The following is a 72,089-nucleotide window of genomic DNA, read 5'->3' on the forward strand; positions in this document are numbered from 1 at the left end:
GCTTGCAATTGTAGACTCTCATGGTTCCTTGGTGTGGTGGTTGGCCATCCTCACCTCCTTGTTAGCTGACCTTGGTTAAGTCCAATGAACTGGAGGGTAGGTGCTGCAACTCTGCTGAGGCTCAGGGCCCAGCTGGCACATGGACAGTCCAAAGAGTCTTGTCTCCTAGGCATACATGTATTTTATTTCTAATATTTAAACCTATCATTACTATTTTATTTTCCTAACTGAATTTGGCAATATATTAGGCTTCATTTTTTAAGAAGTTTTGGATCACAGAGGGGTTCAACTATGGCAAGGGAGGAGCACTGGTGTGGGGTATCATTGATGGGGGATACATGGGAGGGAGTTTGCCTGGGCATGCATATAGGGTATATAGATATGTTTGGATGTTCGCTGGGTATTGACACAGTGGGTAGAGATTCACACAACTAAGGGAGTACTGGGTTCCCATCCTGGGGAGTTCTGTCACATTCCCCAATGGAACAGCAACAATCCCCCAAATGCAAGGGCAATGACGGGTGAAGAAGGATGGTCCAATGATGGGCCCTTGATACTGATGACTATGCTTATGAGCCTGTGTGTTTGAAATTACAACTTGGCATAGTGTTGCAGGGTGCCTAAGAGTTACCTCCTGAGAGCCTCCATGTTGCTCAAATGTGGCCACTGTCTAAGCCAAATTCAGCATATAAATGCATTCCCTACCCCCAGTGCAGGACATGACTCTTGGGGATGAGCCTCCCTGGTGCCAAGGGATTACTACCAAGCACTGGCTGGTGGTGCAACTAGAAAAAGATCTTGAATAAAAGGGGGAAATGGTAAAGACAAATGAGTTTATATGGCTAAGAGACTTCAAAATGAGTCAGAAGGTCATCAGAGGGGTCACACTTAACACATGTCTCAGCAGGATCTCAGAGACAGCCAAAGTAGATACAACTCCAGGTAGCAGTGCTCCTGAGGGCTACAGAGACACTCAAGTCCTATGGTCATGGCAGATGGCTCTGGAGTTTGGTGCCATGCCAGTGGGCCCTACTTTGGAATTTGTGCTCCTGAGTGTTATGGATTGGACTCAGATGTGACTTCTCTACACATGCCTCTTCTGTCCTCTTATTGAAACTGGGGTTAGTGTATGCCTAGGAGACTCAAATCTCTGGGATGTCCATGTGCCAGCTAGGCCCTGAGCCTCAGCGGTATTACATCACCTACTCTCCAGTTCGTTGGACTTGAGGTGAGTATGGTCAACCACCATACTCAGGAACAGAGAGAGTCTACAGCTGAGGGCATTGGAGACCTATCCACCAGCCTTGTAGGATCAAATCTCCCTCTCACTTGAGAGGTGGAGTGGGCATCGCCATCCCAGGATCCTTAGGATGGAGGAATTAAATATGGATTAGAGTGGACTAGGGAGGCGGATTTGGCCCAGCGGTTAGGGCATCCGTCTACCACATGGGAGGTCCACGGTTCAAACTCTGGACCTCCCTGACCCATGTGGAGCCGGCCCATGTGCAGTTCTGATGCTAGCAAGGAGTGCCGTGCCACGCAGGGGTATCCCCCGCACAGGGGAGCCCCACGCACAAGGAGTGCGTCCTGTAAGGAGAGCCGCCCAGCGTGAAAGAAAGTGCAGCCTGCCTAAGAATGGCACCACACACACAGAGAGCTGACACAACAAGATGATGCAACAAAAAGAAACACAGATTCCCATACTGCTGACAACAATAGAAGCGGACAAAGAAGACACAGCAAATAGACACAGAGAACAGACAACCGGGGTGGGTGGAACAGACAACCAGGGTGGGTGGGTGGGGGGAAGTGTAGAGAAATAAATAAATAAATAAATCTTTTAAAAAAAAGAGTGGACTTACTGGTATTCTACTATAGAATTATTGTGACTCTAGCAATGGGAGATATTATATCCTTGATGTGGAGACAGTGGCCATGGGAGCTGCTGAAGGCAGGGAGAGGCAGAAAAAGGTATGACACAGGGGCATTTTGAGATTTGGAGTTGTCCTGAATGATATTGCAGGGACAGATATAAGATATTATATATCCTACCATTACCCACTGAATCAACTGGTAGAGTGTGTAAACTACAATGTAAACTACAATCCATGCCGGGTAGTAGTGCTCCAAAATGTATTCCTCAAATGCAAAAATGTACCACACTAATGCAAGAAGTTGTTGATGTGAGAAAAGTGGGGGTTGTGGGGAGTGGGGCATATGGGAACCTCCTATATTTTTTTATTGTACATTTTGTGTATCTATGTATCTTTTAAAAATGAATAAAAATATATTTTTAAAAAGTACATGAAAAGATGCTGAACATTACTCGCTGTAGGGAAATACAAACCAAAACTATAGAGATATCATTTCACATCCATAAAAATGGCTAAGATTACAAAAACAAAAACAAAAGCACAAAACTACAAGGGTTGGAGAGGATGTGGAGAAATAGGAACTCTCATTCATTGCTGGTGTGAATGTAAAATGGTGCAGCTGCTGTGGAAGACAGTTTGGCAGTTTCTCAGGAAGCTTAGTATAGAATTGCCAAATGACCCAGCAATCCCTTCTACTAGATATATACCCAAAAAAATTGAAAGCAGGGACTCGAACAGATATTTGCACACTGATATTCATAGCAGCATTATTCACAATTACCAAAATATGGAATCAGCTCAAGTGTCCATCTACACCGATCCATGTGATAACATGGATGAACCCTGAGGTCATTGTGCTGAGTGAAATGAACCAGACACAGAATGCCAAAGTGTATGATCTCACTGACATGAAAGTGAGACCATGTCACTAGGCTGGATTAGGGAGTTGATGCTTAATTTGTACACCATTTTTATTTAGGTTGATTGTAACAGTTTTGAAAATGGATAGTGGTGACGGTAGCACAACATCATGAACGTAATTAAAAGCACTGACTTATATAGTGAATGTAGTTAAAAGGGAAATTTTATGTTGTATACGTGTTACTAGAATAAAAATTAACAGATAAAACATAGGAATGTATAACATAGTGGTCCCTCTTGTAAACAATGGACTGTGGTTAATGGTACAAGTATAAACATGTTCTTTCATAATTTATATTAAATGTACCACATTAATGCATGGTGTTAATAATATGGAGGTATATGGGGAAAATATATCTAATGTCAACTATAGACTATAATAGCACAATTTTAATATTCTTTCGTTAATTGTAACAAAGGTACTACATTAATGCAAAGTGTCAACAATAAGGAGGTATGTAGCAGTTTGATATGGTTATGGAAATAGATACTGGATTATGTTTGTAATCTGGTCTGTACCTGGGTGTGATTGAGTTCTGATTAGGGCTTTGATTGGGCCACATAATTAGGGTGTTGAGTCCCACCCACCAAGGGGTGGGGACTCACAGATAAAAGGTGTGGCAAAGGACAGAGTTGGGGGTTCTTAATGTTGGAGTTTTGATGTTGGAGCTTGATGCTGAAATCTTAAGCTGGAGCCCCAGGGAAAGAGACAGAACCATTCTGAGAGTCTACAGCTGACCTTGTGGAGAAAACAAAGGAGCCAAACCCAGAGGAACCCAGGAAGCCTGAACCCTGGCAGACGTCGGCCGCCATCTTGTTCCAACACACGAAAACAGACTTTGGTGAGGGAAGTAACTTATGTTTTATGGCCTGGTATCTGTAAGCTCCTACCCCAAGTAAATACCCTTTATGAAAACCAACCAATATCTGGTATTTTGCATCAGCACCCCTTTGGCTAACTAATACAAGGTATATGGGAACACTGTGTTTTTTACATGATTTTTCTATAAATCTACGATTTCTCTAATTAAAAAAAATTTTTTTTTAAACTAAGAAGTTAATCACAATGTGTGTCTGGCTTTATTGCTGAAATAAGGACTGCATTTGAGTAAAACAATCTTTTGACTAGCTGGAGCCCTAAATATCACCAACTTTAAAAGTGTTTTCTTCCTGTACGGTCAATCCCAGGCCCTCTGCATCAGTACTGAAACTGGCGACAAGATCTCAGAGACATAAAGGGGTTTATCACAAATTTCTCAACCAGCTTTGACATGGAAAGTCCCGTGGATGCAACATCCTGACACACCAGTTTGCCTTGACATTATTTCTTCCAGCAATCCAGCTTCACAGCCTTTAATAGTGTACTTCAGACACCCTTACTAATCTTGCTGAAAATAAAGAGTACATTTTTGAAAAAATAAATAGGCCTTGATTTATAAGGTAGTGCTTTCACTTCCTCCCTACTGTTTTGATTATCACATGAAAGATTTATCTTTACAAAAAAAAAAAAAAGAAAGATTTATCTTATTCTCCTTTTGTTTAAATTTGGAAACTGGAATTTTAAAGAGCAACTGATAAGCTACACATTCCAGATTGTAACGTCTTAGCCTAGTATTAACTCATCAGAAAAAAAAATAGCAGATTTCTATTTTTCATGAAAATATAGCAATAAAAATGCATTTGCAGTTACAAAATAGGTAAAGGTCATTTGTGGAGCTCATTAATCCTGCCACTCCTGTGAAAAAAGCTAAAAGCATTGCCTATATTTTACAACGGAAAAAAATTAATAGGTTCCATCTTGCTCTGGGTATAATAGCAAAGCCTCTGGTAGAGCCAGAAATAGAATCTCAAGGGATTTGTTTTCCTTGTTTGATATAGAACAGGACAATACTCAAGCAGTCTCATTAAAATTATGCTACAGAAGAAGCACATCTACCTCTTCACTCAATGTTCTTTAATAGAATTAAACAGTTTATTTGAGATGTACTGACCAAGTATAATTCTAATAGAATACATTGGATGCTAAGAATAACAGATAACATATAATCATTTTTGTTTTAAAGAAAAAGGACTATTTAAAATCCAATATAATCAAATGCTATAAGGCAGGAAGCATTATTCTTTAGGCTCCAGAAGTCAACATGTAACTTCTAATATAGCTGCTTTAATATAAATCTTTAAAACATTCTCATTAAATCCGACAATCATTATAAGGAAAAGCACCTTCAAAATTACAGAAATTGGGGATTCCATGCTGCCATCTTGTGTCCACCATCTTGCCATTTCAACTATAATTTCAGTTTCCTTGAGAGTCCCCTAAGTTTGTGTGTTTGTGTACATGAGTGCACAAATGTTGAGTTACAACTTGAGCCACTGGCTGCTATACTGTTTGCATGTGCATAGAATTCACCAGCTTTCAGTCATCTATACTATTAGACTGGGAATATAATAGCCCTTGCAAGGTTTTAGCTGTATGTGAGTCCTCAGGTGCCCAAAGAGGAATTTGGTAATGACTACTGGGTAGAATAGTTGCCAAGATTAAAAAGAGGTGATGTATGTAAAGCATTTAAAGGAGAGTAGAGCTTGTAGTAAGTACTCAATAAAGTTTATCTATTATTATCTGGACACATGCTGGCCTGAACACATGATGGTCTTGTAAATAGCAATGATTTTTCAGTTGTTTTTATTGTGGTATACATATATATAAAACATAAAATTTGCCATGTTAACTATTTTAAGTAAACAATTCGATGGCAATAATTATGTTTACAATGTTGTGCTCATCACCACCATCCATTACCAAAACTTTTTCATCACCCCAAAAAGAAATTCTTTACCCATTGTTTTAGTTTGCTAAAGGCTACTAATGCAATATACCAGAAATAGGTTGGCTTTTACAATGGGAATTTATTAGGTTAAAAGCTTACAGTTCTACATTTCTAGGATGATGGCAGACTAGAAAGACACAGGATTCTCTTCTCTCCCAGAAAAATAGCTAGGGGACAAGCAGAAATGACCCACAAAAAAAATCTTCTAGGGTTTAGGACACCAGTGGAAGGCTAGACACCACCCAGAAGAGAGAGGGGCAAAGAAAAAGATTGTGACAGCAAAACTGTGATTTAAAAGCTACAGCTGGGAAGCAGATGTAGCACAACTGGTTGAGTGCCTGCGTCCTATGTATGAGGTCCTGGAATCGAAGTACCTCCTAAAAACAAAACAAACAGATGAGAAGACTAACTCTCACTGCGGAGGAGATGTAGCTCAGTGGTTGAGACCTGCTTCCCATATATGATGTCCTGGGTTCAAACTCTGGTTCCTCCTTTAAAAAAAGAAAAGAAAAGAAAGTTGTAGCTGCAACTGCTGACATCCTAACCCCACCCTATAGGCACTTTTGAATCCTCAGGCCTTGGGGGCAGTAGTTAGAGACAAACAGGGTCCAAGGGATCCACCTCCCCAAGAAAGGGGAGACAGAGAGGGACATAGTCTGATGCTGTGTCATACTTTGGCCCACAAATTTGGTCTGCTGTGTCCAACAACAGGCTCCATTTTTTGTCTTGGAAGCCAGCAAGGGACTAAAGAGATCTGATCCTCTCAGTCTCCCTCTCTCCTGACCAGGAGTGGATATTGAAGATGCAGAGGGGAGTGGAATTATTTCCTACCTGGGAAAAGGGAGGGGCTGCCAGCAAAGGTTGGAGAACTGCCTCTGAGAAAGTCTGAGTTATGAGGCTCTTAACCTCCTGGCAGAATCTTCTATCACTTTGATCCAGTTAGTGTTGCAGCGAACACACTTGGAGCAGGTTTTAAACTGAGAGGGCTTCCAAAGATCACCATCTGCTGGTGGACTAAGGAAGTGCACATGAGGAAATTAAAAGTAAATAAGAGAGGCTTTCCCGTACCTTTATAGCCTCCCTCCCCAAGACCCTTGAAAGCAAATCTGCATCCCATTACTGGGTCCATTGCCTATTTGAGTAACTAACAGGGACAATCATCAAGACCCAGAACAGGTTGAACCAAGAATCCAAGAACAGCAGTAACTTACAGCCTCCCAACACTAAATCCCTATGAAAAAGAAAAATTGAGCATCAGAGTAAACTCAACATCCTAATCAGATGCTAGACATAAAAAAAAAAAAAATTACAAGGAAGCAGATGTGGTTCAAGCAATTGAGCTCCCACCTACCACATGGGAGGTTCCAAGTTCGGTTCCCAATGCTCCCTAAAGAAGACAAGCAAGACAGCAAACTGATGTGATAGGCAGGCGCAGTGAGCTGATGCAACAAGATGATGCAACAAGAGACATAAGGAGGAAAACATAATGAAAGACACAACAAAGCAGGGAGCAGGATGGCTCAAGCTATTGGGTGCCTCCCTTCCACATGGGAAGTCCTGGGTTCAGTTCCCAGTGCCTCCTAAAAAGATTAGCTCACAAAAAAACAGACATGGCAAATGTAAACAATGAGGGGCTGGGGAAAAATAAATTAAATAAATCTTAAAAAGAAAAAAAATTTCAAGCCATACTAAGAAAATGAAAGCAATGGCCCAAGAAAAGGAAGATATCAAAGCCCCAGAAGAGGCACAGGATTTGACACAGCTAATCAACAAGGTGCACTCAAATTTCCAAAATCAAATCAATGAGTTGAAAGACAGTACGACTGAAGAGAGAAAGGATATCAAGAAGACATTGAGCGAGCACAAAGAATTTGAAATACAGCTCATGGGAAGGAAAGACATGATACTTGAGAGCAAACACACATTAAAGGGAGTGGATGTGGCTCAAGCTGTTGAGCACCTGCTTCCCACATGGGAGGTCCCAGGTTTGGTTCCTGGTGCCTCCTAAAGACAAAAAAACAACAAGCAAACAAACAAAAAAATCATCTTAGGGTTGCTGATGTGGTTCAGTGGTTGAGTGCCAGCTTCCCACATATGAAGTGTTAGGTTCAATCCCCGGCCCTGGTACTTCCAAAAACAAAGAAACAAACAAAAACAAAAACAAAAAAGCACATTAGAGGCATGCAACAGCAAACTCAAAATGATAAAAGAAATAATAAATGGCACAGAAGACAGAACAGCTGAAATTGAAGAGAGAAAAGAACAGAGAGAGAAAGGAATGGAAAATAATTAAGCAGGGTTGAAAGGGGAGCAGATGTAGCTCAATGGTTTAGTACTGGCTACTCACAGATGAGGTCCTGGGTCCAATCCCTGGTACCTCCTTGAAAAAAATATTGAGCAGAGGCACGGGGAGTTAAATGATAACACAAGACACAACAACATATGTGTCATGGGAGTCCCAGAAGGAGAAGAGAAGAGAAAAGGGGCAAAAAGAGTATTTAAGGAAATAATAGCTGAAAATCTCTCAACTCTCATGAAAGAAATGAACTTACAAGTTCAAGAAGCACATATACCCCAATCAGAATAAATTGGAATAGACCTACTCCAAGACAAATACTACTCAGAATGTCAAAAGTCAAAGATAAAGAGAAACGTCTGAGAGCAGCAAAGGAGAAGCAAACCATCACATACAAGGGATTCCCAGTAAGACTTAATACAGATTTCTCATCAGAAACCATGGAGGCAAGAGTACAATTAGGATACTGAAAGAGAAAAGCTGCCAGCAAAGAGTTCTTTATCCAGAAAAATTGTCCTTCAAATATGAGTTTAAAATATTCACAAAGAGAAACTAAGAGAATCCACTTGGAGGAGACTATAGAAGAGAAGAAAAGAAAAAAGGATAACCAAAAGAGTAAAAATACAAGCAGAAATATGATACAACATAAGAATATCAAAAAATAAAATGGTAGAAGTAAATAATGTATTCACAGGAGTATCATTGAATGTGAATGGATTAAAGTTACCAATCAAAAGATATAGGCTGACAGAATAGATAAAAAGAAATATGAGGGAAGCATATGTGGCTCAACAGATAAGAGCATTTGCCAACCATATAAGAGGTCCAAGGGTTCGATACCCAGGGCCTCCTGGCTTGTTGTGGTGAGCTGACTCATGTGCAGCACTGCTGTGCACAAGGACTGCTGGCCCACGCAGGGATGCCCCCCACATAAGGGTGTCCCTATGCAAGGAGTGGCCCCTGAACAAAGGAGAGCTGCCCAGTGCAAAACTGCAGCCCACCCAGGAGTGGTGCCACACATATGGAGAGCTGACACAGCAAGATGATGCAACAAAAAGAGACACAGATCCCCAGTGCCCCCTGATGAGAATACAAGCAGGCACAGAAAACACACAGTGCATGGACACAGAGAGCAGACAATGGAGGGCGAGGGAGAGAGAAAGAAATAAATAACTCTTTAAAAAAAGAGAGAGAGAAACATGAGCCATTCATATGCTGCTTACAAGAGACACACACACCTTAGACCCAAGGATACAAATAGCCTGAAAGTGAAACATTGGAAAAAGATACTCCACACAAACAGTAACCAAAAAAAGAGCAGGGATAGCTATGCAAAATATTAGACAAAACAGACTTTAAATGCAAAACAAGTTGTAAAAGATATAAAAGACCATTATATATTAATAAAGGAGACACTCTACCAGGAAGAAATACCAGTCGTAATATCTATGCTCCTAACCAGGGTGCCCCAAAATACATAAGGCAAACTCTGGCAAAACCGAAGGGAAAAATAGACATGTCTAAAATAATCACTGAAGACTATAACACACAACTCACATCATTAGATAGAACAACTAGATAGAGGATCAACAAGGGAAGAGAGAACTTGAACAATATGATCATCGATATAGACCTAACAGATATACACAGAATGTTGCATCCAAACTCACTGAGTTATACATTCTTCTCAAGTGCCCATGGGTCTTTCTCCAGGATAGACTACATGTTAGGCTGCGAAGCAACTCTCAATAAATATAAAAAGATTGAAATTATACAAAGCACCTTCTCAGATCATAATGGAATGAAACTGGAAATCAATAATAGATAGGAAAGAGGTAAATCTGCAAATGTGTGGACGCTAAACAACACACTCCTAAATTATCAGTGGGTCAAAAAAGAAATTTCAAGTGAAATCAGTCAATAGACTGAGACAAATGGAAACAAGAACACAATTTATCAAAAGCTATGAGATACAGCAAAGGCAGTCTTGAGAGGGAAATTTATACCCCTAAATGCCTATATTGAAAAAGAAGAAAGAGTTAAAATCAAAGATCTAACTGAAAAAACTGGAGAAACTAGAAAAAGAATAGCAACCCATCCCAAAGCAAGCAAGAGGAAAGAAATAATAAAGATTAGAACAGAAATAAATGAAATTGAGAAAAAAAAAAAAGATAAAATCAACAAAACCAAAAGCTGGTTCTTTGAGAAGATCAATAAAACTGACAAAAACCTAGCTAAACTAACAAAGAAAAAAAGAGAGAAGATGAAAATAAATACAATCAGAAATGAAAGGGTGGAAATTATGACTGACCCCAAGAAATAAAAAGGATCATAAGAAGATATTATGAGAAACTGTATGCCAACAAACTAGACAACCTAGATGAAATGGAAAAATTCCTAGAAATGTACAAATAACCCACACTGATGATACAGGAAATGCAAGAATTTAACAAACAAATCACATTTAAAGAGATTGAATCTGTCATAAAAAAATCTCCCAACAAAGTAAAGTTCAGGACCAGATGGCTTCATAGGTGAATTCTACCAAGCATTTCAAGAATTAACATCAATCCTGTTTACACTCTTCCAAAAAATTGAAGAGGAGGGAAAATTACCCAATACATTTTATGAAGCCAACATCACCCTAATACCAAAGCCAGACAGATATTACAAGACAAGAAAATTACAAACCAATCTCTCTAATGAACATAGATGCAAAAATCCTCAACAAAATACTTGCAAACAGAATCCAACAGCACATCAAGACTTATACACCACGACCAGTGGGATTTATTTCTTTCATGCAAGGGTGGTTCAACATAGGAAAATCAGTCAATGTAATACACCACATTAACAAATTGAAGAAAAAAAACAACAACACATGATCATCTTGATTGATGCAGAAAAGGTATTCAACAAAATCTAGCATCCTTTCTTGATTAAAAACAGATAGGAATAGAAGGAAAATCCCTCTGTATGATAAAGGGCATATATGAAAAACCCACAGCCAACATTGTACTCAATGCGGAAGGGTTGAAAGCTTTCCCTCTAAGATCTGGAACGGACAAGAGTGCCCACTGTTGTAGGGAGCCTAGGCTGTGGTGTGGGCCTGGGTGCCATCACAGTGCTGAGTCATAGGTGATGAGTCATGATGAGTCATAGGTGCTGAGTCATGATGAGTCAGGAGTGCTGAGTCATGATGAGTCAGGAGTGCTGAGTCATGGGGCAAGGCCAAGGCACATGCGCCTCCCCTAAATTACCATATCCCTATATATTTTCCCTTCCCTTCCTCTTCCCTGAACTCGTCTGCAGATTGTGCATGAGCCCACGGGCTCTGGCTCTCCCAATAAAGTCTCCTGTTTCTTCTGGTCGGTGTTCGTGTGAGTTCGTAGCGCGGTCCTCTTCACTGCAGCTGGTTTGCGGCCCCAGCGGTGGTTCCCGAAGCGAGGCAAGAGAAGTCGCCCCGACAACCTGTATCTCACGCCGGCAGCATGAGGAAGGCCCTCTCCCCTGGCGGAACCGGTCCATGAGCTGCAACCAACCCAACACCTTCACACTGTCACCACTGTTATTCAACACTGTGCTAAAAGTTCTAGCTAGAGCAATTAAACAAGAAAAAAAATTATAGCATCTGTACTAGCCAAAGGGGTGCTGATGCAATACCAGAAATTGGTTGGTTTTTATAAAGGGTATTTATTTGGGGTAGAAGCTTACAGTTACCAGGCCATAAAGTATAAATTACTTCCCTCACCAAAATCTATTTTCACATGTTGGAGTGAGATAGCTGCCAATGCCTGCTAGAGTTCAAGCTTCCTGGACTCCTCTCTTCCAAAGACTCACTCCTCTCTGAGCTCAGGGTTTCTCTCTTCCCAAAGCTTGCTTCTCTTTTCTCACAACCAAGCTGCTCTGGTGCTTACTTCCCAAGTCTCCAGTTCAAGACTCCACCATCAAAATTCCAACATCAATACTTCAACTCTACCCTTTGCCATGTTTTTTATCTGTGAGTCCTCACCCACCAAGGGGCAGGGACTCAATACCTTACTGATGTGGCCTAATCAAAATCCTAATGATAATTTAGTGATGCCCCAGGTACAGGCCAGTTTACAAACATAATCCAATATCTATTTTGGAATTCATGAACCATATCAAACTGCCACAGCATCCAAATAGGAAAAGAGGAAGTAAGGCCCTCACTATTTGTGGATGACATGGTCCTATATTTAGAAAATTCTGAAATGTCTACAATAAAGCTACTTGAGCTAATAAATGAATTCAGCAATATGGCAGGATACAAGATCAACATGCAAAAATCAGTAATGTTTTGTACACTAGTATTGAGCAATCTGAGGAGAAAATCAGGGGAAAAAATTCCATTTACGATAGCAACAAAAAGACTCAAATAGCTAGGAATCAATTTGATCAAAGAGGTACAGGACCTATATGCAGGATAATACAAAATAATGCTAAAAGAAATCAATGACAACCAAAACAAATGGAAAGATATTCCATGTTCATGGATTGGAAGACTAAATATCATGAAGATACCAATCCTACAAACCGATTAAAGATTCAATGCAATACCAGTCAAAATTCAAACAGCCTACTTTACAAAAATAGAAAAGACAATTCCCAAATTCATTTGGAAAGGAAAGTGCACCCAAAGAGCCAAAAGCATTCTAAAAATGTAGAGTGATGTGGGAGGAATTTCACTGCCTGAACTTGAAACATATTACAAAGCTACAGTGGTCAAAACAGCATGGTATTGGCATACAGACAGATGTATCCATCAGTGGAATAGAATTGAGAGTCCAAAAATAAAATCTCACCTCTATGGACAACTGTTTCTAGACAAACCTACCAAAGCCATGTTAATGGGACAAAACATTCTCTTCAAAAAATGGGGCTGGGAGAACTTTATATCTAAAACTAAAAGAATGAAAGATGGTCCCTGTCTCACTCCCTATACAAGAATCAACTGAAAATAGATCAAAGACCTAAGTATAAAAGCCAGGGCCACAAAACTATTAATACTAGAAGAAAACATAGGCAAACATCTTAAAGACCTTGTGGTAGATGGTGATTTTTTGGACCTTACACTCAAAGCACGTGCAACAAAAGAAAAAAATAGATAAATGGGACCTCCTCAAAATTAAAAATATTTTTGTACCTCAAAGGACTTTGTCAAAAGGGTGAAAAGGTAGCTGACTCAATGGGAGAAAATATTTGGAAATTGCATATCTGATAAGGGTTCAATTTGAATTATATATCAAGAGATGCTACAAATCAACAATAAAAAGACAATTGAGGGGAGTTGATGTAGCTCAGTAGTTGAGTTCTGGCTTCACACATACAAGGTCCTGGGTTCAATTCCCAGCCCCAGTACTTCAAAATGAATGAATGAATGAATGAGCAAAGACAAATGACCCAATTTTTTAAAAAGTGGGCAAAAAACATGAATAGACATTCGCCCAGAGAAGAAATACAAATAACCCCCCAAAAAAAACCACACATGAAAAAATGTTCAACATCATTAATGATTAGGGAAATGCAAATCAAAACTACAATGAGATATCCTCTCACACCTATCAGAATGACCACTACTAAAAAGACAGAGAACTACAAGTGTTGGAGAAGATGTGGAGAGAGAGGGACACTCATTCACCATTGATGGGCCTCTCTGCTCTCCTCTGGGCCCATTGCTTCAGCTCCTTCCTTTCCGTGGATCTTCTGTCTCAGCCTTGCAGGGACCTTGTTCCATCCTCCACACTTACTGATTCCAGATGCCAGAACCTCTCTCTCTGTCTCTGCAGTTTTTCCCCGTGTCTGCGGCTTTTTACTCCTATATTTACAAAGGACTCCAGTAAGGGAATTAAGACCAACCCTGGATTCTTCAATCTAATCAAAGCCCTTAACTTGAAGCAATCTAATAAAGGTGACATAATCAAAGGGTCCCTTAACAGAATCTAACCAAAATGTCCCATCTAAAATTGGTTTACCAGCACAGGAATGGGTTTGCTTAAAGCACAGGATTTTCTGGGGTCCACAAATGACTCAGACCAGCACACCCATTAAACAATAATTCCCCATTCTTCCTTCCCCCTGGCATCTGGTAACCTATAGTCTGTCTGCCTCTGTGAATTTGCTTGTTCTAAATTTTTTATATAAGTGGAATCACTCAAAATTTGTCCTTTTGCACCTGGCTTATTTCACTTAACATGCTTTCAAGGTTCATCCATATTGTCGCACATATCAGAATTTCATTCGTTCTTAAGGCTGAATAAAATCCCTTGTCCATATATACCACATTCTGTTTATCCTTTCATCTGTCAATAAACACTTGAATTTTCCCACCTTTTGGCTATTGCGAATAATGCTGTATAAACATTGGTATTTAGGCATCTGTTTGAGTCCCTGCTTTCTACATACCTAGGAGTGAAATTGTCAGGGCATATGGTAATTCCATGTTTAACTTTTTGAAAACATCAACTGTTTCGTTGACATGTATTTGTACAGCATATTTTTAATGGACATCATCTATGGTGTTTTTTACCTGGCCTATAAGGTTTAGCATGGTCTGGCTGCAACTAGCATGTCCAGCCACATCTCCCTGCATTGCAGGTCACGTATTGCCTCATCCTGCACACGCACACATGTGCACACACACGAACACCTGCCCCTTGACAATGCTGACGTAACAGTGGCCTCCCTACGTACTGTGCTCTTTCCTACCACACACACTCTCACTCACGTACACGCTTCTAACTGGACCTGCGCTTCATGCTCCTCTCCTTTGCATCATAAATTCACCTTCGATTTTCTGCTTACTTATCCCTCCCCGACCTCACAGCTGGGTCCCTGAACTCCGTGTCAGCTCCCTTTAAGTGATAATTTTAGATTCTTAAATGTAATTTTGTGTTCATGTCTTTCTCACCCACTAAGCTAAAAGTTACACAACAGCAAAGTCCTTATTTTGTTTTGGTTTTTCTCCCCCTTACTATCCACTTACCTGGAACCCCAGCACAATATGTGACATATAAGAGGGTCTCAATAAATATTTGTTGTTGGTGTCCCTATGCTAGGCTGCTGCTTACAAAGGTTAAACATCTCTCTCTTCCATTTTACCTCACAATCACTACTCCTCTCACCCCCATCCTTACTCAACCATACTGTGAAAAACAAAAATATTTTATTAAGAAAAATAGTTCGGGGGGAAACAAAATGTGAACTGAAGTGCTAGGGAAAGGGAGAGGACAGAAAAGAGAAATCAGTAACACGCACATGGTTAGAGATGGGCTGGTGAGCCACCCCTAGCAGGAACGAGCTGCGTAGTGGTTAAACCCGTAACTCTTGAGCCAGTTGGACACCTGAACTGAAATCCTGCCACTTACCAACTCTGTCACCTTGAAATCAACCCATTATTCAGTTCTCACAGGACGACTGTCTCCTCCATTCTCACCTGCAACTCTTCCTCTTCAAAGACCTTACCCAATTCCTGAGGCCAATTGACCACCTAGATAAACGAAGAAAGCACAACATGCAGCTCAGCAAACCAGAGTATGCCATGAGTTTTAAATGACATTTTTAGAGTAGGTAATTGTCACATTTTGTCACTAGAAATAAAGTTAAAGCTAACAAAGAAGCTCGATAACCAATTTACAGGAGTATTGGCTCATAATACAGCATTTGATGAAGCAGGCCCTGGTGCTCAGGGGGTTAAGTCTTAGGCCACACAAATCCCAGTCCTCTGTTGCTGTCCCTAATCCACTCTAGGTTCCCCTCATAGCTCCCAAGAGCCACTCATCCCTTCACTCTCCAAATCCAAACCATAGATACCCAGGCAGGAGATGGAGAGGTTGTTATCATTGGGGTAGGATCATGGCAGTTGGAAGTGAGAGGATTAACACAGGAGAGGACAGAGAAAGCTTCACAAGGGAGATCATTCCGTTTTCTAGTTTCCGGTCAGTGGTGCCCAGTACTGGTCAGTCACCAGTACTGGCCTTTGAGGAGAGGGGTGAATTGAGCACCACGCAGGACCTCTACCTGGGCAGCTACTGGTAGTGTGTTCTTGCAAAGGACAATGCACCAGAAACCAAATCCAGGGCCTCCCATGTAGGAGGCGGGTGTCCAGTCGCTTGAGCCACATCTGCCCTCTGCTCATTGTGTCACCTCATTGTGTCTCCTGGTTGCAGCAGCTCATCGCGGCAGCTCATTGTCTGCTCATCTTCTTTAGGAGGCACTGGGAGCCAAACCCAGGATCTCCCATGTGGGTGGCAGGTGCCCAACTGCTTGAGCCACATCTGTTCCCCAGAGTATTTTTAATGCTGTTTATTTTCAATTCCTCTCGTCTCCCCTCCTTAATCTTTTGTTCTTCAGAAAACCATGTTAACAGCCTAGTGGAGATCCTAGAAAATAAATCTTGAACAATGTATTTTAAAAAGGGTAGGAGTTAACCCATGCAGTGAATGGGGTACAGACAGTCCAGGTAGAGAGTATATGAAGGGTACAGACAGGGAAGCGTGAGACAGTGCTACACATACTGGGAAATGCCAGTGCTCAGGATGGTGGATCATAAGGGCTGAGGGGATGTGGAAACTGAGGCAGGGGAAGGCTCATGACACTGAGTGCCATGCCAAAGAGCTTGGACTGGATCCTGAGGAAGAGACACCATCTTAGGATGCTAGGACAGGCAAGGTCCAGGCAGGAGATTATGGGCATCGGAACTAAAGTCCAGGCAAAGGGGGAGAAGAAGAGAGATTCATGAGATGATACAAAGAGGGAAAAAAAATCAACTGAATGGGTAGGGGCAGGGGAGGAGGGGGCTGGGAGGTAGATGCTGAGTCCTGGGCAGCTGGACGACAGCATCAGAGGGAAGAGTGGAGTTGGGGAAAGAAAATGTACTCTGGGATGAGATGATTTGGCAGCATCTTTGGGACATCCAAATATGAATGTGTGGGGCCTGTTCTGGTTTGCTAGGTGGCAGAAATGCAGATATTGGGAAAGGGGTTGGTTTTTAACAATGGGGATTTAATAACTTACAAGCTTACAGCTTGAGGCTAAGAAAAAGTGTCCAAGTCAAGGAATCATCAGAAGTCACTTTCTTCCTGAAGACTGGCTGCTGGTGATCCTGGACTCCTCCGTCACGTGGCAAGGCACATGGAAAGTCTAGCTGGTCTCTCCCTTCTCTTCTGGGTTTCATTGCTTTCAGCTTCCTGTTTCCAGGGCTTTCTCTCTCTGTGTCTGAATTTCATTCTCTTATAAAGGACTCCAGTAAGAGGCTTAAGATCCACCCTTAAGTAGGTGGGGCGCATCTTACACTAAGATCCTACTCACCAAAAGATCCTCCTTACAATGGATCCACACCCACAGGAATGGATTAACTTTAAAAAGAACATACTTTTCTGGGGTCCATACAGCTTTGAACCATCCCAGAACCTGAAGTTCAAGATAGCAGTCTTGGCCAGAGGGTCACCTCCACGTGGGCAGGTGGTATGAGGAGGTGGAAAACAGGCAGGCCTGTCCAGGATTGGAACATTGTTTCTGCCATTAGTTGTGCAGTCTGGGCAAATCACTCAGAATTTCTTAGCCTTGGTTTCATAATCTCTAAAATGGTGGCAATAAGCATATTTGTGTAATGCACTCAGCAGTCTACCTGGCTCATATGTAAAATAAAATGCTAGTTATATTCTTATTACCTATCTGGCCAAGTTGCTTTAAGAATTAGAAATGTGTGTAAAGTATTTGGCCCTCAATAAATGACATTTATTGGGATATTTATTGGGTATTTGTTCAAAGAAAAGATTATATTTTTTCAGGTTGTAATAAATGTTTACATTCTTTCTTCTTAGCTCTTATCATTAAAATGGAAAATTAACCAGCAAGAGAGAGAGAGGATATAGGGAAGAAAGTTAAGGAGGAAAGTAGAGAAAAACAACATTCTAAGAATAGAAAGAAGAGAAGCCCTAAGAGACTACAAAGGAAGGGTGAAAAGAGTGGGAGGAAAACTAGGAAAGTGTAAGGACCTAGAAACCCAGGGAAGAGGACATTCAAGAAGGGGGCCACTTTTTCCACTAGTAGTCACATTATATATCCTGCCATAACCCACTGGGTGGACTGGGGGAGAGTGTCAACTACAATGCAAACTATTATCCATGGGTGCAGCAGTGCTTCAAAATGCATTCACCAAATGCAATGAATGTGCCACAATCATGAAAGAGGTTGTTGATGTGGGGAGTGGGGTGAGGGGGATGGGAGTATATGTGAACCGCTTATATTTTTTGAATGTAACATTTAAAAAAAAAATAGAGATTGTAGAACCAAAAAAAAAAAAAAAGAAGAAGAAGAAGGAGGGATTGGTCAGTGCTAGAAAACATGAAGCAGGTAAGAAAAGGCCTAGTGAATTTGACATCACTATTGACCTCGGGGAGAGCAGCTGCAGTGAAATGGGGAGGAGGGAGGATGGCTGTGGACTGGGCTGAGTAATAAATGGAGCTAAGGCTTGGAGACAAGTGTAGATATAGCTGGGTCTGAAAGGTGGTTAGCAGGGTTGAGAGGAAGAGAGTGCTAAATATGATTTTTTTTTCAAGGTGAGAGGAATGTATTTTATGTGCAGAAGAACAAAAGCCAGAGAGACGAAGTCAGCAAAAAAGGCAGGAGACAAAAAATAAAGAATGTGCCGGTGTGCTGAGGCCAACGGGGATGAATCTCAGGCCAGGCTGCTGAGAGTGGTGTAGGTCCAGGGAAGGCTCCTGGGGAGGATAAAGCAAGCTGCAGGTCTGCTCCCTGGCTGGAGAGGAAGGACCAGGAAGCTAAGGGTTTGAAGGCTGCTATCCAGTATCCAAGGAAAGTTAATCTTCTCCATGGATGTCCGCTCACTAGTGACTCCCACTCGGACTGTGGTCCCTGTGTTCTGCATCTGGGACATGGCCCATATCTATCTAGGTCTCCTTCTCTGCAGCATCAAACATGGACCAAAATAGGCGCTTACTCAGGCGTGCAGGGCTCCAACCAGCCGTCACTCCTGGTAAAGGGCCTTTCATGGTAGTCGTTTCTGCAGTGAAATTTGTTTTCCAAAGCAACACAGTAACACAAATCATGAAGTTTGTTTCCTTGTTCCTTAGTGCCAGAGACTGGGTCATTAGTTCACAGGGAAGACTATTTGCTATTTTTAGTTTTCAGGCTGTAATAAAGGTTTTTTTTTTTTCTCCTTAGCACTTATGTACACAAGCACATTATACCTTTGTTTTTCTGATCTCCACTAGAATGTCGGTGTAAAAATTCTGTTCAGCCCATTTAAGGATTAGAAGAGTCCATGGCGTATGGTAAGCACACACGTCTGTGTTGAATACGTTAAGTGAATTAAAATGCAGTGTAGGAAAGAAGAGCTCAGGATTCTAGGAGGACTTGCGACCCAGGGTTGTGACTCAGGCGCTGCTGGAGTGGTAGCGGGTAATTGCAAAGACAAGCCCAAGACAGCCCCCAAGGCAGGCAGGCTGGCCTGGGAGAACCCCATGCTGAGAGCCAAGACCTGGCTAGGTGCCTGAGCAAGGACAAGGGTGCTCCCAGACTGGAGCACCCTGAGGGTAGGACAAAGGCATTCCCCTCAAGGTCAGCTTGCCCCCCATTCACAGAGGAGCCAGTAGGAACCCAGCAGGAAAGCACAACAGGCAGCTTAGGCCCTGGCTCGTCCATCCTCCATCCTAAGACTTCCCCCTGAATTGGCTGATCCCCCTTCCTGTGCCCTCCTCTCTGGCTCCACCCCCACCCCAGTCCTCCTGAAGCAGGCTAGTAAGATAGGGAATCACTAGATGGACCTGGAAAGGGGCAAGAGTCCACGTGGACACCAAAAAACCCCAAGATGGCTGCTGGAAGACCCTACCACCCTCCCCCAAGAGCCTGCCATTTTGAACGAGATTTCCTCTGGAAGCCAGGAGAAGCCCCAGATATTCCTCAAGGACTCTATCATTGGGCCCTCCTGGGGGATTGATGGTGAGTAATCAACCAAAACAGCAAACAGCTGGAACTCCTCCCCTGCCATTCGCAAAGGGGTGGAATAAATAATGGTTCAAAAAGCAGGTGCGAGGCCCAAACTCGCTCACCCCTTTGGACCCCAAGTCTGGTCGCCTTTCCCCCCCACATGGATCAAAATGCAAGTAGAACCTGGGCATTTATAATCTATAATGGGAAACAGTAGTCTGTAAATCAGCCAGCTTTATCACTGTTGGGCCCCTTCCTCTTCACCTGGGACCCATGGTCTGTTATTGTCTCCCATTTCTCTTCCCTCCCTACCGTAATAAATCACTGGCCTAACTCAGCCAACATGCTCTTAAAATTCATTTCTGCAGGGGCGATAGCGCCCACGACCCCCTCCCGCCCGCACTACCCCGGCCCGCGCCGCCCTCCCGGCCCTTCTGTCGCGCACCCGCCGGCCTGCCGGGTCCCTGGAGCCGCGGTGAGTGCGCTCGGCCTCGGCCCGCGCGCGGGGAGGGCGCCCGGCGCCGTGCGGGCCCGGGTGGGGCTGGGCCCCGCGTCCCCTCCAGCTTTGCCCGCCCCGAGCTCCGCTGCTCCCGGCGGCCAGAACGGAGGGGTAGAGCAGCCCTCGGCGGCCCGGGGGGCGGGCGGCCGTGTCCGTCCCGGGGCCGCGGAGGCACAGGCGCCGCGAAGCCGCCCCGAGGGTTTCCCGCGGGCAGGGCCCGGCCCGGTAACAAGTTTGCGCTTTTGCTTCTCCAGGGCCGACCCGAGGCTACCTTGTGGCAGGTTCGGGGCCGGGCCCTGCCCGGGGGGCGAGAGCCGGTCGGGGGCCGACCTCGGGCCCCGGAGTTCGTTCAGACGTCCGCGGGGGTGCAGCGGCCTCAGCTCTGCGCGCAGGTGAGTCCCGGGCCCTGCGCCCCGGGAAGTGGCCCAAACCCCGAGCACGTGGCCGGCGGCGGCGGGAGGGCCCCAGGCGCGGCTGTGCACGGGCCCGAATCCCGCTCTTCTTAGCGAAAAGGAAGTTCTAAATAAAACACGACCCAGCCAACGAAAAGGCGGTTTCTGATGCGTTTTCTCAATTGTTAAACGAACTGCAGAGATCCACGGAGCAGCGTAGGAAATAGTGCAACTAGAAAACTCCACAGACATCTCAAACTGCCCTTTCCTGTGCCCTTTTAAGGTTGACTCAGTGCTTTAAGAGGCTAACACAGAAGGGAAAAGTCTCCATAAAATGCAGAGAGGAGATTGTAAAACTCCCCTTTGGATCCTGTCTGGAATCATAGCTGAACCAGAACACATTTTGTTACAGTTTAAGCATTTACCTTGTGACTTTTTTTCTTAAAAAAAAAGAAAGGGGGGGGGTCACTTCATACCCCCTCCCTACTCCTCCACCATTGAACTATATCTGTTCTGTGCCTTGTGATATTTTTATACAGCAGGCAGCATAAATGAATTCAAAATTAACCTCGGCTTTTGATGCAACCCAAGGGACAGTGAGCAGTCTTGACTGGGTCAGATCTAGGACTGGGGCACTGCTAAGACTGATGAATGTGTTCTCATCCTCCCCTAGGATAACGAGCTGCTCCTCCAGCATTCCTGCAGATTCCCCACTGCAGTGTCTTGTTAGGAACTGGGACAGCCTGCCTACTGATAATCTAAAAACGGAGACACTAACGTTTCTCGGCAATACTGTGTGACCACGTTATAAGTTACAGGACAGTCAAGAAAGGCCACTAAATAAGACCCTCATTTACAACCCCATACTCCAGTTAGACCTCCTATGTAAGAAGGAGGGAAAATGGCTAGAAATTCCATATGTTCAGCTTTTCATGATTCTGTATAATAAGAAGAGCCTGTAGCATTTATTGGTTGTGCTATGCACAGGGAAAATCTGGAACAGAAGGCATACCTCCTTCCAAAAAGGAAAAAGACATCTTAGATGACCCTCTTCTTAGTATCCCACCACATTATGACCCTGTCCTGGCCCCTTTAGACCCACCCCGTATGGCCTGTCCTACCTAGCGTGGAGCCTCGTTCCACCCAGCTAGACTAAGACAAGTGGTCAGTGGAGATGCAGAAACCATCAGGGTGACTGTCCCCTTTTCCATTACCAATTTGGCACAATGCAAGAAAACAGTTGGGTCAATTCTCTGAAGACCCTGCAAAATTTACTGAGTTCCAGCACCTCACACTGGCATTTGAACTAACATGAGCTGATATGCACATTATTTTCACAACTTGCTGCACTCTAGAGGAAATGCACCACATCTGGGCTGAGGTACAAGGACATGCCGATAGACTGGCCACCCAACAGCCTCACTGGTATGTGGTAGGGGCAGTAGCAATCTCAGATATAGACCGTGGGTGGAATTATCAGAGGGGACAGGCAGATCTGGAGGCTAGAGATCATATGGTCATTTGTCTCCTCGAAGGGATGAGGTGGTATACTATCAAACTGGTCAATTATAACACACTTAGGGAAATCACTCAGGAGGAGGATGAGAACCCAGCCTTGTCCCAAGGTGGGTTGGTAGAAGCAATGAAAAAATACACCCTGCAGATCCAGATTCTGGAGAAGGACAAATCCTTCTGGGAATTCATCTTATTGGCCAAGCTTTCCTGGATAGCCATAGGAAGCTGCAAAAACTTTCCATGGGTCCCCAGACTTCCACGAATACCCTTTTAGAAACAGCTATTTCAGTTCTCAACAAATGTGATCTTGCTGCCAAGAAGGAGCAGGTAAGGAGGGATAAGCAAAGGGCTCACCTTTTAGCCACTGCCCTTAACGGTACCCTGTCCCTTTGGGGCCACTTGAACCCAGGCTCCACATCAGCAGAACCCTGTTTCAGATGTAGAGAGGGTGTCCACTGGAAATGTGACTGTCCCAAGCTGCCTTGCCACAGAGACCCGCTGGGGCCCAGCCCCAGGTGTGGAAAGGATGGGCACTGGGCCTGGAAATGCACTGCTCGCCACAACTGAGAAAGACTAAAGGGGACCAAGGCCAAGCATGGCTCCTTGGACAACATTGCAAACCATCAACAACGAAGAACCTTAGGTGGCCCCTACGGTGGCAAGCAAGACTGGTAATTTCTTAATTGATACAGGAGCCACCTACTTGGTCCTAGCCTACCACTTGGGACCCCTCATCTTGGCTGTACCTCTTAGTAGGAGTTGAAGGAAAATCTAGATCCAGGCCATCTCTTAACTGTCCTAGGCATCACTGCTCTCATGGGAACTGGGATTGGCAGTTTATACCAAACCCAACAGGTCTATCACAATCTCTCTTTAGAGTTAGCCAACACCATAGAAGAAACTAGCTGCACTTTAGAAGCCCTTGGACACCCGTGGTGCTGCAAAGTCATAGAGCTCTAACCATGTTAATGGCAGCACAAAGAGGAACCTGCTTCTGTAAATCGCTCTGGAACAGTTCTAGAGAACATTCAAAACCTACAAGATCAAGCCCATCATCCTCAGGAGGATCTGGCCTCTGGAGGTACCTGACCCTTCTCACTCCATGGACCATTCTGTCGTGGCTGGCCCCCTTTTTAAGATGACTTACCACCCTTTTTTTTTTTTATCCTCTAAGTAGGACCACGCATCTTCAAAATTCTAACTTATCTCTTCCAGATTACAAGTCTTCCAAGACAAGCTAATGTTCCTGCACAGGTTCCAATCAGTACCCATGGGAAACCCCATGACCCAATAGTATAACCAGAGAGTTTTATATCTTATCAGGTAGAGACTACTGCCCCTAACCAGCAGGAAGCAGTTACCGAAGAGACCTCCCACCCTCAGCATCCCTTAAGAATAAGGGTCAAATCTCTCTGAGGGGGAAATTGAGGCAGATCAGAATAGGGAACTGGGAAGGGAAGGGGGGACAGTGAACACAACATCTTGGGGACAACTGAAAGCACCGTGGGCAGCCAAGCTTGAGCTATTGGAATGTGAAACTCAGAAAATAAATGATAACATCTTGTTCTGCTCAACCGATGGGGACTGAACAAACTGGAACTAACCCCATTCCTACCAACTGCATCCACAGGCTAGACGACTCTCCTGTTTCATCCATACTTAGAAATCTGGCCCCAAGTCACTGGGCGTACGTCTTCACTAGTAAGATACCCACACTCACATCTCGATTGTGTACTTTTTACTTTCACTTTGCATTAAACTATCTGGTTGCTTAATCTATGGTGCGTCTTTGAATTCTTTCTCTAGACGTAGCCAAGAACCTGGAAACCATACCTGGTAACAGCTTTGATTGTGCCTTCAGGAAAAACGTTCATATTTGATGCTTTCTAGACACTTCTGTGGGGATACCAGGTAGTGTTTCCAAATAGATTAGGGAATTTGGAAACCTTGATTTTGTTTGAAGGTAGAGGAATCCAATGTACAATCCATTTCAATTTGTCTCAAAGAGTAGACAGTGGTTATGTCTAACTGGTTTGTGTCTAACTGAAAACAGTTTCCTTTAGGTAGAATGTTACAAACTGTTTAAGGCAAGACAGTCTGTTTTCCCAACTTCCCAAGGACGTTTTAATCTACAGTGTAATGGGCTCCATTTGTCTGGTGTGAGCCGTAGCAGCCACAGTAGGGCTGTAGTGACAGTGGAGAGGTATTAATTGCACTATACGCTTGGCAGTGTGCCTGGTTCTGGAGGGTGAAGCCCTGACATGGATCTTTCTATTTAATCCTCGTACATAGTATTCTCCCCGTTTTACAGATGAATAAAATCAAAAGTTAGGTGAATTGCTGAAGATTATATCACTACTGAAAGCAAGAGAAATAAGAAAATTGCTTAATTTTGCAAATACAAACTCAGGAAGGTTAAGGAAGAAGCTAAGATTAATTGAAAAGGGAAAAAGGAAACTAAAGTTTAATATAAACCAGTGAACATAATGGCAAGTTGACATTCACAAATAAAATAATTACTTCAAGTAACTTTTAAAAAGTTACCCTTAGTACATCCTGAGGAAATGGATTTTTTTTTTTAGATTTAATTTTTATTTATAACCTCCCCCCCCCCATTCCCCCTATTGTCTGCTCTCTGTGTCCATTCACCATTCACTATGTGTTCTACTTTGTCTGCTTGTATTCTCATTAGGCGGCTCTGGGAACCGATCCTGGGACCTTCCAGAGTGGGAGAGAGATGATTACTCTCTTGCACCACCTCAGCTCCCTGTTCTGCTACATCTTATTATTTTCTCTCCTCTGTGTCTCTTGTTGTGTCATCTTGCTGCGCCAGCTCTCCATGTCGGCTGGGACTCCTGCAAGGGGTGGCTTTTCCCACGCAAGACAGCATTCCCATGCAGGGCGGCTCTCCTGCATGGGCTAGTACTCTGTGTGGGCCGGCTCGCTGTGTGGGCCAGCCTGTTCTCATCAGGAGGCCCTGGGCATCAAACCCTGGATCTCCTATATGGTAGATGGGAACCTAATTGGTTGAGCCACATCCATTTCCCTGGATTGATTTTTTTTTTCCTTCTTTTTTTTTTAAATGTTGCATTTAAAAAATATGAGGTCCCCATATACCTCCCACCCCCCTCATTCCACTCCTCCCTCATCAACAACCTCTTTCATCATCATGGCACATTCATTGCATTTCATGAATACATTTTGGAGCACTGCTGCACCACATGGATAACGGTTTACATTGTAGTTTACATTCTCCCCCAGTCCACCCAGTGGGCCATGGCAGGAGTTACAGTGTCCAGCATCTGTCCCTGCATAAAAGGGTCAACTCAGACCAGCAGAATATCTCAGTCTACATGTAATGTCAGGTGTTAAAAACTGCTTATGGCTTTGGATAAAAGGGGGAAATGGAAAGAACAAATGAGTTTATATGGCTATGAGTCTCCAAAGAAGAGTTGGGAGGTCATCAGGGGTAATGCTTAGGCACACTTCAGCAGGGTCCCAGAGACAGCCAAAGTAGATAGAAGCCCAGGTACTGGTTTTCCTGAGGGCTACAGAGACCCACAGGTTCTACAGTCATGGCACTCTGGAGTTCAGTGCCATGTCAGTTGGCCCTACTTTGGAGTTTGTGTTCCTGAATATGATGGAGTTGGACTCAGATATGACCTTTCTACACATGCCTCTTCTGTTACTTTTACTGGGCCTGTGGTTGGTGCTGGGGTTCGTGTATACTCAGAAGACCTGAATCTCTGAACTGTCCATGTGACAGCGAAGCCCTGAGCCTCAGCAGACTTGCAAATCCTATTGTCTGGTTTATTGGACTTACCCTGGCCAACAGGGAGGTGAAGAAGGTCAACCACCACATCAGAGAGCCAAGAGTGCCTACAACTGCAAGCAGGAGAATTGGATCATCATCAATGTGGAATCTAAACCCTCTCTTGATATAGAGGGGGAGTGGAATTAACCATCCCAGCGTCCACAGGTTGGAGGAATAGAGTATGGATTAGAGTGGACTTACTGGTATTCTACTATGGAACTATTGTGATTAGTAATGGAAGGAATTGTAGCATTGGTGTGGAGAAAGTGACCATGGTAGCTGCTGAGGGTAGGGAGAGGGAAGAAGAGATGTGCTGTGGATTGATTCTTAATGTTAGTTAAGAAAAACTCTCCCAGTGGCACATGGCCTAGAAAAGGTTCCTGAACAGATTCTTTTATCTGTTCCTTCCTAGCTATGTGTGTCAGGCAAAGCACATTAAACCTCTTGCAATTGAAACTAGAATAGTTTGAGAGAAGCCATTAAAAGTTAAGTGTCCAACTAACAGTATTGGGTGTTTGGGGTGTGAACAATTAGAAAAGAATTTTTTTTTTTAAGATTCTTGACACAATCTCAATTTTTCTTTTGTAAAATCAGGAATGGGTATGCCAAATACTGCCCCTTCAGTGGCCTTTTTGACTATCACTATGATTAAGTTTATTTTTATGAATTTCCTTTCAGGCAAAAGAGCAGTGGATCTTGGATTCAGTGTCAAAGGTAAATCTGTCAAAGGGGTCTCCTGACCACACTTTAACACTAAATTCTTTATGTTTGTTGTTGGTTCCGTACTAAAATATAATCTGCACAAGGACAGGCTTATTGAATGATAATGCAGAAGACTGTGGAGAGGATTAAATTATGCATGTAAAGGCCTCGTAATTGACCCATGGCCAATTAGAATACCTAGCAAGTTTCGAACTTTGGCATTAACCATTGCCTGAAGTACATTTAAAACAAATAAAGTTAATTATACTGTTTGGAGTCTTTATCATGGCTCAGTTTGGAGGAAAAGAAGTCATAGAAATATTCAGGGTTACCAATTATGGTCTTGGGTATTTTTGATATTGGAGATTCCTCTTTCCATCACTGTATGAAATGCACAAGATTGGCACAAGTCTATTAGCTCAAAAGGTTCACCAGATGTTTTAGCAATTCATTTACCAAGGTTCCTAATGAAAGATGCTGATGATTTTAACATATGACTGCAAGCAAATTCTTTGAAATTCCTTACTCCTGGAGATGGAACTTAATTCCTCACCTCTTAGAGTGGCTTGGACATAGTGACTTGCTTCTAGAGTATGGCAATGTAGTAATATTACAGTCCAGAAACCTATTAATAGCAAGCACCACCTTAACAAAGTGATCCCGGGTTAATTTCACACAAACAAGATCTCCATACCTAGAAATGGCTTCACATCAGTATTTAGTACTTATTAGTATGCTAAAGCTTACAGGCATCTCAATCATTATGTAATTAATAGAGATGTATTATTTGTATTAATGTTATGTAGCTAGTGGTTGGATACTTTACTAACCACCAAAGTCGTAATAAATCATGAACTGGTTTTGTGACCTACTTTTATTGTCTGTGTAAAAGGGAGGAAACTGAGTTGGGTGGACCATTCCCTATCCATTCCCCGCGTAGTTCAGGGCTTCCCCATGAGCTAGGGAAGTGGCACGTCTGGGATCTGAACCCAGATTTTGGAGTCCATGTTTTTATACCGTTATGTTTTATTGTCTCATGGTTCTTAATTTATTAATATTTAAATTATGTTAAACAATGGTAACCAGTTATCTATGACTCTAATAGCTTTTCTTTTATATTGGAATTAAGGTTGGGCATATAAATTACCTTAGATACCAGAATGAAATGTCTCAATGATTGTACATTGAAACCAAAAAATTAAGTACTGCTCAAAAAATGGTAGGGATTATAACTAAAAAAAAATTGGGAGATAGCCAAGATACCCAAAAATAGAGAAGGATTTAAGAAAAATTATATATCCATGCTCAGTGGTCCTTTGTAGCCATTAAAAAGACTGAAGTACTAAGCTGAATTTTTAAAAATTCTTCAGATGTTCAGAGAATTGTTATGGAATCTGTTGATATGGGGACTAATAGAGTGAGTTAAAGAAAAAAGCAGATAAGGGGAGCAGATGTAGCTCAAGTGGTTGAGCGCCTACTTCCCATATATGAGGTCCCAGGTTTGATACCCAGTACCAACTAAAAAGAAACAAAAAAACAACTTCATAACTCTCATTGTGGAGTGGAGGTAGCTCGGTGGTTGAGCGCCTGCTTCTCATGTATGAGGTCCTGGGTTCAATCTTTGGTACTGCCTAAAAAAAAAAGGCAGATAATTGTATGTATGTATTATATGTAGTGTAACTCTTTTTAAAAAAAAAAAAAACAACTAGATTAATTTTGAAAATAAAATGAGCTCAATTATTTTAGATTAAAAATACAATTAGGTAAAAGTCAATTGAAATTACAGCTTAATATTACTGAAATTGATTCTGTTAAAGAGAACTGTATAAAGAGATCATAATGGATTAGGAGACTCCTTCTATTGAATTCTGTTCTAAATTAAGATAAAACTTTGAGATTCCATTACAGGTCCTATTCCCCGATTTTGCTACATTATATGTACCAGTCAAACAAGAACTTAATCACTTCCATCTGTTGTAAAATGAAAACTGCTTTTGACCTCTTTCATTGGAGTGATAGAAGAAAGTAATTAAATAACCATGGTACTGCAATGGCATTTTCAGCATTTCTAATGAAGAAATGCTTATAAAATTGAGAAACTGTTGCTCTTCTGTGTGTTTTAATGCTTTGAAGCATATTGAAGCACAGTGGTCAAGGCATTTCATAAAATGTCCCTCAATTTGCGTTTGATGTTTTCTCATGAATAGACTGGACTTATCAGTTTTAGGGGAAGAATACCACTGAGGGGATGTGCTCTTATTGCATCACATCAAAGGGCAGTGATATCAAAGTGGCTTACTACTGGTGAGGTTAACCTGGGGTCACTTGGTTAAGGTGGTACATGTCAGGTTTCTGTACTGTTTCTTGCCATACTTTAGAAGCAAGTTACTAAGTCCAAGCCACTCAAGGGGCAAGGAATTAAGCACTATCTCTTGCAGTCATATGTCAAAACTATCATAGGTAAAGTTTCACCCAGGAATGTTAGTATTAGCAGTGGATCTTGCCTGCAGCAATTATTACCATGGTGTTTTAATGGTGATTACCTATTTTCTTTGGATTTCTACTGTAAGAAAGATTTGCTATTTAACAATTGATATTAATATGGACTCAGTGATACATACATTATCCTTTGGATTGTAATCCAATACTCTAAAACTGTTGCTCAAATTGTTCCAGCTTTGGCCATTTGGAGCCCTTTCGAGTTGGCTTCTGTGTCTTTTTTCATGTGCTCGCCATCCTTTTATCTTTTTCTTCCTTCCTTTCTTTTTATCTTTTTCTTTCTTTAACTGCCTTACGTTCTGGTGCTTCAACATACGTCAGGTTCATCTTGTGTTTTCCCTGCACCAGACCTAGAAATTGGCTATTTTTCTAAGGGGCCCTGGTTCCTTTTATTGAAAAATGGTGTTTAGATCTGGCCATGGGATGTGCTTATTACTACAGGGATGTCACTGATTCTAGGCCCTCTCCATGGGCAAAGGTAGTAAATATATGTATGTGTACTAATCCAAGTATACACACTTTGATTTCTATAACTAAATATACATTAGGAAGGAGTTCATTCAGATAACTGCAATTCTCTTCCAGCACCACAGTGTTTATTTTAGCCTCCCTCCACCCCTTGCTTATTTGTAATTTCTTTGTCCAACAGTGGAAAACCTGTTTCTTGTTATTACAATTTATTTACTTGTTTGTTGAATGCTAGTAAGTGTGCACAGTAGTTACAGAACTGCTAATCTCTACTCTAGGAGAAAAAAATTTACCAACTAGAATACAGTTTTTATCTTTCTGTCTCTACCTTATAGTATCAAGTCAAAACACTGTTTTCAAAAGTTAGTTGAGTCAGCTCCCAGATTTATTTTATAAAAGATAATTTATGCATTAATAACAGAAATATCCTATAAGAATTGACATTTTAAAACCATAAATTCTGTGATATTTTCAGAAAAATGGTTTATATGTTCATCTCTTAAATGCTGATCCGTTATTGGAATCTGTGTAATATTGGTACAAAATGGAAAGAAGAAATAAAATCACATATTTTAATATTCAAAAAACCTTGCTATGTCTTTATTTGGCCTTTTAGAATAGGTAGTGTAAAAGCCTGTATATTCCACAAAGGACAAAAGCAGCAACATTTTTATTTCAGTACAATTATGAGCAATAATTATATGATGTAAAATAGGAGCCTTCCATAGAGTTTAGGAATTGGGATTGGCTCCTAGTCAATTCTTCTAATGCTACATGGATGGACTATTGGGGAACAAAATACTTTTTCTTTTATGGTCATTACATTATGGGTTTATATAAGATAGAGTAGTTAAATGTCACAGCTTTAAAGTTAGCCAGCCATTAGCATCACATGCATAGGAATATTGCAGGAGGAACAATTTCTGCACTATTACCTTGCAACACTTCTGCATCATGTGTCTTACTTTCAGACCTGGAGATCTGCAGAATCAAAAGTTAAAGTGATGCTTATTCAAGATTCAAAAGTATGGTATATAGTAATTCCAACTGTGGGAAAATAGATAATAAAAATAGTGAGGAAAATGTGGATGATTTTCTCTATTTTCCAAACTAAATGCTTTAAGATTTGAAAATTAATTTTTGAGGGAGATCTTTGTGATGATGGAATAATTCTGATTCTTGACTGTAGTGGTGGTTACTTGAATCTACACATATGACAAACTGGCAGAACTGGAACACTGGCATACCAGTGTACCGTTGTCAATTTCCTGGTTTCAGTATTTTATTATAGTTACTTCCATGGAGGGAAAGTGGATGAAGGGTACATGTACTATCTTTGCAACTGTCTGTGAATCTATAGTTACTTCAACGTCAAAGTTTTCTTCTTTTAAAGTTAATAACATACATTTTTAAACTTCAAATTAAACTTAAACCTATATACGTACATACTATGAGTCTGTGAATGCAATATATAAATACCCAAACATTATGTGATTACCTTGCTTAAACAAAATGGGGTTCTTCTGTATTGCTGCAACATTAAACCATTCTTCAGAAAGATAGAAGCAATTGGACCATGTGTAATAGGATATTTAAAACTTCACTCTCTGGCTGCATAATTTCACTGGAAAAATACCTTAAAGAAATATTCAACCCCTCACATAGCTTCTGGGTTTGTAATAAAATAATTTTTACAAAGATGTCCAAATAATCTTAGTTTATGATAGAATTAAATAACTCAAATACCCAATGGTAAGGAAATGACAATATAAAAAATTAACTAGTCTATAACCATGAGAAAATGACCAGATTTTGGACTAAACTGATAAATAAAGAAATTCATATAGAATACAAGTTAACAAAAATACAAGACACAAAATACAGATTGTGTAAAAAATGTCTATGTAAATTGCAAGATTTCAAAACAATTATAGAAATAACTATGATGTAGTGCTTCTTGAGGAACATCATGTAAACTAAGTATTTACTGGGAAGAAAAAGTAAAGTTCTTATATAGTGTGGCAGTTTGAGATTATTTTATGAATCCCAAAAAGAGAAAGATTATGTTTATGAACTAATCTATTCCTCTTGGTATGATATCCTTTGATTGCATTAAATTCAGCTGAGCTATCTTTGGTTGGATTACTTGTTGAGACTATGGCATGACTCAGGTTGAGTCCCTGTCCCCTTGCTGGGTCTGATATAAATGGGCATTTACATGAACAGAGACACAAGAAGACACACAGAGGAGAGAACTTTGCCATTTTTGATCCTGCCATGTGACAGGAGAAAGCTCAAATAGCTAATGCCCTGGGGAGGAATGGACCATTTGGCTGATAGGTTACAGCTGGCCGTGGGAAAAGAGCCAAGACTGATACACAAAAGCCCTGAGAGACAAACCCTGTGCCAGCCTGCAGTTGAGATCGTCTTCTTTTTAGGAGGCACCTGGGAACTGAATCCGGGACTGGATTCATATTAACTAATAACATCTTCCAAGTTCCTATTTGAAAATAATTTCACATTGACAGGACCAGGGGTTAGGACTTGAATATGTCTTTTTGAGGGGATACAATTCAATTCATAATAGCCACCTACTCCCATCACCATTAGTCCCCCTTTCTGACCACATCAACCCATTCTTCAAGCTTATCACTCTTACAGTCTCTTTTCAGCTATTCAAAATCATTATCATTGTGACCTCCATCTCATTGATCCCACCACTTCCAAGCTATCCATTACCCCTTATCTTTCCCACTCTTGTCTTCCCCTCCATTGAACTCACCTGGGAAAGAAACAACCCTGGTTAACTCCAACCTTCCATCAACTCCTGGTCTGTCCCTACACCTAAGCATTACTGGAATTGATTACCTAAATGTGCTGCCTGATCTCATTTTAACTTCATGATCATAATTCCCAAATTACTACTTAACATTGCCTTACAGTCTGCTATGGTTTCTACTCTCCAAAACAGCTGTTTCATGCATTTTTCCCCTGCTTTCTTCTCATAATATCCTTACTTCCTCCCCCCTCCATCCCCATTCTCATCTGATGATCATACCCCATACTTCACTGAGAAATAAAAGCAATTAGACAGGAGAGAAGGAACAAACCTCAAGAGGCCAAGTGGTAATAACTTGGCCCTAGCCTCTTCTCCCTCTTCCCAGCCACCCTGCAGATGCACCCATCCTTGATGGCAAAGAGAGGTGGCATTTGAGTCCTTCCAGTGTCCCAGGAGGCAGTGCAGCCTGGAGATGCTGACAAAGGACTGGAGGAACTGTCACAGCTGCTTTCCAAGGAGCCAGTGTTGCTGAAGTTGCCAAAACGCTTTGGAGTTTTTAACTGAATGTAAGAAAAATATAATTCCTATGAGTTTGCCTTAAAGTTCAAGGTTTTCTGTACTACTCCAAAAAAGTATGCTGTCGTTGCTGCTGCAGGTGCAATAAAACCTCAGGGTTGTGTGAATATTGTGATTTGTCATAGAGATATTCAGTCCTGTCACTGTGGTATAATAGACAAATCCCATCTCCAAGTTTCTGAGCAAAGCCAGAGGATGACTTCAGGAAGAAAAGATGTTGTTGTTAATCTTCCACCTGCAAAAAATACAACAAAAGGAAGAAGAGGGGGAAAAAATCCAAACAGAATAAAGGAACATTTAACAGAAAGCTTATTTTTTGAGCAGTTGTTTCAACCAGAAAACAGAACTGTCTCCTCAGGGCCTGCTTTACTGTCTTCTCTATCTTATTCCATTACTATGCTATAAAATATTGAATGATTTAAAATAATTGCAAATATATAATATATATTTTAAATTACCCTATAATTTTATTTGAAGAACTCTAGCACATTATGTTACAGACAGCAAGGAAGTACCTGAGGGATAGCTATGAAATTATTCAAAGAGGTTATTTTTAAAGCTATGCCTATTGCACAAAGGATTTTAATTAAAACAATGTGTGTGGACTTAGGGAAGAAGGTGGACTAGAAAAACACAGACTCTCTTCTCCTCCAGGAAAATAGCTAGAGGATAGTCTGAAATGGCCTAGAAAAAGATCTAGGGTTTTGGATACAGGTGAAGACTGGACACCACCCAGAACAGAAAGGGAAAAAGGAGGAGAATCATGACAGCAAAACTGTCAAATCAAGAATCAAAGAGCAGTAGTAACACACAGCCTTCCACCACTAAATCCCTATGAATGAGAAAGAAATTGAGTATCTGAGTAAACTATCCTAACCAGATAATTATAGATTCTCATTGGATTACATAATATGAGTTTTGCATGTAAAGTATCAAAAAGTGCCTGCCTTATAGATCTAAAGGATCTAAAGGACAAGAAGGATCCCGCCTTTAGTGGAGATGGGGGTGGAGGATTCCATTCCAGGCAGAGGAAACAGCTGGTACAAAGACTCAGATGGGAGTCAGCGACTAAGCTGGGTTGGAGGAGGTGTCTACACAGGTTGCTGTATCCAGATCATGTGGGGCCTTGTAATTTGTGACGAGGTGTTGGATATTATTCTAGTGCAATGGCAAGGTAATGGAGAATGTCAAGTGGAAGAGCTGAACCAGTCTTACTAAGATATTTAAGAAAGAGCACTCTGCCTGCCACATGGAGAATGGATTTTTAGGAAGGCAAGGGTGGAATCAGAGTCCTGTAGTGGTACAGACTGTTTCAGAAGTTAAGGCAAAAAAGTGCTATGTCCAGAACAGTAAAAGTGGAGATGGTGAAAAGTAGATGGATTAACTTTATGTCATCCTTGATTTTTAAATTTTCCTATTCTATTATCATGCTTTTGTTTTCCATTGCACAGATATTTAAAATAGTCATGCATGCATGCACACACAGATACTCCAGTCTTTTTCTAATTGAGTTCTTCAAAGCAGAGAGAAATTTACTTTTCTTCTGTCGATGTGTTTAAAAATATTCTATTTATATAGTTCTCAATTAATTTAAACTTTGTTTTATTCTCTACAGACTATTTATTTTGGGAAATGTCAACAACTAATTTTTCCCCAAATTTCTATTCATTTATCAAAACATATTTACTAGTGTTCTTTATTCCTTATTTGTTTTGAAAACTCTTATTTCATACAATCATGTTTTAATCTTTCTTTTTTAAAACTGGAGTTGTGCCTGTTTCTGATTATTATTGAAATCAAATTCTATGTCACTGTTATAATGTGATGGCTGTATGTAAGGCGATGAAAGCTGATAATAGCCCTTCTTTTTTGGATATTATTTACATTCTAATCCATTTATGTTTTTCATGTGATTGTTAAAAAATATTTTCTTTTTATATTATATTTAGAATTCTCTCAATTAGGATTGCATTCAAATAAAAATCTTATATGCACTTATAGAACTATAAATTAAATAGGAAAAGCAGATATATACAAATATTTAGTCTCAAACTCCAGAACTTACTTCTTACCCACCCTGTCATGCAATATTTATTTTCCCTATCTCCCTTCATCCTTCATGCCTGAAAATCATTCTTTGCAAGAATATGCTATAGTCCTCCATGCACTCAATTCATTTTTCAAAAAGTCTCCCGGTAATAATGCCAAAAGCTAGCACTTAAATGAAATTTACTATGTAGAAGACACTTTTTATTTTTAACTCATGTAATCCTCCCAACCCTGAAGTAGATTCTATTATTATTACCATTTTTCAGATGGATAAACAATGACACAGAGAGGTAAAGTAACTTCCCACAGTCCCACAGCAACTGAATGGTGGAAACTCTAGAGGCCATTCACTGAAGCTACCATGACACACTGCCTTAGTAAGGTTTATAACTAAACAATACATACTGCATCTTTTGTTCTTTAAATATTTTCTATTTTTGTGGTTGCTAAATATAATTTAGATCTCTTTATTTTTCAGCTGATTGTTGGTTATATAAGGATCTTATTTACTTTTATCAATTTTTATGCCATTAATTTAGTTTACACTTTGGAGGGGGTTGATTCCATTGGATTTTCTAGGCACATCAATTGCACCACCTGTAAATAATGGTGCTTCTCTCTTTTTCATGTATAATTACATTAGCATGAATTTCCACAACAATACTAAGTAATAATTGTGTTAGTGGGAGTTACATTTTTAGTCCTGAAATTAAAGAAAATGTGCCTAGAATTTCATTATTACACCTAATTGCATAAAAGTTTGTTTTTACATATTTGAATATATTCATCTTATCTTGACAGAAGCAAACATTTCCTTAATAATGGTAGGGTGATAAGAGATTTCCCCCCTCCCCTTAAGGTTAAATTGTAAATATAAGTGCTTTGACTGAAAGATCTTGAAAACATGGAAAATGAATTTAATTTGGCTAACTTGGATTTGAGGGAATTAGAAACCTAAGTGTGATTAAGAGATTGCAAAGGAAAAAGAGCTTTAGCTGAAACTCTTATTATTTAATAGTGTTTAGAGCAGTAATTCTCAAACTTGGCTGCACACTGAAGTCACCTGGTTAGATTTACTAACAAATACTGGTACCTCGGTTGCAACCCCAGCTACTCTGAGGTAATTGGCCATGGGTGCAACTTGGGCTTTGGGAACTGTTTTAAAATTCCCCTGGTAATTCTAATATGTGACCAAGTTTTAATTAAAATTTTAGAACTGCTAATTTAGGACAGACCTTCTTTCTTTGAGGCATGCAAATACTGGTTAATAGGTTTGTGTAGCCTACAGTAAAATATGCCAGTTGATGTTATGAACCATCTTTCCCAAACAGTTTTAGAGTGCTAATGCTAAGGAACATAATACAGGGCATTATAATAATTGCCTTAACAGATTTTGTTTAGTGGTTGTTTTTATCCTTATACCATTTTTATGGAAGGCAGAGTTTAGATTTTTCTAACAATTGCTAGCCATCAGAAAACTTTCATACTTGTGCATACAGAAGCATAAAGCTTAAATCTGCAATGCACTGCTGTGAAGGCTATTGGGTGTGCAGGCTTTTTTTTTTCCTAATCAATTTTATTGATGCATATAAATAAAGCATACAATCCATCCAAAGTGTACAATCAATGGTATTTTTCATAATCACATTGTTGTGTATGCATCACTTCAATATTATTAGAGCATTTTCATATTTCAATAATACTATACTACTAATAATAAACAAAAAACAGATAAACAACAAAATTCTTCAACTCTCAACTCTCTCTGTTTTCCCTGTTGTACATAGCTGACATTTCTGGCTTAGAATAGGAATCTTGAAAAGAGCTGTTGTGAAAGAGAGAAATTGTAAGAATTGTTGGGCAGCATTGAGGGCCCAGTAAAGGCTAAAGCCTATCTATGACTTTGCAGCCATCTCAGTTTGCAGTTTGGTGATCTCCACATTCTCGATGTAAAAGAAGAGAAAGTGGAAAGCCTCGAGTCTCTGGAGAAGGAAACAAACGTGTTACTTCTTGAGAAAGTTTTGTGTGAGTTTTGCACTAAAGAAAGCAGCTTGTGAATCACATTTGGCTCTGCCACCTGGAAGCTTCACAAACTAGGGCAAGTCACTTTATCTTTCTGGGTCTCAGATCACTTCACTATAAAACTGAAAGAAAAGTAACTCCTCTTATAAGAATATTGATGGGGGGAGTGGATGTGGCTCAAGCGGTTGAGCACCTGCTTCTCACATTGGAGGTTCCCGGTGCCTCCTAAAAACAAAACGAAAAAACAAACAAGAAAACATAGGAAAAAACCAACTCAGGGGAGCCAATGTGGCTTAATGATTAAGTGCCAGCCTCCTACCTAAGTCTAGGGTTCAATCCCTGCCCCTTGATGGGAAAGTTCTTTAAATGTTAAAGTAGTATCTAAACAAAAAGGATTATTTCCTCTGAGCCTTGGCTGGAGCTATACTTTTTTTTAAGGCAGTTTTATTGACATATATTCATATTTTATACAGTATCAAAAGTGTACAATCAGTGGCTTTTAGTATAATCACAGTGTTGTGCATTCACTACCACAAAACATTTTAGAACAATTTTATTACTCCAAAAAGAAAAACTGGGTGTGGAGCTCTTGGCAATGATCAGTCTCTCGCATGGGCACACCTTTAATATACTTCCATGAGACAGAACACACCAAACAAAACTAAGATATTGTAATCATTATTTTTACCTAAGTGAGATATTTATCCAGAGAAGTATAATTTGTGTCTAACTTGACAATGTTCCTGGTGTCCCAAAGAGAAAGAGGAACTGAATTGAAATATCACTCTTTGGCATTAATTTTCATGAAAAAAAAAAATGGGGATTTTCCTAAATTGTTTTAACTGATGAAAAAAAGAATCACATTGTCAAAGAAAGGACTTGATTTACCAGAATCCTGATGTCCTGCTTTAGCAAAAGACAGGTAAGCTTTGTGGACTTGGTTTTCCTATCCAGAACAATTGTATCATAAATTCATATTGGGTGTATTTAGCAAAATTACCAATATTCAGAATTCTAAATTCTGAATGATGTAAAGAATACTTCCTCATTGCTGAGACCTAACTTTTTCGCTTGAGCCTAAGAGATACAGCATATGTGCTTCCTCTGCAGCAGAGGACTCTAGAACTATGCTGCCTGGATGTGAGCTCTTGAAATGTGGCTACTGCCAACTGAGGAAGTTATTTAAATTTTAGTAGCCACATAGCTAGTGCCTATCTATTGGACAACACAAATACAGAAGATTTCCATCTCACAGAAAGGTCTGTTGGACATTGTGATAGTTTGAAGCTTTTTGTGGTTCCCAGAAAAGATCATCTTCTTGAAGCTAATCCATTCCTGTGACTGTGGGACCCTTTGATTGGATTGCATTCAGTTGGGGAGTCTTTCATTGGATTACTTCAGTGAGGAGTGACCCAGGGTGGGTCTTGGTCTGCTTTCTGGAGTCCATTATAAACAGACGACTGACAGCAGAGACACACAGAGAAAAAGCCAGAGATGAGAGAAGGAACCCAGGAGAGAGGAAGCCACAAACTGAGCAGCCAGAAACTGAAGAGACCCAGAAGAGAAGCAGGTGCCTCCATATGCCTTGCCACATGGAATGAGTCCAGGATTGCCTGCAGCCAACCTTCAGTGAGAGAGCATCTCTGAGGATGCCTTGATATGGACATTTTCACAACCTCAGAACTATAAGCTTTTAAGCTAATGAATATCCATTTTTAAAAACCAATCCATAACCCATTTCTGGTATATTGCTTTTGGCAGCTTTTGGCAAACTAAAACAGTGTTCGTTTAGCAAAGGTTTAGTAAGTATTTATGATGGGTTTGTCACTGAACTCCAAAAGTATATAATCTCATTGTGATCACAATCAAAATACCAGTAGAGTCCCCCCCACCCCCACCCCGCTACACACACACACACAAAATTGACAAGTGGATTCTAAAATTCATCTGGAAATGATACAGAGGGCCAAGAAAAGCCAAGGCAGTCTTTTTTTTTTTTTTTTTAAGCAAGAAGTTGCAGAACTCCTTTTATTGAAACATCAGCAAAGACAAGTCAGGATGGTGACAATGCCTTCCATACATTGAGAAATTTGAAAACACAAAAAAAGAGGAAAGATGACAAAAAAGACATCAAAGACAAAAGTGTATATGTAAATACAATTTGAATTTTTTTCTTAAGTCATACTTAAGTGGTCATTTTTGCATATTATACTAAATGATTAGCATTTGTTTTAACATTACCTAATTGTTTTCCTGCTCCTTGAAAACTGTTAGCTTTTATTTTGAATGCTTATTTTTAAAATGACAGTGGGAACTTTTTTTTTCTCTAAGTACCTGTATTCCCTGAGTTTTGTCTGTTTTAAAGATTTGTTTTTTACTTATTTCTCTCCCCTTCCCCACCCCCCAGTTATCTGCTCTCTGTGTCCACTCGCTGTGTGTTCTTCTGTGTCCACCTTTGTTGTAGCTACCGATATATCGATCACACTCAGACTCAGGATTTGAAGCCACTTAGAGAGCCTTTATTACCCGTGCAGCGACTGCTTCATCCTACACAGAGGAGAGAGCAGCCCCGAGTCTAGGGCAAGGGGTGTTTACATAGTCCTTTAAGAGGGGGGTTTACTGATAAGCGAGCCAGCAAGCAGTCACAGAAGCCGAACACTGTGATTAGCTGAAAAGAGCATATCTGCCTTTGAAAAAGCCCCCTCCTGTGCACAAGGTCACGTCTTATCTACCGGTTCCTCTGCAGCTGCTTCTTCCTTTCTTATTGGGTGGACAGCTCCCGTTTTATCTGCTGATTCCTCTACAGCTGCTTCCTCCCTTCTTATTAAGTGGGAAGCTTTAAAAATTTTATCTGAAGGCACCTACAATTTCTGTTTTCTCAATGTGTCCTTACTCTTACATTCTATTCTTGTCAGCGGCACCAGGAATCTTTGTCTCTTTTTGTTGCATCATCTTGCTACATCAGCTCTCTGTGTGTGTGGTGCCATTCCTGGGCAGGCTGCACTTTCTTTTGCGCTGGGCAGCTCTCCTTACGGGGCGCATTCCTTGCGCGTGGGGCTCCCCTACATGGGGGACACCCCTGTGTGGCAGGGCACTCCTTGCGCACATCAGCACTGCACATGGGCCAGCTCCATATGGGTCAGGGAGGCCCTGGGTTTGAACCCTGGACCTCCCATGTGGTAGGCGGATGCTCTAGCCTTTGAGCTAAATTCACTTCCCCTGAGTTTTGGTTTTTGAATTAGCAAGGTCAAGAGTAGGTCTGCTCCCCACGGTGCTGACTCTCACAGGCTCAGCCGCAGGCTTGGGCCGCGCTGGCGGCGGCCGGTGAACAAACCCACGGACGGTTTGCTCGGCCGGTTTACTCAGGTGACCCGGCCGGAAGCGAAGGCGCGGTCGGCGGAAGAACAGACAAGAAAGGCTGCGGGCGGGGAGAGGCCGGGCTCCGAGGCGGCCCCGCTCCCTGGGTCCAGGGGCAGCGCGGGCTCGGCTCTCGGCCTCGCTCACCCGCGGCGGCGGCGGCGGCGGCGGCGGCTCTAAACCCAACATGGCGGCGGCGGCGGCGGCGCTGAGAACAAGGGGGCCCTGGGGTGGGCGGGCGAGCCGCGAGAGGGCCCCGCGCTCACTGCGCGCTGGGCCGCGGGAGAGAGCGCCGCTCGGGCGGCGGCGGCCGGGGACGAGGCTGGCGGGCGGCGGCGGCGGCGGCGGAGGGGGGCGCTAGGCGGTGAGGCGCGGCCGCTCTGCTTCCAAGGCAGGCTTGAAGGACTAGACTGGAGGATTGACACTAGCTAGGTAGGGGTATGATGTGCTCCCAAGATCCCTCGTTAGGAGTGAAGAGCTTAATCCTTTGCTGATGGGATTGCTGCCCGGAGACAGCTTTCACCCATTAGCCTCTATGGGAATTGCTTCAGCTACAGCGTTTCCTTGCCTAAAGTATGGTTCCTTCCCAGGACAGCCAGCATTTGATGACTTCTTGACATGGCGTTTAAAGTCCCAACTCCCTTACCCCAACTCAGTTCAACTCTGAAGGACCATCCTAGCTTCAGAACTCACTGTAGAGCAGGGGTTCTTAAACTTTTTTGTTCCACAGGATCCATTGCCAGTCAGGTGAAAACCATGGAACCCATATTAATTCCACACTATCCTGTGTATTATTTAATATATCACACCCGCACCCACATGTTCCCACAAGAATATTTTTTTGAATTTCAATTCAAGCTCATGGACCCTTTGTTAAGAACCCCTGCTGTAGAGTCAGCTAAGACTTTAAATGAGACTGCATCACAGCTCAAGTTTTCCCTCTGCTCAGCTTTGCTCCCTCCCCTCTGCTCCCCTCCTCTCTCTCCTCCCTTCCCTTTCTTTTCTCTTCCCTAAATTGTTGATCACACTATCATTCACTAATAAACTTCCTGCACATTAATCATCTCAGAGTCTGCTCTCCAGGGAACACAACCTATGACACACTACCAAGGTTTATCATAAAGCTACAGTAATGAAGACAGTGTAGTATTGTGCAAAAGTAAACTGATCAAATAAACAGAATAGAGTTGAGAAATAGGTCCACATATATATGGTGACCTGATTTATGACAACTACTAATGGGGAAAGTGAGCTTTTAAATTAGCATGCTGCTTGGGGTGCAGGTGTAGCTCGGTGGTTGAATGCCTGCTTTGCATGTACAAGGTCCCAGGTTCAATCCCAGGTACCTCCTAAAAAAAATGAACATGCTTGAGCAACTGATACCTACATAGGAAAAAGAGGTACCTGGAGCCATTTCTATATCCCACCATTCACAGCAAATCCCAGATTGATCGCAAATATAAATAGTATACAGCTAATACAGTAAAGTATTTAGAGGACAATATAGGAGTAATCTTAATAATCTGGGATAGGCAGAGGTTTCTTAAATAACCCTTTCCCCCAAAAAACACTAACCATAAATATCAATAAATTAGACTATTTTAAAATTGAGAACCTTTGTTCCTCAAAAGACACCAATAAGAGAATGGAAAGGGAACCCTTGAAGTAGAGAAGATATTTGACAAAGCATGAATATTCAGAATACTGAAAAACAGAAACAGAAACAAAACCTTGCTACAATGGGTAAACAAAGTAGTATATTCATCCAGTGGAATACGCCTTGGCAATAAAAAGAAATGATTGATTCATGACACAACATAGATGAATCTCAAATAGAGTATGCCGAGTAAATGAAACCTTACACAAAGGAGTACATATATATAATTCCAATTATATGAAATTCTGAAACAGGTCATGCTAGTCTATAGGGGGGAAAGATCAGAACAGCGGTTACCTCTGGGAATGTGGGAATGAAAAGGAGGTATGTGGGAATGGGAGGGGACATGAGGGACTTTCTGGGATAATGGTAATGTTCAATATCTTGATAGAGGTTTGGATTACATAAGTGAATGCATTTGTTAAAACTCTGCAAAAGTACATTTAAGATTCATGCATTTCATTTCATGTAAATTTTACATCAAAAGAAACCTTAGACATTGAATTCCAGTTAATGATATACATACTGAAGTGTTTACAGGGCATGTACTGCTGTCTGTAATTTACTTTGAAATGCAACAAAATTAAGATGGATTATGGGAAGGATAGAAATGTAATAAGACCAATTTTATAAAATGTTAGTAGTAGGATCTATGTGGTGGGTTGTGGATGTTTACTGTAAAACTCTTTGAACTTTGCTAAATACTTGAAAAATTTTATAATTTATTGTTAGGGAAACAGCAAAACAATAAAGACACACTCAGAAAAAGGAGCAAAAATTTTAACGGACATTTCATAAAATTGTTTCTAAATAGCCTATAAACATGAAACTCCATTGTCACACAGATAAAAATTAAAACTGCATGAGACACAACCATCACCCGCTAAAATAAAAAGATGGAAAACATCAAATGTTGGTTAGGATGTAGAACAATCAGAACTCACATTCATTGCTGATAGGAGTGTGAATTGGTGCACTTTGGAAATGGTTTTTAATTTTCTATTAAAATTGAATATGGCATAACCTATGATCCAAGAATTCCATTCCTAGGTGTATACCCAACAAAATGCATCCATCATTCATTATGTTTATCAAAAGACACATTTTAGAATGTAATGTTCATAGCAGCAATATTCTTAAAACTTTATTTCAACTTCAAAAAATAAAATAACAGACAAAAGGCAGCTTAACAAATTATGGAAGCATTACTTTAAAAAGTCCTGTACAGGCACATTTATCTTATTCAGTCCTAAAAACAAATTCAATAAATCATGGTATATTCACACAATGGAATACAATACAGCATTCTCAGATTGATCTGTAACTATAGTAAAAAATATGGACTTCATGAACATAATAGTGAGTTAAAGAAACCGGATTCATAAGAGTACATGTCACAATGGTTCCATTTATATAATGTACAAATGCAAGGATACTACTCTATGCTGTTAGAAGTCAGGGTAGTGCTTAACCTGAGGGGGTAGGGGTGTGTGGAGTTAGTGACTGGAAGGAATCACTTCTGGGTTGCTGGTATGTTCTGTTTCTTAAACTACTTGCAGCAATCTGATCGGTTTGTGAACATTCAGCAGACTTTACACTTACGATAGGAGTACTTCTTCATAGGCATGTTATATTTTAATAAAAAGCAGTCTCTGCCACAAACCTTCAGGCAACAAGGGGTCAGAGGAGGATTTAACATTTGAAAGACCTGAGATGGATTTGAGAGACACGATCAGATTTGCATTAGGAAGATTAATCCACGGCTTTGTAGAGGATGAGATGTAGGAGGAAGGCAAAGAGGGACGTAAAGAGGCTGTTCGTGGAAGTAATCCAAGCAAACAATTATAAAGGTCCGAACTAAGGGAAAGGCAACAGGAATGGAAAGGACAGGCAGTGATGATTTTAGAGAACAAGTTTTACAAATCTCGGGCAGGTCACCAAATCCCCGTTTCCTCACCCGGAAGAAAACTGGGGAATGATAATCGTCCATAAGGCATCGGGCGCTTTGGATGATTTAATAAATTAAGGCACAGGAGGGTGGTCCAAAAGAAACAATGCTCGTATACTAGGCGGAGTAAAATACATGGTATCGAGAACAGGAAGCTTTAAGAGCAATGTTTTAATTTGGTCTTTTCTCAATCATGGGTAAAACTACCTACCTCCTTGCCCACGTCTAGTTAACGCTGGGGAACAAGGTAGTAGGGCAAGCTTAGGAATGAGACAGAACAAGTCAGAGTCAGGGCGTGAATTGGGGCGAGGTGCCACGGGGGGAGGGTCAGAACTCCATTCAAGTGGCTCGAGTACCAACAAGGAAAACGCAAAACTAGAGTTTGCATTTCTTCCTTCCACGGTCTCAGCCGAGGCCTGGGGGTCGCTGAAGGGGGTGGGGATTCATATCGATTGTGGCCCGAAAAGGTACCGATCACAGGCGAGCTCCCCCGCGCTTAGCCAATTGCATACGCCCAGGCCCGCCCCCATCCTGTGATTGGCGGACGCGTCTCCCAGGGTTCTCGCGGACTGTGGGGGCGTGTTGAACTCTCGCGACAGTCCGACAGCTTCAGGTCCGCGATCTCTAGGTTCCGGTCCGGTAGTAGTTTTGCCACCTCAGCTGCCCGCGGCTCCTGTAAACCTCCACCGGCTCCGGGCGTTGAGCCTCGAACATCCTCTTCCAGCTCCGCCCCGCGGTGCCCCGGCCGAGGTGAGGCGCGGCCCGAGCGCGGGTACTACCTCGCTCTCACCTGCCTTCGCCTCCGCGAGTGCGGAGTCGCCCCCGCAGCCGCTTGCGCCCACTTGGCCGGACGAACTCGCGTCAGTAAAGCACGTTTGCCACCTGACTAGGCCCTGCCAGGTACTGACGCTCGTTCCATCTGTACTGAAGAGTTTGCAACGTTGAAAGGGACGTTGTAATAAAAACTAGTGGGCGACTCGTGGTTATAGAATCATGTAATACATACCTGTTTAGTGCGTACAGAACAGTATGATACCTTGCTTATGGGGATTAACCACCCTAATTAGGTGGTCGATTCTTGTTTTCCCAGCCCATTTCCCCCCCCAACTTACAGATGATTGATTTATATTTTAAAGTTCGTTAATGCAAACGCTTAAATATGCCCTACTCACTTCCCAAAAATGTAATGCAGACTCCTCCAGTAAAGGAACATGTCATTATATATTGAATTCTTGCACTTGAAAAAATTATTTAAACTTAATAACAAATCTTGAATCTGATCCTATATTTTCACTGAAAGAAAAGCACTGTTCCCTCCCTTCCTACCCCAACCTCCCAACTGCAAAATATTGTGAAACAGGGACACTCTTGCTCTGTAGATATCTGAATCTTTCATGTACCATTGTTAAGTTTAGTGGTGCTATGAGAGGCTTAAAACCTTAGAACTGAGATCTGAATATTCAATAGGTACAATCTAGAGTCACAAGCAACCGTCAGAAAACTTAATCTGCATTGTATATCATAATTTGTGAAAATCTTTTCAACTTTAGATCTGAGAACTAAATGAAAAATTCATGTTCAAAGCTTTCAAGATGATCCTTTTCAATGTGTGTGTTTTAAACTCTAAATACGCTTAATATTATGCACAGGAGGAATGTGGAGAAATTAAGACTTAGATGTTAGGATTTCTAGGGACCCAGTCATGCCTACTGGATTATACAGACTGTGAAGATGGCATCCATTCTTGTGTTGTATTTGGAAAATGCTGATTTATTTTCTCCCCTTTCGTAGGTTTGATAATAGAAGGCATTCAAACGGATGATAGGGTGCTGAAACCTCCATCAACTTCTCTCCGAAGATTATTTGCAATATTCTTTTGGAGTTATCCAGGTGCGGCCAGGACTAATCTTTCATGTGTGGCTTGTGTAATCAGAGGAGGAGTGATTTTTGCTGCGAAATGTTATAACGTGTTGCAGCTATCCACAGCAGTGCTTTCACGGTTGACCAGCTAAATTTGTTAGTAGATGTGAAAGATACGTTTTGTCACCGTAAAAATGAGTGACCGTTATTTAGAGCAAATAATTCATATTAAACTTTGTGTAAAGTTAAACAAATCTTCAAGTGAAACACTGGAACTGTTAAAAGTAGTTTACAATGATGAAGTAATGTCAAGAGCAAGAGTTTTAAAGAAGGTAGGGATGATCTCCATGGTGATGCCCGCAGTGGTTGTCCAGTTACCCATAGAACCCATGAAAACATTGAGAGGGTCAGAAATTTGGTTTGTTCAAATAGCCAGTTAACTGTGTTAACAGTTAATGGCTGAAGAGTTAAATCTGGACAAAGAAACAGTCATTTTGAAGGAAAACTTGGACCTGAGGAAAGTTTCTGGGAAGATTATATCTCATGGATCATGGTCCATGATTCTGTGGAGGTCAAATAAAAATTGAGATGAGAGGAACCTGCAACTTGCACATATATTGAAGGCACAGTTGTACTGTTTCGTTGTTTTGGTTTGTCTTATTAGTCTTGGAGGAATTTAAGGCTAAAACGAAATTAAGCTGAGCTTTTACATACATTTTTCATTGGCTTTGTAGGTTTGTGATTTAAGCAGAGTTTTGAAACCTGTAGATTTGGATGTGACAAAGTAAAAGAGCAAAGAGCTAGAAGTTTATTAGGAACATAAGCAACTTGTTATTTAAAAGTAAGGAGCAAAACATGGAAATATTTATACCTTATTTCTCCAAAGTGAACTCATTTGGATAATCAGTAGGTTACCTGCAGATTGGGCAGGTAAACCTTCAAAAGAGAGGTGGAGATTAATGTTACTGTAGACAGGGATTCTTAACCCGGGGTCCACGGAAAAGTTTCAGGGGGTCTGTGAAAATTCAGAAAAACCATTATTCTGATGGGGATGGGTTGGTGTGGGTGTGATAATATTTCTTAAATAATACAGAGTATAGTGTGGACTTAGTATGATTTTTATTTTGATGTAGCATATTCTGAGTGCAGTGGATACCTGCCTGCAAAAAGGCTGGTAAGGATGGCAGAGATGGTTTTATGACACCGTGGGAAAACATTAATTTCTAAATGTTTACCACAAATGACCATTTGAACAGATATTGAACTGTGTTAGGTTATCAGGTATTGAAATTATGGGAAGTTGTAAACCATAATTTTGAATAATCCTAAAATTTAATTTAAAGGCATGTTAATGTTGAGTGTCATGAAACTGCCACTACATGCTGAGAAAGGGTTTGTAGTTTTCACCTCACTGGCAAAGGGGTCCATGTAATGAAAAAGTTTAAGAACCCCTGCACCTCCTGGAAACAACTCAAAAAGGATTAAGAGGAGACTGGCCATTTTTAAGCAGAGGTATTCAGATTGTAATAACAATCTGTTTGTAGCAGGAGATTGAGCTCATTTGTTGGAAACAATTTCAAGTCTGTCAGCAATAAATGGAGGGAAGTGGATGTGGCTGAAGCAGTTGGGCACCTGCCTACCACACGGGAAGTCTGGGGGTTTGGTTCCCAGTGTCTTCTAAAAAGAAGACGAGCAGACACAGAGAGCACACAATGAACAGACACAAAGAGCAGACAGCAAGTGCAAACTGGGGGGGTAGAAAGAAAGAAAATAAATCTTAAAAGCAAAAGTGGAGGAGGCTGTAAGGAATAGTGGGCAGTTCAACTAAAAATACACTCAGTCTTTCGCCTTCCATTTTCCACCACCCCAATAAACCAGAACCTGATTTTAGTCAAAAGCACACAGTACTTTCTATTCTTTATATAATTGAAATTCCAACTTTAAACAGATTTTTTTAGATAAACTCTTCAGGTCTGGGATATGATATGAAGGGTAGAAAAAGTTTTGATCCTAACTTTTATTTATCAGAAGAATGAGATTTCCATAGGTTGAGAAGAGGTTCAAAATGCACTACTGCAATTAGCAACATGTAAACACCAACATACAATCCTTTCATCAACAATTAAGGATGAAGGTTTTTTCTGTTGTTCATTTACAGTTATTTACTGAGCATGTACCCTGTGCATAGGTGTATTTTGAAGGCTGGGTTACACATGGGGAGCAAAACTGACAGGGTCCCAGCCCACATGGGGCTTACATCTGAGGGATTATTGTTCACTGGCAGAAGGTAGATAATGAAACCTGTCTCTACCTTCCAGGTGCTTCCATTCCAGTCCATAGAGCTGCAGGGCCATTGCTTGACTGGGTCCCTAGGGTATATGCAATTTAGTTTTGCCCTTCACCTTTTCTCTATGTACACTGACGAGTGAAGCTCATCATTGCCTACGCTTCAGCTCTAATAGCATTCATCAAGACACTATCTTGAATATTCATGAGGCAGTAAATAGTTTCAAACAGATCATGGTCACATTGATTGGTAGTTTCTTTGAAACACTAATAAAAGTAAAAGCAATTCATATCAGAGTTGATATAGATATTCTTATACAAAAGTAGTAATAGGTGAAAAATGGTTTCTCATTAAAGGAATTTTAATAAATCTAGAAAATAATGCAAGGAAAAGAATTTCAGATATTTTGTCCATTTGTTTAGTTCATTTAGTTTAAGGAACCAGTTAGATCATGTGCTCTTCCTTCCCAGAAGAATAAATTTTGAGTTCCACAAGTATGAAATTTTTCATTCAGAAAGTTCTTTGCCCCAATTCCCTTTTCAATCTCTAGTATTATGCTATTTAAACGTGATCCCCTATCAGTCAATATTGATACTATTACAACCTAGACAGACCAAAATTGAAATATAAAGGACTTATAGTTAGAGCCCTATTGTAGTTGACCCCAGTAAGATCTGTTTTATTACACTATTTATAACAACTTTTTTAAAAGCCTTCTAGGACTGCAGGGTCGCTGTCGCTGCCACCACCACCACCACCACCATGGCTCAGTACAAGGGCGCCGCGAGCGAGGCGGGCCGCGCCATGCACCTGATGAAGAAGCGGGAGAAGCAGCGTGAGCAGATGGAGCAGATGAAGCAGCGCATCGCCGAGGAGAACATTATGAAATCCAACATCGACAAGAAGTTCTCGGCGCATTACGACGCTGTGGAGGCAGAACTCAAATCCAGCACCGTGGGTCTGGTGACCCTGAACGACATGAAGGCTAAGCAGGAGGCACTGGTGAAGGAGCATGAGAAGCAGCTGGCCAAGAAGGAGCAGTCCAGGGAGCTTCAGCTGAAGCTGGAGAAGCTGCGAGAGAAGGAGCGCAAAAAGGAGGCCAAGCGCAAGATCTCTAGCCTGTCCTTCACCCTGGAGGAGGACGAGGAGGGAGCCGAGGAGGAGGAGGAGGAGGTGGCTGTGGGTGAGAAGGAGCTGAAAAGGGAAGAGGTCACCTTGAAGAAGAGGAAACTGGGGAAGAACCCAGATGTGGACACCAGCTTCCTGCCAGACCGAGACCGTGAGGAGGAAGAGAACTGGCTTCGGGAAGAGCTGCGGCAGGAGTGGGAAGCCAAACAGGAGAAGATCAAGAGTGAGGAGATCGAGATCACCTTCAGTTACTGGGATGGCTCTGGGCATCGGCGGACGGTCAAGATGAAAAAGGGCAACACCATGCAGCAGTTCCTGCAGAAGGCCCTGGAGATTATGCGCAAAGACTTCAGCGAGCTCAGGTCAGCTGGGGTGGAGCAGCTCATGTACATCAAGGAGGACCTGATCATCCCGCACCACCACAGCTTCTACGACTTCATCGTCACCAAGGCCAGAGGGAAGAGCGGGCCACTTTTCAACTTCGACGTCCACGATGACGTGCGGCTACTCAGTGATGCCACTGTGGAGAAGGACGAGTCACATGCAGGCAAGGTGGTGCTGAGGAGCTGGTATGAGAAGAACAAGCACATCTTCCCGGCCAGCCGCTGGGAGCCCTATGACCCTGAGAAAAAGTGGGACAAGTACACGATCCGGTGAGGACCACGGTTTTACCCATGTCCCCAGGATTCTGGGTGGCCCGTTCTCCCGTGATGGGGCCCAGGACCATGGCCACAGTAGCCACTCGCCACCTGCCCCTTGGCACTGCTGTTTGCTGCTTTTCTCTTTTACAATAAAGAAATTGACACATCAGAACTGGGGGGGGGAATAAATAAATAAATAAATAAATAAAAGCCTCCTAGGATTGAGGTTTACATTTCATGGAACATGAGCCAGAAACTGAGGACTTGAGCAGTTAAAAAAATTCCTGCCTCTACTTAAGCAAGCCAGTGTCTCTTGGGGAATTCATTGTCACTTTCATTGGAGTTTTCAATTTGCAGCTTCTCCTGGGGAATTCAACTTCACCTGCATTGAATTTTCAGCTTGATGTCTGCTTGTGGAATTCAGACTTGTCAATCCCCACAGTCATGTGAGTCAATTCCTATAATAAATCTCTTAATATTCAAACATGGACATCCTATTCCTGTTTTTCTGGAAAACCCTGGCTAATACAGCTAATGAATAGGTAAGTTCACCCTCCATAAGGCACTAATAAAAGCACAGTGTAGGAAGCAGTGTAGTGTGACAGGGTTCTAGCCCCAGCTTTTTTGATGATTTTAAACTCTTAATCTATATAGTTTCCTGTGGCCACTGTAAAAAATAACCATAAATTTAGTGGCTTAAAACAACAGAAATTTATTCTCTTACAGTCTGGAGACCATAAGTCTGAAATCAGTATCACTGGGCTAAAATCAAGGTGTTGGCAGGCTCTACTTCCTTTGGAGGCTTAAAGGGAAAATTCATTCCTTGCCAATTCAGCATCTGGTAGCTACCAGCATTCCTTAGTTTGTACCAGTCATTCCAGTTTTTTTCTAAGGTACCAGGGATTGAACCCTGGACCTCATACATGGGAAGTAGGCACTCAACCACTGAGCTATATCCACTCCCCATGAGAGAGTTGGCTTTATCCATTGTTTGTTTTTAGAAGGTACCATGGATTGAACCCAGGACCTAGTACATAGGAAGCAGGCACTCAATCACTTGAGCTACATCTGCTCTCCTCATTCCAATTTTCAAGGTAGCATCTCAAGTCTCCTCCTCTGGGTATGGAATCTCTGCCTGTGTAGTATGTTTTATTCCGGGGGGGGCGGGGGAGGGGGCCTTTTTTTTTTTTCAAAATTTTATGTATTTTTTTCTTTATTAGAGAAGTGAGTTTACAAAAACAATCATACCTAACTGTATTAGTCAGCCAAAGGGGTGCTGATGCAAAGTACCAGAAATAGGTTGGGTTTTTTATAAAGGGTATTTATTTGGGGTAGGAGCTTACAGATACCAGGCCATAAAGCATAAATTACTTCCCTCACCAAAGTCTATTTGGAGCAAGATGGCTGTTGACATCTGCAAGGGTTCAGGCTTCCTGGATTTCTATGTTCCTGGGGCTTGCTTTACTCTGGCTTCAAAGTTCCTTCCTTCCTGGGGCTGGCTTCTCTTTCCTCTGCATGCTGACTTCCCAGGACTCCAGTTTAAGTCTTCAGCATCAAACTCCAAAATCAAAACTCCAACATTAAAAGCCCTCTACCCTGTCCTTCGCCATGCCTTTTATCTCCGAGTCCCCACCCACCACTCAACACCCTAATCATAACTCAGTCATACCTAGGTATAGATCAGATTACAACCATAATCCAGTATTTCTTTTTGGAATTCATCAGTTATATCAAACTGCCACACTAACATACGTCACTCCACCACCATCTTGCATTTTTGTGGAACATTTATTACAAATGATGAAAGAACATCATCAAAATATTACTGCTGGGAAGTGGATGTGGCTCAACCACTTGGGCACCTGCCTACCACATGGGAGGTCCCAGGTTCGGATTCTGGTACCTTCTAAAAGAACACAAGCAGACATCACCTCCAGATGCAACAGAGCTAGATGCCGCCCCAGCCACAACCAGCAGCCAGCAGATATAGCAGCCTGCAGGCAGTGGATGTGGTTCAGCACTTACCTATCATGTGGGAGATCCTGGGTTTGGTTCTTGGTGCCTCCTGGAGAAGGCAAGCAAACCATGTGGGAGAAGGGGAGGATAAATAAAGTAAAAAAATTAAAAACCTTGTAAGAAAAAAATATATATTACTGCTAATTATAGCCACAGTTTGGTATATTTTTCCCACAAACCACCCTATTAATACCATGTGTTAGTATTGTATATATATGTTACAATTCATGTGATAACATTCATATATTTGTACTGTTAACCACCATGGGGTTCAGTGTGTTACAGAGTCCCATGCCTTTATAATCCACAGTGTGCATGCATCCAGTGACTCTTTCACCACATAGTTGTGCTATAATACTTCAGTCAATTTTAGAACATTTTCATAGCTCCAAGAGGAAAAATCCCATACCCTCTTAAACCCCCCTATTGACCCTTCACACTGACCCTTTTTTGCCATTGCTGCAAAAATATTACATTACTGTTACCTACAGGCCATAAGTTATCTTCAAATCCACTATTACGTGCCTTCAGTGTATTTTTTTTCCTGTCATAATTAAGGTTTTATTGGTTGTTTTGAAGATCAGCACATAGGCACTATGAACAATTTGTATATAATTCTTAATATCCTTACTGAAAAACTAAAAAGCCATGTAGTTTTTCTAAAGTTATTCCAGTGACTTTCCAGCTTAAAATTTGGAAGCATGTTTTCCTTAAGAGGATAGCTAATACCAGTATCTTCAAATGTTCATAAGCATTACATCAAATTCCACTAAGTCACAATTTAATCCCATACACACTACATACATTTCCAATCTTTCACAACATATAACAAAGTTATTAGCATAATTGGATGATCTTGACCAAGGATATTACAGAATACAAACAGTTCTGACAGAGCCAAGATCAGGAAGTGGTTCTAAGAAACAGTTATCCTAAAAACATGGGAATAGAAGTAATTTAAAATGCTCAACACATATTAAACGCGTGACTGTGATTCCAAATCATTAGTATGTACTGTTTTATAGGTATAAAAACTGTCCTCCCCCATGGAATGTTAAGTTGACATTCAAGACAGTCAAAGCCTCCTGTAATTCAATTCTGTTCGTACCGAAAAAATAAACAGCAAATGATTTCCCCTCTTAAAAAATCATCTACATTTGAAAAGTGGCGTCAGGTGGAATTCCAGTCTCCTCCTTAAAAAGATTTCTTCTAGAGCTATTAAAAAACTTGGATTTACAAAATATCTGATAAAAATATTCCTCTGTATAGAAACATGGTATACAATATTAATCATACTTGGTTTCTTTCTCTCCTACTTCATCAGAGGCTAGACTGTCCTCATTTTGAGTTTCTCCATTTTTAGCAGGGAAGTCTCTAGTTTCTTGGCTAGCCACTTCAACTCGTTTTCCCTTTTGGTTGTAGTTCTTGTCTGAAGGTTTATTCTTTCCCACTGTCTTTTTTGGCTTCGTTTCCACTTTTGCAGGAGTAGGTTTAGCTGACAGCCTTGCCAACCCCTCGTGGGCTCCTCCTTCCCCACCGTTTTGGCCAAGCTGACCTTCCTCTTGGTCATCTTGGTGGTGCTGTACAGCACCCCAAAAGACTTTGTGGGTGGTGGACTTGGCCCGCTGGTTAGGGCATCTGTCTACCACATGGGAGGTCCGTGGTTCAAACCCCGGGTCTCCTTGACCCGTGTGGAGCTGGCCCAAGCGCAGTGCTGATGCGCGCAAGGAGTGCCCTGCCATGCAGGGGTGTCCCCCGCGTAGGGGAGCCCCAGGTGCAAGGAATGCCCACCTTATGGAGAGCCACCCATCGTGAAAGAAAGTGCAGCCTGCCCAGGAATGGTGCCGTACACACAGAGAGCCTACACAACAAGATGGCGCAACAAAAAGAAACACAGATTCCCATGCTGCTGACAACAACAGAAGCGGACAAAAGAAGACGCAGCAAAATAGACACAGATAACAGACAACCGGGGTGGGGGGGGGTGGGAAGGGGAGAGAAATAAGTAAAATAAATCTTAAAAAAGAAAAAAAGACTTTGTGAAGACGGGCTGCTGGCCCCTGCCACTTCTCCGGTGTATTTTTAATTTTATTTATAATGCCTTTCATTCCCATTAAATCTGTTAAAATTTTTTTCGCATGCTTTCAAATTCTTCTTTGTGCTTACCCAGTGTCATCTTAATAACCTTAATATCTTTAGCCATCTCAGTGAATTAAGGAAGTTTGAAAATCTGTAATAAATTGTCTCAATTCCTGCATCACATTTGGAGCTTTAATTTATTTGTTCCTTTGACTGGACCATATATTCCTGTTTCTCAGTATGGCTTGTAGTTTTTTGCTGGTGCCTTGCCGTGATTTTCTTGATGTGTTTATTATAGGCTCTGGTTTTCTCTTTAGCCTAAGGCTTTCTTGTTAATGGCTTTGTGCTAATGCTCCTCTTTGATGTTTGGTTCAACTTATTTTAGACCTTTATAATAGCTTGTGGTTAACTAAGTAGTTTTCAGCTCTTATTCATCTGATTCTTGTCCTCAGTATATTGTATACTCTTTGAGACTGCACTACTTGTGCACTAATATCACCCCCCCAGGAGAAAGCTTCCCTTCCCCTGTTTGTCCTCCAGGAGTGTTAAACTGTTCTGATTATTTTTTATTTACCTCTAGGTATTTTTAACACTCTTTTGGTTTGCTCTAGCTGCTATTCCCTGGAGGGTTAATTTTGCTAGTAGGGTTCCCCTGGAGACAGCTTTCCCAGATCTGTTTTCCCAGCCAAAACAGGCCCCAGGATCCACAGAAAGGGTGATGATCTTTTCCAATGTGCCCAGGGCAGTAGACCTTAAAGCCAAACTTCTCTTTTGCTCCCCGAATCTGTACTTTCCTGATGTATCCAGCAGGTGGTGCTCTTCAGCCAGTTGTTCTCAGCCCTAAGGTGGGACTGAGGCTACTAGCTGAGCCTGTATCAAACTGGTGTATGGATCCCAACCGCTATTATCTGTGTTTTCTAATCTAATCACAGTCTTCACTGGGCCTTGCCCCTCTTTTTCTTGGGGAAGAGCCACCTTCAGCAGGCTGTTCCCCACTGTTCCAAGAAGGCGCTGTGTCTCTAAGTCTGCGCAGGCCCTCTACCAGAGACAGTTTTGAAGCAGAGGCTTTACTTTTGGGGCTGAGCAGGTTTAAGCTGCCTGTTTCTGCAAGAAACTGTTCAAACCTTAGTTCCCTCCCTCCCCGGCTTGGAGTGGGGATGAAACAGGGCTCCCAGGCTCTCAGACTCTGCCCTTCCTCTCCTGCTGGGAGCAGGGTCAGAGCTGTGGCTGGGGTGCTTTTTTAAAAATTATTATTTCTCTCCCCCCCCTTCCCTGCCTCCCCCCCAGTTGTCTGCTGTCTATGTCCATTCGCTGTGTGTTCTTCTGTATCTACTTGTATTCTTGTCAGCAGCACCCAGAATCTGTGTCTCGTTTTGTTGCGTCATCTTGCTGCGTCAGCTCTCTGTGTGCACTGTGCCATTCCAGGGCAAGCTGCACTTTTTTCACGCTGGGCACCTCTCCTTATGGGGTGCACTCCTTGTGCATGGGGCTTCCCTACGTGGGGGACACCCCTACATGGCACGGCACACCTTACATGCATCAGCTCATCACACTGGTCAGGAGGCCCTGGGTTTAAACCCTGGACCTCCCATGTGGTAGGCGGATGCCCTATCTGTTGGGCCAAATCTGCTTCCCCGGGGTGCTTTTTTGTGCTGGGCATTTTCCCAAGTACCTGATCAATCAGCATTCTTCCTTCCTAGCTGGGGGGCAGGGTTGGAGCTTAAGTCACTATGTTTTTCGACTTCCACTCTTGTTGAGGATGTAGTTAAAATGGAGGCTGCTGGCTTCTTTCTGACTTTGGCAGGTTTAAAGTTTAGCTGTGCTCAGAATTGGAATCTAGCTAGCCAGACTTGCCAATTAGTAACTGCTACCTATTTGGCTATGCCCCACTCCCCTACTTTTGGTAGGCAGAGTTTCCAATTTCACTCCAGGAGTGGCTCCTGAGGTGGTCCACCATGGTAGTGGTGAAAATGGACCTACTCCTAGTCTTTACTCTGGTTTGTCAGCCTCCTCCTTCTGTTCTCCCTGGGTGGTGTGTGGTATCTTTCTGACCTTCAGAACCCCCCAGAGTGGTGAGTTAGCTCCTTCTGATCACTCCTTCCTGGAAGAAGAGCTGACTCTTAGAGCTCACTACTCTACCACCGTCTTGCTCCTTCCCCTGTGGTAGAGTTGTATGTACCCCAGAAAAAACATGTTCTTAATCCATTCCTCTGAGTATAAACTCATTATCCTTTGAAGATGTTATTTTTAGTTAAGGTATGGCCAACTAAATTAGGATGGGTTTTAATCCTATTACTGAAGGCTTTAGAGAACCAGAGGCAGGACCCAGAAGCTGGAGGTCAGGGGAACCCAGAAGAGAAAGGAGGGGACATTGCCAAGTGACAGAAACGCCAAGGAATCCAAGAATTGCCAGCCAGCCAGAATGCTACCCACCCCAGGAGGATGCAGGTCTTCTAGCCTCTGAAATTGGGAGCCAACCCATTGTGAGGTGTTTGTCTGAGTGGCCTAGAAACTAAGACAGCCTCCTTCTTATAGGGGCACTCGTGATTACATTTAGGGCCCATCTGGATAATCTAGGACAACTACCCCAAAATCCTTAATTTAATCACATTTGCAAAGATCTTGTTTCCAAATAAGGAAAGGGGAGGCATTATTTTACCTACATCATTTTACCTACATTCTCTAGTTTTGACAAGTTTTCTCTTCTGTGAAGCAAAGTGGTTGCATCATATAAACTCTAAAACAGTGCTACGAATAAAACTCTACAGTAATGTAAATGTTCTCTATCTGTATTTTCCTAATACAGTAGACTGTAGCCACATGTGGCTATTTAGCACTTGAAATATGGCTAATTCAAATGAGGAGCTTAATTTAAATATTTCTGATTAAGTTTAAATAGCCATATGTCACTAATGGCTGTCATATTGTCATACTGGCTATCAGCGCAACTTCAGAATCGCAAGACTCTACGAGGTACCTTAAAATAAGTTCCTTGTTTCTTCCCCAGGTTTCTCCTCCCTGGTAAAAAACTGCTCCTTTCTTCACCTGCTCTTGCTTAGTCCAATGGACTTCAACTTTTTTAGTATCAAAACCCCTTTTCACTAAACGTGATTATTTGGAATACCAAAGTGTAAACAGAACTGCACTGGTGAAGCAGGGTGTGGTTGGCAGTGTGGAAGGAGAAGCTGTGTTGGATCCAGGATCTCATCAGCCCCAGTAACTCATCAAGAAGCAAGAACCACCAGTAGGACTCAGTGGAGGAGAGCGGTTTATGGTTATTCTTGAAAACTATTTGCTAGAACCTTCAGTCAAACTTCAACTAACACTTGGAGTTTCACACCACCTTTCATTTTGACAGTAGCTAGAAAATGTCATTTTCTTGGACTGTTTCACTGAACCACTTTTACATAGTGCCATATATATGTGTTCTATGGAAACAACTTGCTATAGCCTGTTAAGGCTCTAGGAGTGTTTTCTCTCAATTTCTCTCTTATTTAGCATTTGAAGAAGTCACCTCATATGGGTTTTTGTTCTACCAGCACCTCCCCCCTCCACAGTACCGACTATTAACAGCACGCTCTCCTAATGAGGGCTCATAGTTCTTTACTCTGGAGGCCACTATCAAAGGATCATTCTCTGATCCATTGTGCCATGGGGCACATTCTCTAATTTCTATGAATTAGCTCTCCAAGAAAACCAATAAATGTCAGTTAGCTGTGGTTAGGTGCATACCTACGTCTTTTTCACTTGTTTGCTTTCCCGCTATTGCAACCTTTTTAAGAAAATATTTAATCTCCTTCTTATTAATCGCCCTCGTATCAACCATAGTTTTTCACTTATGCAATTTGTAAAAAATGAGAGCACAGATAGGGCTACCTTGTGTAGTTGAGAAAACTCACTTAAGATCCAATCATCTTGGTGGCAGTCTTGGCCCAGTGGTTAGGGCATCCGTCTACCACATGGGAGGTCCGCGGTTCAAACCCAGGGCCTCTTTGACCCGTGTGGGGCTGGCCCATGTGCGGTGCTGATGTGCAGGGGGTGCCCTGCCGCCCAGGGGTGTCCCCCGGGTGGGAGAGCCCCATGCGCAGGGAGCGCACCCCGTAAGGAGAGCCGCCCAGTGCTAAAGAGGGTGCAGCCTGCCCAGGAGTGGCGCTGTGCACACGGAGAGCTGACGCAGGATGATGCACCAAAAAGAGAAACACAGATTCCTGTGCCGCTAACAACAAGCAGACAAAGGCGGCCCAGCGGGTGGGCACAGGGAGCCGACAGACAACCGGGGTGGGGGTGGGGGTGGGGGAAGGGGAGAGAAATAAATAAATTTAAAAAAAAAAAAGATTCAATCATCTTGGTTACATATCACCAGATTTTTTTAAATGCCACCAAAAGTACTAATATAAAAAGATAAAATATTTACTACTATATCCTAATCAAAAAACGTTGATTAATCAAAAAACTTCTCAACTGGAGGACGGAGCAACAATATCTGTGAAGTGATCAGTGAAGTAAGAGAAAATCTATTAGTAAGATGTCCTGGAAAGCAGAAGTGTTGGGGGTCATTTCCAAGGTTAGATCATAAGAGATAGTAGCTTCTGTGTTTTGTCGTCACACTCTCTCAAATCTTTCACTCTGGGGGAAGCAAACTGTCATACTGTGAGCAGCTCTGAGGAGAGGCCAGGAGGCAAGAAATTGAAGCTTCCTGCCAATGACCAGGTGAGTGAACTTGGAAGCAGATCTTACAGTCTGTGAGCCTTGAATAAAGCCCGAGACCTTGAGTCAGAACAGCTTAGCTAAAGTGCTCCCATATTCCTGACCCTGAAAAACTGTGTAAGATAATAAATGTTTGGTCTTTAAACTGTTAGATATTTGCTTAATGTGAAGCAGCAATAGATAATGCAAAAGCCAAGTAAAGAGAGTATATCAAGAATGAGAGAGGGAAGTAATGTGGCTCAGGTGACTGGGCTCCCGCCTACCACATAGGAGGTCACTGGTTCGGATACTGGTGCCTCCTAAAGAAGACAGTAGGCTGGTGTGACAGGCAGGTGTGGCAACCTGACACAACGAGAGACACAAGAAGAGTAACATAATCAGAGAGACAACACAGTGAGGAGCAGAGGTTTCCAGTGCCTCCTAAAAAAACAGCCAGCTGATGTCACAGACAGGTGCAGCAAGCTAATGTGACCAGATGACGCAACAAGAGACGTGGGGGAGGAACGAGAACACAAGAAAGCAGAGAGTGGAGGTGGCTCAAGCAATTAGGCACCTCCTTTCCACATCGGAGGTCCCAGGTTCAGCTCCTGATGCCTCCTAAAAAGAAACAAGGAAGATGAACAGACATAGCAAGTGTAAACAAAAAGGGGGGTGGAGAGAAATGAATAAATTAAATCTCAAAAAAAAAAAAAAAAAGAATGGGAGTGATCAGCTGTGTCAAGTGTTGCTGGTCAATCAAAGATAATGCTGGGGAGCAGATTGGCTCAAACAGTTGGATACCTCCCTACCACATGGGAGGTTCCAGGTTCATTTCCTATTGCCTCCTAAAGAAGACAAGCTGATGAAGAACAGACGCACGGGGTGGAGTAGGGTGAGGGGGGTGGGGGGTATATGGGGACCTCATATTTTTTAAATTTAACATTAAAAAAAGACAACAATAACAAAAAAACATGCAATGAGCAGGGAGCGGATGTGGCTCAAGTGGTTGGGCATCTGCCTCCCACATGGGAGGTCCCCTTAGGTTTGGTTCCTGGTGCCTCTTAAAGATGAGCACGATGAGCAAACAGCAAGAGGAAAACAATGAGCAGACAGTCGAGGGAGCAATCTTGGTGGGTGGAATAATGCGGAGGCACTATTCTTATACAGTTCTGGGTAAAAATGCTCTAGTTTCTCTAATTTCTAAGGATTCTCTAATTTCCATGAGAGCTTGAAAATGTTAAAAAGGTAACACTTTACACACCTATTAAAATGGCAAATTCAGGGAAGCGGACTTGGCCCAATGGATAAGGTGTCCACCTACCACATGGGAGGTCCAAGGATCAAACCCAGGCCTCCTTGGCCTGTGTGGAGCTGGCCCATGCGCAGTGCTGATGTGCGTAAGGAGTGCTGTGCCCCTGCGTGGGGAAGCCCTATGCGCAAGGAGAGCGGCCCAGCACGAAAGAAAGTGCAGCCTGCCCAAGGATGGTGCTGCACACAGAGAGCTGACACAGCAAGATGACGCAATAAAAAGAAACACAGATTCCTGGTGCTGCTGGTAAGAATAGAAGCAGGCACAGAAGAGCACAGAGAGAGCAGACTTCTGGGGGGGGGGGGGGATAAAAAAAAAGGCAAATCCAAAACATCAATGTCAGACGCTAGCAAGGATTTGAAGCAACAGGAACTCATTAATTGTTGGTGGGAATGCAAAATGGTACAGCCACTTTGGAAGACAATTTGACAGTGTCTTAAAAAGTTAAAACACTGGGTTACCATATGGTTCAGCAATCACACTACTAAATATTTACTAAAATGGGTTGAAACCTATATCCACACAAGACCTGCACATTTATGGCAGCTTTAGTATAATTGCCAAAATTGGAGGCAACCAATTCAGTAGGTGAACAGATAAAACAAATGGTATATCCATATAATAGAGTATTATTCAGCAGTAAAAAGAAATGAGCTAAATCAAGTCATGAAAACACCTGGAGGAATGTTAAGTGCGTATTGCTAAGTGAAAGAAGTCAGTTGGAAAAGGCTACATTACTATAGGATTCCAACAAAATCATTCTTGAAAAGAAGGCAAACATATAAGAGGCAATAAAAAGTCAGTAGTTCCCTGGGTTTGGGGAGGAGGGGGGTTGGGATGAATAGGTGGAGCACAGGACATTTTTAGGGCAGTGAAAACTGTTCTGGATGATACGATAATGGTGGATTACATTACATAGAACTATACAAGAGTGAACCCTAGTGTAAACTATAGACTTTAGTCACTAATATCAATATTGGTTCATCAAGTATGACAAATGCACCACACTAATACCAGACTGTTAATAGGGGAAGCTGTGTGTGAGAACTCTGTACTTTCTGTGCAGGTTTTCTTTAAACCTAAAACTGCTCTATAAAGTTTTTTTAAGATAACGAAGTTGAGTAACTGAAAAAAAAAATCTTAATGCCCACTAAATTTCCTGTATCTTAATGTATTCTGAGAAAATGTGCAAACCGAATTCTCATTTGGGTAATGTTTCTTGACTGGGGCAGGTATGGCATATTTAGAGCCTGATCAAGACAGCCTTTCCAGAAGCTACTTTTGCAAACCTTAGATGTGCTAGTCAGTCAACAAAGTTATGCCATGTGATAGCTATAATTAGTGAAGAGTTACAATTAATCTTTTACTGTTAGACTCAGAAATGTATTGTTTTCTAGCTTCCATTCAGGTAGGCTCCTTCCCTCTACCCACCACTAACTGGAGTTGAATAGCCTAATAGTTGTCCCATCTCTTTTCCCAGTTGGCACACTTACCTATCAGCTTTTGGGGTATAGGTTATTAGTCATTAACTTAACCTGTGTATTCTTAAAATCTGTATAGAGGAAAATCCAATGCCAACTTTTTAGCATCCTGTGATTTCAACATTTCATAGTAAAAATATTTTTTACTTTTGGGAGGAATTGACTATATATTTACTCTGGTCTTTTTCTTACTATTATTGTAATCACAGGAATGAGTTGTTTCAAAATCATATTTTTAAAACCTTAAGATTCCTCAGATCCCTCAAGGTGAATAAAATAGTCATATTCTAAGTCGGTCCTTAGGGTAATGAAATAAAAGTTAAAAAATTTTGGAATGCTCTTCTAATCTGTTCCACTAATACAAGCCCAATGCAATAAAGGACTAGCCTGAGGTGGTAGGGACCCTGATTATCATTTCATTTGAAATAAAGGGCATGCCAGTGTTTTTGACCCAGGCTGTTATTTTTACACCTGAGGGTAGATGCCCAGGAGTTAGGTAACTTGAGGGCAAGAACTAAGGTTCAAACTTGGGTCTGACTCCATAGCCACTGATTTTTTTCCACTTGGCTCATGTCACCATGTCTAGATTACTTGGCCCACAGTTTTGTGCTCAATTATATATTCAATGAACACTAAAGCCAGTATTTTGATATTACACAAAATACTGAATTCCAGTATTGTCATTCTGTTGTTCTAGTATTGCACTGATCAAGTAGTAGAATACTGAGCACTTACTATTCACCAGTTAGATGATCATGTATGAACTCAACTTTAATCTTTACTAGTAAGATTACCAGTTTATAGGGGAACTAAGGGAAGAATTAACTGGCATATTACATGCCAGGATGGAGATTTGAACCTAGACCTCTAATATGCTGCCAGAGCAGGTGGCTATAAGCCTCTTAAATGGCATATGTGTAATGTTAATTCAACTCAAGACAGATTAAATTTAATTGTGAACAATGCTATCCTTGTATTATAGTCATGATAGGTTTAAGGCTCAAATATTTAAACACATATGTACCTTAGGGCCTTTGCATTTGTTTTCACAAAAATATACATATACAGGAATAACATTTCCCGGGACTTCTGTATTGAGGTCCTTTAATCACCAGTCCTATCTAAATAATTATAAATGCGCTCCACTCTCAATGTATACACATGCATTCCCTATCACTTTCTCTAGCAGTGAGGGCCACCCAACATACTTTACTTACGCTATGGTCCTTTCCCCTACTAGAATGTAAATCTGTCTGTTTTTTCCATCACATCTAGCAGTGTCTGGCTCGGAGAAGGGACCCAAATATTTGTTAACTGAATTAACCAAACAACTTCTTTTGCAAGTAGACTGTAGAATGGGGTATAAAAAGAAATCAAATAAAGACAAAGTTATTAGCATTAAGAACGACTGCAAGGTGTTTATTAAATAGTTTTATTTAACACTTCTGAAAAGAGGTTATCAGGCTATTACAGGCTAATATCAAAGCTCCGGCTGGGAGACTTGCTACTACACACATCAAAAACCACTTAACATGCTGACAGAGCTGCTTCTTTTGTGCCAAGTTTTGCAAAATCTCCAGATTCAGTCCAATTTTATATATAAAGAGCTTATATTCTGAACAGCTCTATGGTGGTCTGTCTCCTCAAATTTGTTCAACGTGTTTAAGTGTGGTTTCATTTTTAAATTGTATATCAGTATACCAAGTCTCAAGAGATAAGTGACTTTCTGGAGGTCCAAGAGCCAAGATACTACACATTAAGTCTCCTATTCAGAGCTCCTCATATGTGATGGGATCTTGAGCAAGTCACTACCTAAATTGTCTTCATCTGTAATGTGGGAGAATAGTATGTGCTCAGGGTTGTGAAAATTAATAAGATGCATGCAAAGCATCCACTAAAATACTGTCACCATAAGCACTGTCCTAACTGTAGTCATGTTTTTTGTTTTGTTTTTTAAGTCAAATTACCAACATCTGATCGTTCCAGTTTGAATGGTCTGATCCTCTAGTCTTCATCCTATTAAAAAAAAAAAAAAGGCTTTTTAAATGGCCTTTTTTTCAAAAGGTACTGTGGTTGAACCTGGGGCCTTGTACATTCAAAGCAGGTGCTCAATCACTGAGCAAGACCTGCTACCCTAAAATGACCTTTTTAAGCGGAGTATCCCCTTCAACTTTTCTCAAAGGATTTCCAGATAAAACCACCTTGTTTGTGTAAGCATGTTTCAATCATGAGGATTTTAAAAATTTTTTTACCATCAAACAAAACCAAGTATCCAAATTCCCCAATCTATTTGAAAACACTAGCTGGTATCCCCACTGAAGAGTCTAGATAGCATCGAATAACAATGGTTTTCCTTAAGGTACGATCAAAGCCAAGGTTAAGATTCAATGGCTTTTGTGCATACGGTGTAAAAATGTTGCACAGCCAATGCTTAAACTGTAACAGAATGTTGTTCTGGTTCAGCTGTGACTCCAGACAGGATCCAAAGAGGAGTTTTACCATCTCCTCTTTGGGTTTTATGGAGACTTACTTTACCCTTCTGTGTTAGCCTCTTAAAGCACTGAGTCAACCTTAAAAGGGCACAGGAAAGGGCAGTTTGAGATGTCTGTGTAGTTTTCTAGTTGCACTACTTCCTACGCTGCTCCGTGGATCTCTGCAGTTCGTTTAACAATTGAGAAAACGCATCAGAAACCGCCTTTTCGTTGGCTGGGTCGTGTTTTATTTAGAACTTCCTTTTCGCTAAGAAGAGCGGGATTCGGGCCCGTGCACAGCCGGGCCTGGGGCCCTCCCGCCGCCGCCGGCCACGTGCTCGGGGTTTGGGCCACTTCCCGGGGCGCAGGGCCCGGGACTCACCTGCGCGCAGAGCTGAGGCCGCTGCACCCCCGCGGACGTCTGAACGAACTCCCGGGCCCGAGGTCGGCCCCGGACCGGCTCTCGCCCCCCGGGGCAGGGCCCGGCCCCGAACCTGCCACAAGGTAGCCTCGGGTCGGCCCTGGAGAAGCAAAAGCGCAAACTTGTTACCGGGCCGGGCCCTGCCCGCGGGAAACCCTCGGGGCGGCTTCGCGGCGCCTGTGCCTCCGCGGCCCCGGGACGGACACGGCCGCCCGCCCCCCGGGCCGCCGAGGGCTGCTCTACCCCTCCGTTCTGGCCGCCGGGAGCAGCGGAGCTCGGGGCGGGCAAAGCTGGAGGGGACGCGGGGCCCAGCCCCACCCGGGCCCGCAGGCCGCCGGGCGCCCTCCCCGCGCGCGGGCCGAGGCCGAGCGCACTCACCGCGGCTCCAGGGACCCGGCAGGCCGGCGGGTGCGCGACAGAAGGGCCGGGAGGGCGGCGCGGGCCGGGGTAGTGCGGGCGGGAGGGGGTCGTGGGCGCAGCGGCCAATCGTGGAGGACGCGGGGCGGGGTGGAGGCGGGGAGGAGGGCTCGGGGAGGGGATGGCCAATCGCCGGGCAGGCCCGGGGCGGGGAGACGGCCGCGCCCGGCCTTGCCGTTGTCGCGCGGGTTGCCCTTGGCCCCTGCTGCAGCTGGATTGCTACGTGACCCTGAGCTGCGCGTCCTTTTCCGAGTCCCGGGGAAGCTGGGTCGGGGAGCTGATTCTTCGGCGCCTCCCAGCCTTGGCCCTCGTGCCTGTGGTTCTCTCAAGCCAAAGTGCCTTCCTCAGGAACTTGTCCTGGGAGGTCACGGTTACCCCAGGACGGGGCCACGCCCTTGACTCTATTCCGTTTTCTAAACCCACACTAGGCAACTCTGTGTTCAGAGTCCGTCTCCCGCTAGACCTGAAGCTTGAGGAGAATGCAGGGTTCAGGTCTTAATCCCCAGGCTCACGCCCGGGGCCCCTCCTAAATCTCGGAATCAGCTTTTCTTCGTGCTCCTCGTTCATTCATTTATAGTGTTTAATAAGTAGACCCGGCTCGGCCAGAAGTGTGTGTGTGTGTGTGTGTGTGTGTGTGTGTGGCGGGGGGTGGGGGGGGTGGGGGGTGCAGGGCACCATAAGCCTTCCCTAGGTGACAGACTTAAACTTGGCAAACCAACCAGAGGAGTAAAATCGCAGTATATGCTAAAAAAAAACAAAAAGGGGGGGGGGGGGCGGCGGGAAAGTAAGAACTTCCATCGTTGTTAGCCAATTCAATCCCCTCAATATCTCTTATAACCCCCAAATTTTAGGTGGGGACACAGACATATTGAATACACTTGCCCAAGGGCACAGAGCAGCAAGCTAGAGGTGGATCTGGGATCTGAATCCAAGCAGTCTGAAGGCAGGGCCTCCATACACACACTACCTCTCCAGAGCCTCGGGTGGGGCAAGAAGGGGGACCGAAAAAGAAAAGGAAAGAAAAATGGCCTACATTTGACTGGCGGATCAAAGTAGCCATTGGGTGGTAGAGTTGGGTACTACAGGCAGAAAGAACTGCAGAATGGGCGGTACAACAGGAAAGTACGCGGCATATTCAAGGACCCAAAAGTTGTCAACGGAACCTAAGGGTATAGGAGCAGAGTAGCCTGAGATGAGGGTGGCCTGGGGCCAGATCATGCCAGAGTAGAGTTTGTATTTTATGCTAACAACAATGGAAAGATCTCGGAACATTTTTTAGCTGAGGAATGATAGGATCTGATAGAGAGTGTGATTTAGGGTGTGATTAAGTGATTTGGGTGGGGAGAAGGAATTGAATACTGGATGATAGGCACTGGGCACTGGCATTGCAATAAATGTTTTCAGATGCAAATTTAGCAATAAATCCTAGCAGCTACACACTTTTGGTAGATTCTCATAGGATCATGTTTAACTGGGTTGGGTTTACATGGGTTAAATGGGAGCGGGAGCGCCAGTTTGCTGCCTGTTTCACCTTCCTTATCTCAGAGTCCTCAAAACAAGTCTAGGGTCTTGAGTCTGTTCTTTTTGTAGTCCCTTAGGCTGGTGTAGAGACATTAACTTTCCTTTAACCATGGCAAGGAATGTGGCTCAGCCACACAGGAAGAATATGAGAAAAGAGAAGTAAATCTCAGTAAAGGGATTAATGAAGGAATTCAGTGGCCATAGTGGGAACTGGTGGAGAGTGTGCAAAATCTCCTTCCCCCAAATGAGGTGATACAAATCCAAAGAGGTGATAGAGAATTGTATTAGGGTTTCATTTGAACTAGCAAGAAATCCACCTCACTATGAAGGGTACAAACAAGCATGGTGCCCCCCTATCGATTTAGAAAAGTATTAAGGGCCCCATATCCTGAGAGTTGGCTTCCCATCTCTGGCCAAGTACTTCAAGTCAATGTAGATGCAAACCATAGTTCCACTTGATTTCTCCACTTGGCTTATTGGAGAAATGTTTGCCTAACTTTAGGAAGGTTAATGTTAAATACAGAGATGATGAAGCCAATAAACCTTTGTGTTATTGCTGTTAAGTTCAGGATAATTTGGATTTGGTGATTTAAAATGCTGGGTTTATTACTGAGCTGATTATTTGGGAGGAATTTAGTTTGTCACAAAATGAACAAAGGGATCTGAAAGGCAGAGATCCCATGGAAAGGCACAGGAAACGTCCTGATAAGGGATGTTATGTCTTCATATTCCTCCTTCTGGGCTTGGGCTCTATCCTTCCTGCCTCCCCTCCCCAGTCCTTCAGACTATCCACTTTCCTTTCTTCTCTGTCACTTTCTCACTTCCTCTTTCTGACTTGTAGCTCCTCTGCATATATGCACTCTATTTCTCAACCTGAATAAACCTTCCCTCCATCATTTGCTCCCAGTCCCCAGATACCATAACCCTTGCCGTCTTCCTACCTAACCTTCAGAAAAGACTATGCCTCCACATCTCCATTGCCCCAGCCCTGCTGACTACTTAGTCTCGCATTGTCTGACTTTCTTCCTGCCTGCTTCCTCGGAATTGTGCTCTTCAAGGTCACCAGGGACCTCCTAGAGACCAAATCCAATGGTCCTCATCTCACCTAAGCTCTCTCCAGTATCCCACACCACTGCTCCTCCTAAGAGCCTTCTTCCCCCAGTTCTCCACTCCTCCCTGGTTCCCCACCTATTCCTCTAGCCCCTTCTTACTCTTTGTCCTCCCCTTCAAATGTTGGTTCTGACTTCATTCTTTCTCAATTCTCTTATCTTTTTACTCTGTACACTAACTGACCAACTTCTCAGGTATGACAATAATAGATGCCTTCTACTGAGTGCCAGACACATTACATACATTATCTCTAATTGTTAAAATACTTCTGCAAGACAGATAATGAGAGTGACACTGAAGGAGTACTTATGAACCAGTGATAGTATTTAATACTTTACATGAAAGTACCAATATCATCTTGAGGCCAAGAAAACCTGAGTGACTTATCAGAGCCACCACACAATTTATGGCAGAGCTGGATTTCAATCTGGGACCCCAGCCTGCCTGCTTTCCACTGCCCCCTTTGGCCGCCCATGCAGAAGTGATCATCCAGCCCACACCACTTTACTGAGCTTCAGGCCCTTCACCCACCGGCATCCACATCTTCATCTGAATGTCTGAGACCCAACAAAACCAGCTTGTACCAGAATTCATCCTCTTCCCACAACCCCACACTTCCTTTTGTGCCATCTGCCTTGATGAATAACAACTCCTTAGCCCATCTTTCCCGGACTCAGCCCTAATATATCCCTCTCTTAGCCTGCTCATCCCTTTCTCAGTCTCCTCCTCCTTTACTCCCTTCCATTCAGTCAGTTCTTCCTATTGACCATCCCATGAGTCTTCCCTCTTCCACTACCTTATCCTTTAGTTCTGGCTCCCATCATTTACTTTCTGGCCCACTGCATCAGCCTCTATGTCTTAGTCTTACCTCCCCCAGTAAATCCTCCTCTGCCGTCGTCTGATCACACATGCCTTCTCCACTGGGAATTCTTAAATGACTGGAATCAAGACCAACAGCCTTCCTATCTTTTCACCACCTCCTAACTGCCCCAACTCCATTGTGATCCTACCATGCTGAACTAATGGTGGTTCCCTGAATGCTCTATCCAGGACTGCTCAACACAATTTTCTGCAATGATATATCCAATGATATATTGGACAGATACTTTATCTGTCCAATAAGGTAGCCACATGTGGCTATTGAGCACCTGAACTGTGACTAGTACAATGGAGAAACTGATTATTTTTAAAAATATATATTTACCTTTAGTTAATGAAAATTTAAAAAGTCACATGTGGCTGGTGGATACCCTTTTTTGCACAAGGTGGTAGTTATACCCTTGCTTCTCAAAGTGTGGTCTGACACATGGACATCATCTGGAAGTTTGTTAGAAATGCAGACTCTCAGGCTCCATCACAAATCTGCCTAGAATCTGCATTTCAACAAGATCCCAAGTAATCTGTATGCACATTAGTTTCAAGAAGTATTCCTCTAAGCTGTCTCTTGCTTCTTTGCCTTTGCACATGCTGTTCTCTTTGTCTGAACTGCCCGTTGTCTCTCCTTTGCTCTGTTACTCCTGCCTATCCCTCAAAGCCTAGCACAAATAATTATGACATGTTTCTATCACTATCTGGAGGGCCGGGGAAAGAAGAGGTGGGTGAGAAGGAATGAGAGGGAGAGAAAAATTGTCTATGGTAAAATCACATATATCTTGTAATCCCAAGTAGCTGCATTATATATGCATGTGTGTGTATATGAAAAGATACTATTAAAAGGTTATTGGTTCTCTCAAGATGGTAGGATTTCAAGTCTTTTATGTTTTAAAAATGTTTGGTTTTGTGGTATCATTCAAATTCTTTACAATGAGCATTTATTATTTATATAATCAGAAAATAAAATGAGTTATTTTTATTATAGAAATAAAATAAAGGCAAAAAATAAAATACAGGCTAGTTTATCTCTCTGTAAGTAGTTGCAAGAACATAATATCAGACTACAGAAGTGGACATGGCTCAACTGATGGAGCGTCCATCTGTCATATGGAGGGTCCAGGGTTCGGTCCTCAGGGCCTCCTGTGGTAAGCTGGCCCATGTGCATGCTGCTGCACTCAAGGAGTGCCCTGCCATGCAGGGGTGCCCCCGCATAGGGGTGCCCCATGCGCAAGGAGTGCCCCCCGCAAGAAGAGCCGCCCTACATGAAAAAAGCACAGTCTGCCCAGGAGTGGCACCGCACACACGGAGAGCTGATGCAGCAAGATGACGCAACAAAAAAGAGATGCAGTTCCCAGTGCCACTGGACAATGCAAGCGGATACAGAGGAACACACGGCGAATGGACACAGACAGCAGACAACAGGGGCAAGGGGAGAGAAATAAATAAAATAAATCTTTAAAAAAAAAGTATATATATATATCAGAGTAAAGTATACTGCTTTGCAAGAAAGGAGAACTGATACCTCCCAGAGTTAGAGATACAAACTTGCCTTTAATATTCTCATTTCATCAAGACTGGCAGCAGTCTTGACATTGATAATCACTGACCTGAAATCAGAAAAAGAAAACAGAATGGATCTCCTTTGTGATGTCTTTGTTGCTCTCTCCTGTGTCTGTCCTTTCACCCAGCCCCTGCCTGAGTTCTTCTCTGTGTTAGACTGGAAGGAGGAGGCAGGGTAGCTAAGTGCTACCTTCAGAGGGGGCACTTGAAATCAGTAGAGGTGTATGAGGAGGCAACGTGACATGGTGGCATCTTACTTGGGATCAAGTGACCTGCTCCATCAAATGCTCCAATAAGAACATTCTTGGAAACTGGCTATTGTACTTCTCTCTTTTCTAAGTATATTTTTTTTCTTCACTGAAAAAAATGTGAAAATTATCTATAAAGGTTATTTTAAATTCATGGCAAAATCTATATTGCTGAGCTGTGGAATGCAATTTCTGCAGAGCTTAGTGGGTTTAACTGGAAGCTGTGACTGGCTTTGGTTCCAGCATAAGGCGTCACAAGGCCACTGGGCAACTGGAGCCTGCAACACAGCCTGAGGCTAAACAAGCTTTGGACTTTGCACAGCAATGAATCTGCAAAATTTAATTAAATAGCAAAGCAAAGGAGGCATATTTTGATTAGATAGCTACATGCAAAGGGTATTGTACAAAAATTAATTCAATTCTAAAGAAAGATCAGGAGAAAATTTATTTTCTTTATTTTAGTGCAAATGTGGCTCACTTAAGCGAATGATGAAACCAGTGTTTGTAAGGGTATAATAAATATTTATATTCATAAGTCTATATCCATCCTACCTACACAATGTCAGCACCCACCTCACCATGTAATGGTGGTTCCAGTATAACTTGGATACCAGGGTGGAGTCAGATTTTGTGAGTTCTGAAGCTTTTATGATTTGGATGGCCCTTTGCTAAGCAAAAAAAGATGCAAACATCTTACTTTGTGCATTTTACAATATACAACCAAGTGAATATTGCTGGAACTCCTTTCAGATCCTGAATGGGACCCATGCAAATAAAGAACCTGAAACATAAATTTCACTTCATTAGCTTCAGGGTAAATCCACTCATTCATTTGGTTTAAGAGAATTGTATGAACCTCATTCATGTCATGTCAAATCCTGTGTCTCATCTGGGGTCTTGATACATTCCTTAGTTTGGCCATTTTTTTCCCTTTTCTTAGTATGGCTTATAATTTTTTGTTGATATCTAGGCATCTGATTATGATAGTGAGTTCACTCTGTGCTCCTCCTAAAAAACAAAAACAAAAACACAAACTTTCAAGTGTCCAAGATTTTGATGACTAGGCAGAATATTTCCTAGTAAAGATAATTTATCATGCTTAAAGTTCATTAAGGGAATTGGACTTGGCCCAGTGGATAGGGCGTCCATCTACCACATGGGAGGTCTGAGGTGCAAACCCCAGGCCTCCTTGACCGTCTGGAGCTGGTCCACGTGCAGTGCTGATGCACGCAAGGAGTGCTGTGCCATGTAGGAGTGCCCGCGCATAGGGGAGCCCCATGCACAAGGAGTGCGCCCCATAAGGAGAGCTGCCCGATGCGAAAAAAAGTGCAGCCTGCCAGGAATGACACGGCTCACATGGAGAATTGACTGCAGCAAGATGATGCAACAAAAAGATTCCTGTGCCGTTGACAACAACAGAAGCAGACAAAAAGAAGAACATGCAGCAAATGGACACAGAGAACAGACAACTGGGGCGGGGGCGGGGGGGAAGGGGAGAGAAATAAAAAATGTTTAAAAAAAAAAAAAGTCCATTAAAACATTTTTTTTTTCATTTCTTGACCATGATGTGACAAGAGAAAATCAGTCAGGCTATATGTCACATTTGGGAAGAGAACTGGATTCTGATTATGAAGCAGGTAGGCTACACTCTATACTGGAATACCTTCTTCTTTTTTAAAGATTTATTTTATTTTAACCAATCCCACGATCTTCTGACACGAGAGAAAAGCACTGAATTGCTTGAGCCACCTCAGCTCCCCTGTTTGTTGTGTCTCTCGTTGTCTTTGCTCTGTGTCTCTTTTTCTGGCATGT

The 72,089-nt window shown here is 42.3% G+C and overlaps 1 protein-coding gene and 2 non-coding genes across 4 annotated transcripts; 2 read left to right on the forward strand and 1 right to left on the reverse strand.

The window, feature by feature from the left end:
• Positions 1–21,053: 21,053 nt before the first annotated feature.
• LOC111764672 (small nucleolar RNA SNORA26) lies at positions 21,054–21,171 on the forward strand. Its single transcript, XR_002797231.2, has one exon. It is a non-coding gene; the product is annotated as a small nucleolar RNA SNORA26 (small nucleolar RNA).
• A 23,552-nt stretch (positions 21,172–44,723) lies between these two features.
• LOC101435456 (protein FAM50A) lies at positions 44,724–50,573 on the forward strand. Of its 2 annotated transcripts, none has more exons than XM_004460623.5 (3): positions 44,724–45,069; positions 45,961–46,059; positions 49,029–50,573. In XM_004460623.5, the coding sequence occupies exon 3, from the start codon at positions 49,079–49,081 to the stop codon at positions 50,099–50,101; it is 1,023 nt and encodes a 340-aa protein (XP_004460680.1). In that variant the 5' UTR covers positions 44,724–45,069; positions 45,961–46,059; positions 49,029–49,078; the 3' UTR covers positions 50,102–50,573. The 2 variants fall into 2 exon arrangements, with proteins under 2 accessions (XP_004460680.1, XP_004460681.1); XM_004460624.5 differs by having other exon boundaries at positions 44,754–44,919.
• Positions 50,574–64,117: 13,544 nt separating this feature from the next.
• LOC111764671 (small nucleolar RNA SNORA26) lies at positions 64,118–64,239 on the reverse strand. The gene has a single exon (XR_002797230.1). It is a non-coding gene; the product is annotated as a small nucleolar RNA SNORA26 (small nucleolar RNA).
• Between the last annotated feature and the right edge of the window lie 7,850 nt (positions 64,240–72,089).

The sequence above is a fragment of the Dasypus novemcinctus genome, chromosome 1 (genome assembly GCF_030445035.2).
Source record: "Dasypus novemcinctus isolate mDasNov1 chromosome 1, mDasNov1.1.hap2, whole genome shotgun sequence".
In the NCBI taxonomy this organism is placed as follows: domain Eukaryota; kingdom Metazoa; phylum Chordata; class Mammalia; order Cingulata; family Dasypodidae; genus Dasypus; species Dasypus novemcinctus.

What these genes read in the sequence shown, in the direction of transcription:
- LOC101435456 (XM_004460623.5), top strand. Translation starts at nt 49,079, where the DNA reads ATGGCTCAGTACAAGGGCGCCGCGAGCGAGGCGGGCCGCGCCATGCAC.